This window comes from Quercus lobata, chromosome 5 (genome assembly GCF_001633185.2).
Source record: "Quercus lobata isolate SW786 chromosome 5, ValleyOak3.0 Primary Assembly, whole genome shotgun sequence".
Classification (NCBI taxonomy): domain Eukaryota; kingdom Viridiplantae; phylum Streptophyta; class Magnoliopsida; order Fagales; family Fagaceae; genus Quercus; species Quercus lobata.
This window is the reverse complement of record NC_044908.1, coordinates 42,910,459-42,979,697: the sequence shown is the minus strand read 5'-3', so window position 1 is coordinate 42,979,697 and position 69,239 is coordinate 42,910,459. Positions and strand designations below refer to the sequence as shown.

The window sequence follows — 69,239 nt, the reverse complement described above, 5'->3', positions numbered from 1 at the left end:
CGTATCTCCTACATAAATCTCTTCTTTATTTTATTTTATTTTATTTTTTATTTTTTTTAAGTTTGGAATCCACTATAAATAAAATATATGAAATTAAGCATATTCTAAAGGTGTCTCTTTACTAGAAAAAGGTTGATAATATTTAAGTCTAGAACCTTACAAATCAAAGGGTTGTAATTCTATTTCTCTAACAAGAGTATGTTTTCCTAATAGTGACTTGTACCCGAGCATGACCAAATTTTTTTTTTTTTTTTGAATTTTAACTAGTACGTTGAGAATTCATTGTTGGCCTAAAACAATTTGGGACTAAGGCTTGGTGAGGAAGGGCAATGGGGCAAAGCAAGGTTGGGTCAAAGCCCTCATCCCCACTTCAATGTGTTTGGTAAAACTTGCATGTGCATGGTGGGAGCGGGGTAGGCTATGTGCAAGGCTGGTTGAAGCTATTTTTCCATTACTAATGAAGTGGCTTTGACATTAATGTGATAGAAATGAAATAAAAGAGAGATACAACCATGAGAGAGAGGTTGGGGATGTTAATAAAATGTAAAATAAAAATAAAAATATATGTATTAATAATTTAAATACATGTTAAATGAAGAAACACACACTTGTGTGCGCATGCGCGTTCCTACTTTAAAGAGGTAACTTGTTCAAAATCAAGTGAACGAATCTATAAAGCACTGGGCTTTCTTCTTCTTCTTCTTCTGCTTTTTCTTCTTTGTCTTGCAGTTAAAATGTAAATTTGTGCCCTAAGATACTGAAATTGTGCCTTTTCGTGAAAGATTTCTTTGGTGCCATTGCAAGGTAGCTCTTTTTAATTTTAATTTTTATGTCATTCATGAAGCTATTCTTTTTTTTTTTCTTTTTCGATAAGACATGAAGCTATTCTTAAAAATGCACAATAATGTAATTAGTTACTTTTCAATTATGACAACTAGTAGATTGGGAAGAAATTAATGATTGAGGTTACATTGGAGTGGAGAGACATCGTTAAAAAGAATTAGAATTTCTTCATTTCAAATGAATTTCTTTCAAGATTTGGACTAAATATTATAAATTTTAAAAACATATTTAATTTCAAGTCATTTAAATTCTTAAAAAGATAATAACATACGCACAGTTAGATGTAAGAAATAAAATTTGAACTATGAACTAGACTCTCCACATTTAAATAGAGAAGATTCTTACCTCTCGAAAACCATTAAATAAGTGGTGCTATTTGAGATTTTATGGTATAAGTGGGCATCTTGAAGAGAGTAGAAGTGCCAATCAAAATAAAAATAAATAAATAAATAAAGAAAAAGAAAAGAGAGAGATAGAGTAGAAGTGCAACATGATGTTTTACTTAAGCTTTTACTTAAAAAATACATAAATGAGTTGGTTAAGAGAGGTCAGCAAACCCTTGTGCATGATTTTAGTTTTTACGTTTCTTTCAAAATGACAAATGGAGACGTACTCTCCAACAGATAAGGTTTTCATATTCGCATATATTCCAAATATAGAGATAGAAATCCGTAAATATAATTTTTAGGGTAGTACTGAAAATTGATTTGAATTGTGTGTGTGCCTAATATTTTGCTCCACGGCACCCAAATTTAAAATCTTTTCCTATAAATTTTGCCCATCTCGTAAAAGAAAATGTTGTCAATCATTCTCAAGTAGGTGTCTTTCCTCCTTAACTCATTTCACTATTAGCCTTATTGTCATTACTAGAATTAACAATAAATAGTGTAACCTCGTACCTTGTAGATATTTATTGTCCCAAAATCATAGAATTTAAGAGATGAAAGAAACGTATATATGCTAATTAATTAGGGTAAGTATCACCTGGTAGTTTTTCTGGATGAGTATAGCAAATTCCATTCTCTCCCTCAAGTGTTGGGATGAATTCATCAATAAGAGGATGAAGCTTCCGCGTATCAGACAGAATCTTTGCCTCTAAATGTTCAAGAATCTCATGGTCTGTCGGATCAAACTTCACCCCTGCTGGTAGCCCCGGCAAATCATGAATTCCGGCCTATATGAGTCACATAAATTTATCAAAAAAAGAAAAAAGAAACGTAAACAACAATAATACTAATCAAATAAACAAATAATAAAATTTAAAAAATCTAAGGAACAACAAGAGGACAAACAGATATATATGCTGACCACCAAAAAAAAAAAAAAAGAAAGTAAAAAATTATAAAAATATGAACCTGATCTTGGAACTCTATGTCCTGGCCACATGATGGGCATGTTATGGTATTCCTGATATAATCGGTTTTGGGTGGGTCAAGAACATTTGTATTTTCTTTAGAAGTTGCCGTGATTATCTGAAGAGCCCTATCATCGTCTGAATCATTGCACCATGTCATCTCTTTGTTTTTGCTCTCACGCCCATCCCAAAACTCGATTTTCCCTCTGGTTTCTTCCACTTCTTCAGAGTATAGAGATCACTCTAGCTACCAACACACCGACATAGAGAAATTAAAGAAACTTGAAAAAGAAAAAAAAAAAACCCAAAAAAGAAACAAAATAATTTATTAAAAAAGAAAAGAAAAAAAAAAGTAGTAGTAGTAGTAGTAAAACAAGGTCGTCACTTTTTAAAACACGTTTTCCTTGACCTCCTTCTTGATATCAGGAAAGGAATTTAGTTCTTCTGCGCACTTTTTTTGTTTTTCTTCTTCTTAGCTCATGAGCTGATTCCAATACTGCGTGAGAGAGAGAAACAAAGAGACAGGAGAGAGAGAAAACTGAGAGAACAAAGGCTATAAAAGAAGGGAAAGAAAGAGAGTTCTAGAAATAGTAAAGGTTGCTTGGACCGCAAGTTTGGTTATGCTTGTGTAATTAGTATATACGCTTGTACGCAATAGAATAAATTCATCTTGCGCTTTGTTCGTTTTGTTTTATACTTTTATATCTTTATTATTATTATTACTATTTTTCCTATGTGTCTAAAAGAAGGGTTGGGTTATTTATAAGAGCTTTATTAGGAAAGTTAAAACTAATGTGAAAAAAGGGTACAAGCTAGAGTGGAGATGGGGCAAGGTGATTCTTCTGTGGACATTTCACCTCTTTAGAGAGAGAAAGCGAGAGAGAGAGCGATTTTAGATCAGCTGCAGTGTCAACCTAGAGTACTCTCAAAGCTTTGGTAAATTTAGACATATACGTACAAACCAACAAATATGAAAATAACTAGGCATGTTACACCAACCTGTATATTCTCACTAATCCCTTTCTTCACGTATACTTCTCATGCCAAGCAAGGAATCACATTTCTCTCTCTCTCTCTCTCTCTGTATCTGTGTGTGTGTTTCTGGTGGGAGTCTACAGTAGAACTTTATCAACTGCTACAGTGCAACATACTACAGGAATTTTTTTTTTTTCCATTTATGCTTGGCAAAGAAACCTCATCACATGACGTAACTTTCCACATGTAATCTCATGCACCTGTAAGAATAAAAAACTTTTAGAGTGAGGGAAAAAAGATGTATCATATTCTTTATTACACATGAAAATTAATTTAAATCAAGTTTTTCACTTTTAAGTAACGATTTCGGTTAATTTTTAACGAGTAACTTTGTGTGAAACAAAGTGTGTGTAGTAAACACAATTCTTAAAATAATATTATGATACTATTATAAATTTTATTACATAAACATACTGATGTATCACTCGATTATCAAAAAAAAAAAAAAAAAAAAAATTAAATATTCATTTATAAGGTGATTGAAATCTATCAATCATATTCATTATCATATTGGTTTTTAAGGTTTACGTAGTAAATATTATAGTACCTTTAGAATTTTCCAATTTTTTATCAAATATTTTCCAATACAATAATTTTATTACAATCAATTTCACAATATTTTTTATAATCACTGGGGTGATATGTTACAATTAATATATGATAAAAGTGATATTAACGTTGATCGATCATGTAAAAGTGATATTGCATTAATTAAAATTAATATGTCATCTCAACATGTTCTAGAATTTGTTGTATCTTTAGCGTTATTATTTCCAATAAGTCTAGAAGCATTTTTTTCTAAACAATTTTTTTGCAACAAATGATAAATTATTAATATAAAACAATAAAGTGGTACCAATGATATCAGTAATGCGATCATATACCACCGCATACTCTTGGTATGATGGACACTCTATAAGTATAAGTACTTATAGGATGTAAGGAGCAAGAGCTGAGATTCAAGTTTCCAAAAGGAAGCTTCACACATATATACATTTAGATTAAATTATAATAGAATTTCTATATTGTATCAAAAAGTAATGCGATTATATGATAAAGAATAACAATTTATTAATTTAAAACTGTAAAAAGTTTTATGGATAATGTTATATATGTAACATTTACTCATATTTTTTATTGCTTTGATAATTTTTGGTGAATACAATATGATACTAATTAGTTGTAAATTATAATTTTATACATTTAAATATATAATTTTATATACAGAAGTGTGTCTATTAGGTATTCTACTTCCTATTTATGAGACACTTTGAAAATTTTATAGACCGATTCTCTAATTGATCTTTAAGACGTCTGAATTCACACAACAATCCAATGAATTCACGCAACATAATTAATGCATTAATAAATTGATCGGTCCATAAATTTTTGTATTGTCTTTAATAAGATCCATTGAATGGTCCACGTTGATAATAAATATTAATATTTTCCAACATGTTGACGTGATGTTTATATATATATATATATATATATACATAGTTCATCAAAAAAATATATATATATATACATAATGATATTTTACTATTTTCACATTCCATTAGCTTGAGCAGCACGACTACTTCTGGATTATCCAAACAATAAATGTAGTCTACTTCTTAAATATAATGGTTTGCAGAATCCAATTTAGTTTGCCATTCACAGTGTGCCACATCATCACTTGGGTTTGAATCTGAGTCAAATCAATGAAAACACAAAATTTGAATCTGAGTCAAATCAATGAAAACACAAGGACCCTATATGGAACCTATTAAAGATGCTAGTTGGAAAAATATATCTTGAAAAAAAAAATTAGTTTACATTGTATTAACAATATTATTCATAACATTTATATTTAAACTAAACAAATAATATTGTGCACATTTATTTAATCTATAATGTAAGATTTACATTAATATATAATACAATATAAACTTATAATTACTCAAATATCTTATGAATAATGTTGTGGTCATTTTTTACTTGTTCTTATTTGGTTCACTACTAACATTACTTTTTTATTTATCAATAACAACTTATCACATCAATTATTTGCAAAAAATATTTTAAACTAATTTGTAACTCTAACATGTTCCATAATTTATAAATGATATATATTTCGAATGCAAGATAATTATTAAGTTAGTAAGAAATCCTCAAATAAAAAAAAATTGATATTAATAAGTTTTCTTTATTTTTATTTTTTTAAGTTCAAATTTTAGAACAAGTCGTATTGATCAAGATAGAATCAAATGAATATTAAAACAATAGAAAAAAGAATTATATGACAAGATATATATATATATATATATGTATGTATACACACACAAACTCCTATCTGTGTAAGGGGTCAGAAGTCAGAACACTGCTCTTGAAAAGAAAAAGAAAAGGAGATTGAAATAGATATATGCGATTAGTGAAATAGTGTGATTTTGTTATTGATTTATTTATTTGTCATTCTGAGCTCGCATTGGATAGTTTCAAGGGTAGATAGAAATCTATGACACGTCATATTCCAATGATTGGTAGAAGGTTGGCAATTGCAAGTAAAAGAAAATGGAAAATGTTATCAAATACTTTAATTTAAAAACTATTTTTAGAAACATTTTATAAGAAAATAAGAAAATAATTAATTTTTTTGACAATTTTTTATATTTTTCATGAAAAAGATGGTATTAAAAATTTTTATAATATGATTTATTAACAATTATTTTAAAGGCATCGATTGAGTCAGATGAAAAAGACAACGAATGTAAAGTGGAACATTTTCATGCATATTTCTTGTACCAGCCGACATGTTATTGAGCTTCTCAAAGAAGCCACGCAACATTAAAACTTACGCATTAAGCTTCAGGATTTGAGACTTAAACGCATGGTCTATGGTCTTGGGACTTTATTGTTAACTGGTTTCCCATATAAAAATCTGACTGTACGTTTCTCAGGCTTCCAACACGTCTAAGAATAAAATCTAGAACTGTCATACACGCATATATGTGTGTGAAAACTGCAAATGAGTGGAGATAATTTATTAACTTCTAGAACAGACTTTATCACTATTACAAAACTCTTGTCCTGAAAACAGGAAAGAGATTGTTTATACAAGTAGGTGTGAATTTTGATATTGGGTTGTGTTGGTTTATGGGAAATGCTAATGCATTGCTAATGAGTGAAGAATGATATGTATTTATAAGTGTTTAAGCTATCTTCCAAGTTTAACATATTTATTTTTATTAAGTGAACTAAGAATTAACATCTCTTAATTTCATCGACAAATCTCATATATATATATATATATATATTTTTTTTTTTGACATGATTTTTATCTTTTCATTTAGATGTTGATGTGGATTTTTTTTAATTTTTTTTTATTAACCACGTTATCTTTAAATGTGACAACTATACAATCCGTCAATCATGTAAGTTTTTTTTTTTTTTTTTTTTTCATCATTGAAATGATGGCAGCAGTAACCAAAAAATAACAATAAGTTTAAAAACTCGTGGACACAATTGAAAATTCTAAAACATTAGGACCAAAATGAACATAACCCAGAAGATAGGGATGAAAAATGTGTTTTTGTCTTTTTTGGGGGGGCCGCCAAGTTGGGGGGGGGGGGTGTTGGAGGTGTTATAGTGTATATATTTATCTTGATACTGTTTTTTATGAAAAATGAAATTAGAGATTATTTTTATGAAATTGCTTAAACGAGTTACAAATGTGAATGATTATGGGTTTTTATATTCTGTTTTTGAATGGCCTTTTGTTGAATATTTAGTTCATTTGTTGTTATTTGGATTATTTATATTGATATTTAGGTTAATTTTGAGAGTTGTGCTAGGGACACAAGAAATTATCACGACAACTAAGGTGTCAGTCTCTCATATGCTAAAATAAAATAATAAAATATTATATTAGGACTCACTCCATTAAAAATGAGGGTTATGTGAAAATGTTGTGAGCTTTTGTAATGTCCATAGAATTTTTCTAATTTTATTTTTGTTATTTGGACTTTTATTCTTTTTTTATATAAGGAATTAAGGATTATGTAAAATTATTTTTGTTGAACCAAAATTCTTGGGATTTTCAAGTCAGGGCGTTTTATAATTTTTTATGGTGTAGACAAAGCATGTTAGTTTATATATATATATATATATATATATATATATATATATATCGGTAATCTAAACACCCTTGATCAACATATATTTAAAGTCGCCATGGCACCTAAGTGTATTATAAGCTTGTCTAATTATAAGGCACGTGAATAACATATCAAATATAGCACAATGAATTATCAACAATCTTATAACTCAATTACTTGACACATTTTGGTGTTTATAAAAGAGACATCAAGGGTTGAAATCGATCATTCCTCCAACTATCCAATATTAAAAAAATATGATACAATAAATTCCCATTGCATAGAAAAGTCCTTAGCAAAGAATTTGACCAAGTTAATTACTAGACTAGATGAAGTCTGAAGAGAAATTAGTGGTAAAGTTCGCCATTTTTCAAAAGACAACATTACATTTAAATCATTGTGGGCCTATTTGGGGTTTGTTAGCATTTGTCAAACTACTATGTAAAATGTCTTGAAGTTACGACACCTGTTTTAGGTTTTTAGATGTAAGAAATAATTTTAATAGGATATTATAAAAGTGTTGTTATATTTTGTAAATACTTATTTTCATGATAATTAGGCTCAAATTATACATTGTGTAACTTTTGTCCATATTTTTTTTTAGAGAGTTTCAACTTATGGCGTGACACCAATCAGTTTTTGGTGTAGGCGGGGATTGAACCTCAGATTTCTTATATAACCATCAGAGACTTTACCAGTTGAGCTAACTGGAACCCACAACTTTTGTCCATATTAATTACAATACTTCATTATTTTTTTTATTAAATTAGTATTATGTATATGTGATGCATGACTTAATTAAAAATTATAAGCAAATAAATCCAAATTATATTAATAATGAGTGAGTGACATTACAAAAACACATTAATTTTATAACATGTAACAAATACATCTATTAAGCCACTTCAGAAAAATAAGATTTTTAGTCCGTAAATTTATTATATTAAAACATAAATTAAAATGTATAATCAAAATAATTAAAATAAATATTAATGTATTTTAAATTACTTGAAACTTTTGTTAGCAGAATTTAGTTGAAATAAAAATTTAATTTTTTTTGGAATTTCGTATAGTTGATTTTTATGTAGAGTAAATATTGATAATAAGATTTAATTTACAGTCAATGGGTCATTAGAGCCCATCAAAGCATCAATAACAATCATCGAATCGCTCTCCACAACAAAGTCTCGGATTCCTACGTCCCAAGCGAAAAGCATCTCCATGGCCTTGGCATTGGTTTCCAATGGTCCCAGAGGTGCAGCGAAGTGTACGTACGCTTAAGGCGGCCTCCACTCTGCCGGCACGGTCACGTATGATAGCCCAAAACCCACTGTCTAAGTGAGCAAAAGTTGCCCCATCAACATTAAGTTTGAACCACGGAATCATTGGTGGTGTCCACCGCATATTGTTATCATGCACAGAGGTACTTATTTTGAAGTTAGCCGTTTGAAACTCATCCAAGAGGAATCGTTCTTTCTTGAAAATAGCAGAAGCTTGTGATCTTGCCTTGCTGTGTCTCACCTCATTCCTGCTGAACCATGAACATCATATTCTCATCACCTCATATCTGCAAAGTTATTAAGTCGTATAACATTAACAAAGAATTATATCAAGTGTAACTTAATCTTGACCATATTCTCATCACTTGAATCCAAATAATTCAACCAGTGACAAATGTATATTTAATAAAAACATCATCACCACCATCTACAATAATAATAATAACATACTTTTCCATATTGTTATTGATAAACTATCGGTATATATATATCTGTGGATAAAAGTTCCACAAACCAAATTTTTTAAAAGAATTATTCTAAGACAATAACTTTTGTGTTACAATTTTTTCTACAACTCTGATATGACCAATTGTAAGTAGTTGTTTAAAGTTTTCATATGGACCTACTACTTTAACTCTACTACTCAATCAACCATATCAAAATTGAGACACAAAAGTTATATCAACGAAGGATATGTTTGGTATGTTGTAATAGCTCCTGTAATGAAATAATTATTCATGTGTTATAACAATTCGGTTATTGGGTTGTATATTTATTACAAAGATTAGTTATTACATCTTAACTACTTTACATCAGATCATAGGCCAATCCTCTTGTCATTGGATGAGAACGGGGAGCACCAAGGGTGGAGACAGAAACCTTTTCGTTTTGAAGCTATGTGGGTTGAGGATCAGGATGCAAAGAGATAATTACTAGAGCGTGGGATTGTACTCCTAAAGGTACGCCCATGTATGCAGCTACTACAAAATTGAAGCGATGTAAGAAACATCTGAAGGCATGGAGTTGGGATCATTTTGGGAATGTTTTGAGACAAATTAAATTAGTGAAAGAGAAGCTCTAGAGGGTAGAGGAAGCTTCAACTAGCTTTGGTAATCATGAGGAAGTAGTCTGTTTGAAGAAAGAGTTAAATTGTTTGTATGACAAGGAAGAGAAGATGTGGCAACAGCAGTCTTGGATTTAGTGGCTGAAGGGGGGCGATCAGAATACTAAGTTTTTCATGGCTCGACTACCCAGAGGAAGAGAAGAAATTTTATTAAAGGGTTACGGGATGGGAATGGGATGTGGTAGGAGGATGAGGAGGTAGTTTTGGCCCTATTAATTGAGTATTACTCTCAACTATTTACTTCCTCATCACCACATGATTTGGAGCACATTGTGGAAAGGGTTCAACTTGTGGTATCAAAAGAGATGAGGGATGCTCTTGCTAAGCCCTACACTAGTGAGGATGTTGGAGTTGCTATGAGGGAGATGACTCCGCTTAAAGCCCTAGGGCCTAATGGTATGCCTCCTCTTTTCTTTCAAACTTAGTGGACTGATGTAGGTATGGATATTACTCAGGTTGTGTTGTCTTGTTTAAATTCGAGCTCCATTCTTAAATCTATCAACAATACTTTCATTACTTTGATCCCTAAAGTAAATAATCCGGAGAGAGTTTCTGATTTTAGACCCATTAGCCTTTGTAATGTAATATATAAAATTGTTAGCAAGGTGATACTAATTGTCTTAAGCCTATGCTTAATTATATTATTTCAGAGACACAAAGTGCTTTTGTTGCTGATAGATTGATTACTGATAATATCTTAATAGCATTTGAATCTTTGCACCATATGAAGACTTGCTGTATAAGAAAGAAAGGGTTCATGGCGATGAAATTGGATATGAGGAAGGTCTATGATAGGGTGGAATGGAATTTTCTTGAGAAAATCCTCCTCAAACTGGGTTTTCAAGATTCTTGGGTGGCTTTAATTATGGAGTGCATTTCCACAGTGTCTTATTCTATTCTTGTGAATGGGGAACCAAAAATCTAATTTGACCATCAAGAGGTCTAAGACAAGGAGATCCTCTTTCTCCTTATTTGTTCTTGTTTTGTGTGGAAGGGTTAAATGCGCTGTTTTGTAATGCCGCATCCAGAGGAGATATTCAAGGATTCTTTATTTGTCGAAGTGGACCTAAATTGACCCACCTCTTTTTTGTGCAGATGATTGTCTGATTTTTTGTAGATCTACCTTGGAGGAGTGTAACAAAATTCAAGAACTTCTTGCCTATTATGAAGTAGCTTCAGGCCAAATGATTAATAAGGAGAAAACTACTTTATTCTTTAGTAGGAACATGGATGAGCAATCCGAGGAGGCTATCAAAGTGGCTTTAAATATGCCAGCTATTCAGTATTATGAGAAATATATGGGTCTTCCTTCATTTGTGGGACGGAACAAGACGGCGTGCTTCACCCAGATCAAAGAAAGAATATGCGCAAGAATGCAAGGGTGGAAGGAAAAACTCCTATCTTAGGCTAGAAAAGAGGTCATGATTAAGGTTGTGGTTCAGTCTATTCCTACCTACTCTATGAGTGTTTTCAAACTCCTGGTTGGTTTGTGTAAAGATCTTGAGGCAATGATCTGGAAATTTTGGTGGGGCAATGTTGATTCGATGAAAATTCATTGGGTTAAAAGGAGTTCATTATGTTCATCTAAATCTGTTGGAGGTATGGGTTTTTGTGATTTCCAAAAGTTCAACAATGCTTTGCTAGCCAAACAAGTATGGTGCCTTCTTCATCAAAAAAATACGCTTCTTTTTAAAGTCTTCATTGCTAAATATTTTCCCACCAATACTATCCTTGAGGCTCCTGTTTATCCGAAGTGTTCCTATGCTTGGAGGAGTATTTTGCAAGCTCGGGATGTTATTAATCAAGGGGCAATTTGGAGGGTGGGGAGTGGTCAATTAATAGATATTTGGAACCACCATTGGCTGCCTAACCCGGCTTGCAGCAAAATCATCTCTCCTAGGACCAATTCTTCAATGACTTGAGTTTGCAATCTTTTCTATTTTGGTAATTAGATTTGGGATCCTAGGCGATTGGCGGCATGCATCCTTCCTTGGGAAGCAGAGATGGTGGCTTAGATTCCCTTCTTTGAAGATTGGGATGAGGATATCTTAATTTGGCCGTTAACTTCAGATGGTAAGTACAGTGTTCATAGTGCATATGTATGCTTGCTTCAGCAGATGATAGTTCTATGCCGAGTTCTTCTTCCTCAAATCCTTCCCAGGCGTTTTGGAAGTCCATTTGGAAGATACGGGTCCCAAATAAAATTAGGCATTTCGTTTGGCATGCTGTGAAGGACTCTCTCTCTACCAAACAGAATCTGAAAACAAGACATGTTTCGATGGATGACTTTTGCGATGGCTGTGGCGATCATGTGGAGTCAATAATGCACTGTTTATGGCTGTGTGATTAGGCCAAGTCTGTTTGGAGATCGAACCTAGGGTTTAGTTTTTTATTTTGAAGGGAGGTTTGGTCTGTGCAAGATCTTTTGGAGGAGGTACTCAAAAATGGCTCTGGCTTTAGAGTTGCTTTGTTCGCTACAGTGGCTTGGTGTTTATGGCAGCGATGCAACAGGGTGAGGGAGCGCCAACCTTCCTGGCATCCTCATGAGATTGGTGAGCAAGCTTTGGCCCTGGTTCACGAGGTCTAGGAGGTTCACAACCAGGAAGCAAGGACTTCGGTTTAACGACACTAGTTCGCTGGTCTCCACCACCTGATACATGCTTCAAATGTAATTTTGATGCTGCCCTTTTTGATGGTTCGGAATATGCTGCAATTGGTGTTGTGTTTAGGGACTCTTCAGGGAATGTCATTGCTGCTTTAAGCCAACGGATTGATTACACATCTTTAATTGAATTAGCTGAAGCGTTGGTAGCAAGGAGGGCTATGGTTTTTGCTAGAGAGTTGGGTTTGTTTGATGTTATATATTTTCGAAGGAGATTGTCTTCGGATTGTTCAGGCTCTGAAGAAAACTGGTTCGTGCAAGACTCTGTTTGGACATGTAGTTGAGGAAACTAAACGGCTGGGATGCACGCTGCGGTTTTGTCAGTTTCAACATGTTCGTCGAGAGGGGAATAGGTTGGCTCATGGCCTAGCTAGAAGAGTAGTTTTATTTGCTGATACTAATATATGGGTAGAAGAATTGCCTAGTGATTTGGAAGATGTATTCCAATATGATTTAGTTTAATTTTTTTAATAAAAATTCGCTTATCTTCTTTAAAAAAAAAAAAAAAATTTATTACATTGGAATAACTATTCTTTAAATTGAAGAATAACTATTCTTCTTTAAAATGGATGTAATAGTTATTCCTTAGTACATATAATATGTTTTAAAATTAATATATTTTCAAAAATATAAAGTTTCATTAATTATACATCATTATTTACAAACTTTCCATATGTAAGAACCAAACTTATAAATAGTAATAGTTATTTCATTACAATGTCATCTATTTCGAAAATAAAAATTATTATTCGTAATATAATCTACGTTCAATGAATCAGTGTACTAAACGTAACTGAAGTTTCTCTTTCCAAACTTTCATGAAAAAGCTATTTAGCAAAACCCCGAAAGCTCATTTCAAAGTCGGCTAAACAAAGTCAAAAGCGGCTATAAAAACAGTATATTCTATAATTGCCTTAAAGCTCTTTAAGTGCATTCCTTACGTATTACCAAATACGCTCTGCATCTAAATCAAAGACTTTTGCTCCCAGGGTTACTTTTTGGGAGCAACAAAGCAATTGACGCTTAGCATCCAAATGATTTCAATTTTTTATGGCGTAGATTACTTGTTTTTGTAGTTGTATGAACAATGCCAGCTTATATTTCTTTTCAGTTGAACTTTACGTTTAAGTTTATGAGTCTATGCTCTATACTGGTATTCCCTCCTCTTCTTTATTGTACTTATTACAAAATAATAACAATAATATATAACAGACCCAAGAGAGAAATTTAAGCTAACTTGTGTGATGTATGTAACATTGATAAAAATAATAAACAAAATTATCTTTTATCGTTATTTTCATAAATTAAAAACAACCTCATATATGGATTAGGGTCAAGGACAGAGCCAGAATTTAGAGTTAGGAGGCGGCTTTGTTGTTGGTTGTGTGCAGTGATTTTGGCCTTCAACTCTGCTACTGCTACTGAGGGTTTTTTTTTTTAATTTTTTTTATTTTATGTGTGCGCTGTTGGGTAAGAAAAAATTATTTTGTTTAAAATTTTTTAAAGGATCAAGTTGTTTGTTTGAGATAAAATTGGTTGACTAAGCTTAATTTTAATTAGTATTACTATTGATAATTTTTGTTGTTAGACTAATTTTTTTGGGCTTGTATATTTTCTTTTAGATTTTTTATCTATAATTTTTTATGGTCTTTAAAATGAGAAAAATTTTAGAGTTAAATTTTTTTTTATAAATTGCTGAGGTGATGAATGGTTATTGGTAAGTAAAATAATGATGTAAGTGGTGGGCCCAAATGTGAATCAATACGAATTTGCTATCTTAACCATTTATAAAAATGTTGTAAAAAATTTTGTGACTATAACAATATTATTAAAAGAATTAATGATGTTGTTAAAGGGGCAAGAGTGTAATTTTATAAAATAAATTGCTAAAATTAGTACCCATATATATAATAATATTTAAAAAAAATTAGGGAGGGGTGGGGGGGTGGGGAGGCATTCCTCTAGTCCAATGCTAGCTCTGTCCATGATTAGGTTGTACTTGATTGGTGTAGTTTGGTACGGTTTTGGGCTATATTTAGCATTGTACTGTGTAGTGCGAGTTTCCCAAAACCCTCACTACACCTTAGCTTAATAAATTGGTCATTGTGTGAGGTGGTGCAGTTTGGTTGGTTTTCATATATATCAAATATATATTAAACAATATATAATTAATTTTAAAAATAAATTAAAATTTATATATTATTAGGTGCAGGGCAATGTTGAGTATTAAAAAAAAAAATGCAGTGTAGTGCAATTTTTTTAGTTTTCAGAAAATAGAACTACAAAGAGCACCGCACTTGCACCTCCACTACGGTCGGCAATGCAGTGCCTCATTTTGCGGTTGGTTTTGGTCAGTTTAAATGCCATCCAAGCGGTGTTTTTATACAACCCTAATGTAGATGAACTTCATTGTAAAACAGAAATGGATCTAGAGAGCTAGACAATCATACATCCTGGTGATGCACAGGATACAGAGAGCACAGAGACCATAGTCACCGAACTTGGGTTCTATGATCGATAATAAAATACTGGAGTTGACATCAGCCCAGATCACCCTGGCTTAACATTTAGCCGAGTAAAAAGAGGATTATATCAGTGACAAGGAAGTTTACCATGCTTAGAAGGCAAAAGTTAAGGGATTGAGATATATGGTGCAAAGTTGCAAGGGATTGACACCTGCACGGAATGGTCATTATCATTTTTCATACGTATCCATTTGATGACAATGTCAATATCAAAAAAGCAGAAGGGAAATCAGTTACAAACTTACAATACAGAGGTAGCCAATTTCAAAAAGACACTTTAGTTTAATGCGACTCAAATGACTTTTGGTGCGGATTTACTTTTGGGGATTGTAATTGTCAATTACAATTGACTAATAATTGGTTCACATGTTTGCACAGGTGTGTAAAGCGCGTAAACGTAATGGGTGGGGTCAGGGACGGTTGAAAAATGGAAATCTTGCCACCCAAGGGTAAATGTAATGATATTCTATGCAATAAAATCATTGCTAAATTATAAATTACACCTTTAAAATTTAGAATATTTAGATATTAAATTTTACAGTATTAGAATTTAAATTTTACCTCTTAAATTTTAGGGTATTTGAATTTTACACCATGACATTTCATAATTTGAATTTTAACTTTAAAGTTTGGGAATGTTTGGATTTTACACCTTCAAATTATAAAATTTTAGGGTGTAAAATCCAAACACCTCCAAACTTTAGGGTATAAAATCCAATAATCTAAAATTCAGGTGATAAAATCCAAATTCTTAAACTATAGGGTGTAAAATTCAAACACCTCAAATTTTATGAGTGTTTTTTGCTATTTATCAAAAAAAAAAAAAAAAACATAATCAAACTATAGAATAACTAAATTATAGGAATAACTATTATATTATAATGATTATTTAATCTACTAAACATGTCCTAATGGATGTAAAAAAAAAGTGAAAGAATATTTAACCTTCATAAAGGATTCTTACATATATTTTTAAGTTTGAAATAAATTTTAGATTTAAGTTTCTAGAATTTAAAGATATACTAGCCTTATTGCATGTGCTACATGCATGCTCTAAGGCTTTTATTTTTTTATTTTGGTTTGATATCATAATTTTTCCATCATCACAATTTGAGGTTCACATGTTTGTCCAAAAATATTATGCATTTACAAACTATTGATATATCTAGGAATGTTATGAGGCTAGCTTCAAAAAATGAACACATCTGCACATGAACATATGATTTCAATGTTATTTCCATGTTCATTTATTGAAGTTAGCCTCATGACACCCCTAGTTGTATCAATAGTTTGTAAATGCATAATTTTATTAGACAAACCTGTAAATTAATTGCAAATTGAAATGAATAAAAAATTATGACACTAACCCCAACTCCAAAATTTTTGTGTTCATTTATTGAAGTTAGCCTCATGACACTCCTAGCTGTATCAGTAGTTCGCAAATGCATAATATTATTGGACAAACATGCAAATTAATCTCAAATTAAAATGAATGAAAAATTATGACACTAACCAAAAAAAAAAAACTCTAGAACACGCTATTTCTAAATTCTTGAAACTTAAATCTAGAGTTTATTTTAGACTTAAAAATATATTCAAGAATCCTTTGTGAAATTGGACGTTTGAATAACGGTGATTACCTTTCTTCTAGACGTTTGAACAACGGTGATTACCTTTTTTTTCTGGACGTTTGAACAACGGTGATTACCCTTTTTTTTTTGGTGATAAAGAGAATGGTGCATTTCATATTTTTAATCTTTTTCTCTTTGTTTTATTTTATAGACTCTTTAAGAGAGTTCTAATAGTGTATTGGTATAAAATGAAGAATTAACCCTTTGAGATAAAATTGATAAGAGTAAGGAGTTGATCTGCTCAGAAGCCTTTTTTTTTTTTTTAAATTTATTTATTAAAAAAAAAAATTCCATTTGTGTGATATAATATATAGATATTTGTAAGAGCTCAAAAAATTGGTCCAAACTCATTTAGAATAATGGTACTCAGTACTTCTGGCCAAATACAAATAATTTGTAAGAGAATAGGCTTCCTAAGTCAACTATAATGCTAAGTAGGATCCAAGCATGAAATTAATGAAGTGATGACTTTTAATATGATGAAATGATACACAAGTTAAGTATAAATTCTTCCTCGAGATTGTCCAAGGGTGGATTGTTCATATATATATATTGTTTTTTCTTTCTTTACACAAGTTTATGCACTCAAAAATTTTATGTTGCATGTTTACTATTTTACTAACATTTGTGGGGAATTTATAATAAACTCATGCAATAAGCTTATTAATTTCACAGTATAAATTGTTTGGAGGGTCTAAAACAAAAATTTTCACTTTTAAAATGAAGAACTTGTTTGCTCCAGCAGAGAAATTTTGTTGTACCACCTGTTGTATTAAAAGAAGAACTCGTTTGAAGATCCACAGCAAAAGCTATACTAATTACTAAGTAACTAAGGAATATTAAAGGACAGACTTCGGTCAAGGAGTCTATTCTTTTTTATAAGTCGGTCAATCATGCATGTGATTATTGTCCCTAAAAAGTCGGTTGATGATGTTGCTAACATTGTACATGAAAAAGGTAAAAAAGATATTATTAAAAAAATAAATAAAAAATAAACAAACAAACAAACAAAAAAAATGGTAAAAAGATCAATTCAGTCCTCTGAGCCATCTCCTAAAGCGTAAAATGTAATGGTGAGCATAGTCACTCAAGGATTAGCAAAGGCCATAACGGGGAGCTACATTCATCTATCTTGGTACCAACTTTAATTTCTTGTGGCAACCCCTCACAATAATGCAATTGTGAGTAGAGAACAACTATATAATCAATGTAGTATAAGTTTAAGCCTAATTAATTCTACTTTGTATGCAAATTAAGTCTTATACTTGAGATCCGTTTAGAAACAATTTATTTAACTGAAACTGAAAATTTTTTATTAAAAATGCTGTAAATAAAGCTAAAAATTAGCGGAAATAGTATAGTGAGATTCATGAATAGTATCAAAAAGTATAATGAAACTCATAAATAGTAAGAAAAATAAGCTTTATAGTAAAAGAAGCTGCCCAATATAAGCTGTCCCAATTCCCAAATGCAACCTTGTTCTACAAGTTTCTCAACCATGATTAGTCTATGGTTAATTTTGGGTTTAGCCTATAATATATTCATGTTGGATTCGTTGTAACAAGAATTTTACTTCACTCTTATTATAAAAATACAGCCCTTAAAGGATTCCTTCTTGTACTTAGGCCATCAAGCTGAATCACGTAACACTCACATAATTGAAAAATAAATACCGGTAGATTAAATCATTTGATATACATATAATTTCTATTACATTGTTGATAATTTTTAAATGTTATTATTAATATCGTACCGGAGGCTGTACCAGTTTGACCATCAATAAGATATATTTTGAGAACCGGTTAATACCGGTGTACCGTTTTGGGTTTACCACTATACATATAAAATCGTATATATATATATATATATATATTCCGCTGAATTTAAATCCTATGTCTTTAAGTATATTTAGGCCCAATTCATTATTATCTTTATCCTTCTACAATGGTCCAATCCGTCACATATAAATCTAAATTATTTAATCATTAAAAAAAAAAAAAAACAAAACATGGAACAATTGTAAAAGGTTCAAACCAACAAAGACCCGACCAAATTCACGTGAATTCTGATAGAATTTAATGCCTTATAGGTTACAACCTTAGTTTAACTTTAACCACAGCCACACGTTATTTTCAAAAAGAATAAACACAGCCACATGTTTTGAAAATGCATTGAGAAGCCAGATGCATTGAGAAGCGAAATGCTTTGGGGACGAGAAGGCTGGTGTTAAGCGAAGAAGAAGAGGAGAAGATAGAAAAAAAAGTAAGAAGGAGAGATGCAAATTAACAGAATGAGGCCATGATGCAACGGTAGTCTCTGCCGGAACTTCATCATTGTCTCAGTGTCACAGATCTATTGGTTTTTGTAGCAGTAGGCTTTGCCAGAACTTTCGGCCTGGTATCCATTTACCGGCCAAAACAGCTGGATTTCACCGATATGACCGGTACGTGGCCGGTACGGTCGATATTTTTTCCGGTACGAAACAAAGGAGGTATCTATACTGGTTTACTGGCCGGTATGGTATATTCCGACAGTATCGGTCGGTACGGTACAGAATTGACCTCCTTGGAATAAATACCTTATTTAAAGGCAAAATTGAAAGTATGTGAGTTATTTGATAGTTAATTCTTGCGAAATATGTCACAAAATCCAAAGATCACATGGTAGCTTTTACTTAAACATGTACACATATGAGGTTGATAGTCACTTTCACAATGTAACCAATGCCTAATAACATTCCCAATTGTAAAAATGAGCCTTTAGACACATTGATCCTTGCCTTAGATCAGCCTAACACAATAACTCATGTTACAGAGATAAATGTGAGGTGCTGACATCTTGCTAATTGCATGATTCCCTCTAAGCAACAATCTAAATGTGAGTTGCTAAGTGTTAACATCTCACCAATCACCTTGGTCTAACCCAATTGTTCACCTAATCATTATCTAAGATCGATCAGCCAAACAAAACAACTTGTGTCACAGAGATAAATGTGAAACACTAATATCTCACCAATTGCCTCAATCCCTCTAACTCTCTAAATATGAGATACTGATATCTTGTCACTTGCTTTAATCCAACACAAGTGTCTCATTCAAGAGTAGGAATGACGTACCATAATATCCCATTACATATTTTGATGAAAGATTATAGTTTGGACTTTGGAGAGAATCCAAATAATGAGGCTTTAATGTAATTTTTTTTGGGTTGAGAATGCAACTTAACCCTAAAGCCTAAGTTTAAAGATTTGGTTTAACGATGTTATATTAATTTCTCAGATTTTTATTTTCTTACATGTGGGTGCACTCAAACAAACTATTTGGTTGAATTGTAAAATGATATATATTGATTTATTTTTATTTTTATAAGTTTAAAGGTTTGGTTTAACGTTGTTATATTAATTTCTCAGCTTTTTATTTTCTAACATGTGAGTATACTCAAACAAACTATTTTGTTGAATTGTAGAATGATAATTGATTTTTTTTTTTTTTTTAAAGAAGAATATATGGGTGGGTTTTGCTTTTTTTTTTTCCTCACCTTCCAGAAAACCAACCCCCAAAATATTGAGCAAATAGAAATCTAAACTAATTGAAACCCTAAATTGTTTTTTTTTTTTTTTTTTTAATTATAAAAAAATAATTGTTATGAATGCAATGACATTCAATTTTTTTCCCAACAACTTGGAAAAGAGATGTTAATAAACCTAAATACAAAAGCTTAACTAGCAATTTTGCATCTCAAAAATCAAGAATGACGGTTTTTTAAACCCAGAAAAAATATATAAAATTAAATAAATAATATTTAATTCATATATTTTTTTATGAGATATTTAATTAATAAAAAATTATTACAAAATTATTGCTTTAAACCTCAAAATATATCGAGTTGCCTCTAAAGATAGATAACCTCTTTTGAATTTTTCCTGTCTTGAATCTTGATCAAAAGGTAAGATATTTATCAGTTTTAATTTTTAAATTAAGGCAAGTATGGGCTCCAAGGTAAAACATTATCCGATTGCCTATCTCAAAATATGTATCCATTACAGTATTAAGAAGAGAATCAAGATAAAAAAAAATATCTTGATGCACATAAATATTATTATTATTTTTTTCTTAATTACGCTGTTTTCATCAACATTTGGCTCTTGGTGTGTGCATGTGTTTTGAGAAAAAATTATTATATACTCCTAGAGTATACTCCCTCCATCTCACAAGGATGTAGATCTTAACAACTTGTGTTTTACGCTGTTCCAACAGTGATTGAAACATCAAATCTACCCAATTATTTAGTGAAAATAATTGGAAGGGAATGAAAAAATCGTGCAAGACAACTTTTTTTTTGAGAAGGAAACTTAATGCATATTATTAAACTTGAAATGCCAAATTGGCTACATCTTGTTTTGCTACAGAAAGTAAATTGTGAGGAACTTCCTCCATCCATGTTGAATAATTAGTAACATGAATCAAAAATCTAGCTAGACTATGTGCTAGTTTATTGCCGTCTCTTCTACAATAAGAGTATAGCAATTTTGTGTATAAACCTGAAAAATGAGTAGCATCCAGTATGAGGGGCTCCACTGAGGCCATGGTTGCTCTGCCTGTCTTTAAAGAGTTTACAATCAGTTTTGAGTCTCCTTCAAGAATTGCTTCAGTAAGGCCTAATTCATGCCCAAATTCCAGAGTCCGTGCTGCTGCAATCGCCTCAATCTCTGCTGGTTGAAGTGCTTGGGAAATACTCTGAGCTAAGGACGCAAGAATTGCACTTGTGTGAGTACGAACCACCACGCCAATACCGCTTCTGTTCTCATTCCTGAAAATGGTGCCATCATAGTTAATCTTTACTAAGTTTGCGTTAGGTGGCTTCCATTTTTCTTTTGGTTTCAACGGAGCTGAAGGAATCAGTGGGAGCACTGCTAAATATTCAGTTAGTTTCTCTTTTGCCTGCAATGTAAGCTAATCCGAAGTGCAGCAAGCTTTCTTGTTTTGAACTTGGTTTCGCTGGTGCCAAATTCCCCTTCTGATCATCACAAAGAGCTCCCTGTTTCCATGGTTCATAAGCACCCATGACCAACTCCTTGAAACTTGCCACACCTGAAGTTTCTTGAGAATTCCACTCAGTATTTGTCCATACTAAGTCGAGCTCGTTGCAAGTCCACAACGCATGAAGTGTTGTTTCCTCTGCATTTCTGCACCGTTCACACCGATCATTTTCTGTAATATGTCTCCACTTTAGGTTGGCTTTAGTGGGAATGGCCTCTCCACAAGCACGCCACAAGAAGTTTTTCACTTTGTTAGGAACTCGCAAGCCCCAAATACTTTGCCAAAACTCCTTCTCTCCATTCTGTACTGCCTCCATCCCTTCCTCTTCTTCTTCCATCTTCAGAAACCGGTAGCCCGATTTACATGAATAAGTTCTGCTCTGTGTCCACGGGCAGAACAGCTTGTCATTCACTGGGTGTCTCAACAAAGGGATTCTCTTCACAAGTTTAGCTTCCTCTGGAACAAAAAGCCCATCTATCAATTGCTCATTCCATGTTTGGCTATCCTCATTTATCAACACATTCACTGTGGTCTCCTCCCAGCCCTCTAGCATTGGAGATTGGACACGGGTAGGATGTTTGCGTGGTAGCCATGTGTGTTGCCAAATCTGGACATCCTTCCCGTTACCAATTCTCCAACAAGTCCCACGTTTGATCACATCACTACCATGTAAAATGCTTTTCCAAGCATATGAACAATGACTAGACTCCACTACTTCCATTATTGTGCAATTTGGAAAGAACCGGGGTTTGAAGATCTTGTAGAATAGAGAGCCTTGATCTTGCAATAAGCGCCATGCTTGCTTAGCCAAGAGAGAGTCATTGTGTAAAGCTAGGTCACGGAAACCCTTACCACCCTTATTTTTGGACTTCGTGATTTCACTCCATTTTAACCAATGAATTTTTCTTTTTTCTCCCCTTTGTCCCCACCAAAATTTTCTTATCATCACCTCAATTTCATTGCACAAACCCATTGGTAATTTGAAGCAATCCATTGCATAGGTTGGGATGACTTGGATGACTGCTTTAATGAGAACCTCTCTTCCGACTTAGGAAAGGAGTTTTCCTTCCCATCCTTGCAATTTTCTCCATACTCTCTCTTTGATATAGTTGAAACTCACTTTTTTTCCTTTCCCGGTCAAGGAAGGTAGCCCCAGTATTTTTCATAGTGTCGAAATTCACGAACTCCAAGAATCCCTTTAATGATTTGTCTGTTGGCTTCAGTAACTAACTTGCTAAAGAATAAGGTTGTTTTGTCTCTGTTAATTTTCTGGCCTGAGACATCTTCATATACTGATAGCAGGTCCATCACTTTACTACATTTTGTGGAATTGGCCCTACAAAACAGAAGGCTATCATCTGCAAAAAACAATGGGTTAGTTTAGGCCCTTGTTTGCACAACCTAAATCCAATGATATCTCCATTGTTGGCTGCCTTTTTTATGAAGCCATGTAGGCCCTCAGTACACAAGAGGAACAGGAATGGGGAAAGGGGGTCGTCTTGTCTAAGACCCCTTGAGGGATGAATCAACCTTTTCTGTTCGCCATTCACAAGTATGGAATAGGTTACAGTTTTGACACACACCATGATAAGACCTATCCATTGTTCACAAAACCTCATTTTTCTCATCACCTTTTCCAAAAACACCCATTCAACCCTATCATATGCTTTACTCATATCAAGGTTCAAAGCTATAAACCCATTTGAACCAGAATTATAATGTTTCATGGTATGCAAAGTTTCAAAGGCAATGAGAATATTATCGGAAATGAGGCATCCTTTAGCAAAAGCTGATTGGTGTTCAGTAATGATATTATTGAGGAATTTTTTTAAGCCAATTAGCAACGACTTTAGAAAAGATTTTATAAAGAACATTGCATAGACTTATGGGGTGGTAATTTGACACACAACTAGGATTTTTCTTTTTTGAGATAAGAGTGATAAATGTATGATTTACTGGGTGTGGGAGAGTACCTGAGTGTAGCCATGATAACACCGAATGAGTCACATCCTCTTCAATCAAAGGCTAGAAATGTTGGAAGAATAAAGGGGGCATTCCATCTGGACCAGGAGCCTTTATCAGAGCCATCTGTTTCAAAGCTTGTACTACTTCCCATTCCTCAAACTTGCATATGAATTCTTGATTCATATCATCCGAGACAAGTTGTGGAATTTGATCCAGGACCTCCTGGTGTAGTGACGGATTAGAGGTTGTGAAAAGTTCCTGATAGAAGTTGATGAGGACCCCTCCTATCTCATTCGGCTCTACCTTCCAACTCCCATGTGAATCATTAATTCCCAAGATAAAATTTTTCCTAAACCGATGAGAGGCCCGGGTATGGAAAAATTTTGTATTACCATCTCCATTTTTCTGCCAAAGAATACGAGAGCGTTGATTCCACATCCTAACTTCTCGGTCCATCAATACATTAATCTCCTCTTTCAAAGCTTTAATCCGCAAATTGCTACTTGTTCTTACAGCCACGGCTTCTTCTTCAATAAGCAATTCTCGCTTCTTCTTTAATTCCCTCCGGACATTGCCAAACACATTATAATTCCACCAAGATAGGTCTTTACCACACTTGTCAATTTTTCCAATGATTTCACTATCTGAATCCCTTGCTATACACGACCTCCAAGCAACTTTAACAACCTCACCACACCTACTATCTGAAAGCCACATTTCCTCAAACCTAAATGGCTTCTTATATGATGGAATTTCAATACCTGTAGGATTGATGAACAAAGGGCAATGATCTGAGGAAAGGCAAGGTAGATGGAATACCCGAGTGCCAGGAAACTTCATGAACCATTGGTTGGTAGCTAGTCCACGATCAAGTCTCTCCCATATTGAATGTCTATCTATATAATGTTTACTCCATGTGAAATTCAGTCCAATGTACCCCAAATCCATAAAACCACATTTGTCAATAACATCCCTAAATGCTTGCGACTGACCATGGGCACGAATAGCTCCACCCACCTTTTCCTCCTGTCTGGTGATTTCATTGAAATCCCCCGCACATAGCCAAGGGATGTGTGGTTTATCATTGAGGGTTCGAAGTTTTGACCATGCTTCATGTCGTCTTACTGTCACTGGTTCCCCATAGAAGCCTGTGAATTGCCATCCTTGTGATGTATTTTTCTCGACAAGTACATCAATACAATATTTCGATGAATCCTCCACTGTGATTATGATCTCTTCCTTCCATAAAAGAACCAAACCACCACCTCTATTTCCACTCTCAACTGACCACTTATTTCTGAAATCAAAATTACGTAACACTTGATCTAGCCTTGCATCATCTGCCCATGTCTCGGCTAAAAACATGACAGTAAGATCTTTTGCTTGGATGTAATCCCCAAGCTCTCTCACTGTACGTGGGTTCCCAAGCCTACGACAGTTCCACACTAAGAGACTCATTGTGATTGGCGGGGTTGATCATCAGCCTCCGCCTTTGTAGAAGAGTTAATCTCAAAGGAAACCATGTGTTTTTTACTTGGTAAACCATTGAGATTGGATAGTTGCTCATGAGATCTTTTTGTTTGTAAAACTGAAACTTCCTTGTCGTTAATACTGTTTTTGTTTTTCAGTACAGCCTGATTAGGTACACGTTTACAGGTCCTTTGTTGCTATGTGGGTTTTTTTTCTTGTTTCCTAGTTACGTGTGATTGGGCTGTAGCCTGAATTTCGAACCCCTGTGCATGGAAAACCCTAGCCGCCTCTACTTCCTTGTTAGAAACCCTAGCCGCCTCTAATTCCTCATTAATTGCATGGCTTAAATTCCGTATCCTTGTATCCTCATTATTAGGAGCTGACCGGACATTTAATTTGGAAAAATCCTCATCAATCTCGGCAAGTGTGGATAGGAAAGGATCATGTTGCACTGAAACAGGTGGAGAATTACTCGGCTCATTATTATGCACCGAATTCGGACTGTAAAAGGAGGAAAATTCATTCCTTGCCTCGTTTATTGGAGAGTTATTCTTCAATTTAAACTCCTCATTACCCAACGGCTATACTTGAACCTGTAGCTGTTCAGCAACGGGTGGGGAATAAATGTGTCCCTTTGTAACCGTTCCCCTTAAAGGAGACATTGAATTCTTGGTCTGAGTAAATTCCACATCAGCCAAACTTTCCTGTGGTGGCTGAACCACCGTGGACTGAGCATGACGTTTCCTTGGATTGGTCGAATTCTGAGGAGTGGAGGAAACTCCATTTGGTTTCTTGAACAAACCTGGAACAGTAACCAGGTTTTTCCTAGTCCAGCTTGTAGGTGAAGCTCGTAACCAAGAGCCGAACTGCTGGTTTTCAGCTTTAAGTGACCCTTCACTTTCCAACTAGGTCTCACAATCTCTATCGTCATGGTTGAGACATCCGTACCAATAACAGATATTTGGTAGGCGCTCATACTTGAAAGATACACAAATTTCCTTGCCTTGCCCTGACACCCTTCTTCCTTGGCTCAAAGGAATAGTAATATCCACTCTAACCCGAACCCTCATAAAACTTCCACCCTCCCCTTCAGCTTCAGGCTTCTTGATGACCGTATCAACTTGGCTACAAATCCCCGCGGCCACCTTTTGATTCATAAATCTAACTGGAATGTCGTGTACTTGTACCCAAAAGGAAGTGTAATTGAACTTTAACTCTTCAACTGGCGTATCCTTATCATAGCGTTGCAACACCATGAGGTGTTTATCAAAGCTCCAAGGCTCGTTCTCAAGAATAGTTTCAACTTCATGCTTGTTGTCAAAAATAAAAAGGACTATGTGATTCCCCATATTCTTGACTTTGAAACCAGTTTTTGATCTCCACAAAGGCTGAAAAGTTGAGGCTATAGCTTCCATATTCAGCGCTCTTCTTGTGAAGAATTTTGCTGCAATGATAAATTCTAGCGTGGCCATCTCTTCCTCTAGATCGAAGGTAGGCCCTTCTCGGTCCGAAAGTGATAAACCTTTGCAATGGTTTGCTAGTTCATCCATGACTATTGTGTTTCCCCACCCAAAATAAAATAACCACAAACCTTAAGGATAAACTTGTTATCCTAAGGGACTTAAGCACCTACAAGTAAGGACAGAGAATTCTACAGCCTAGGAGAAGCTTTGAGAGGAACTTTCACTAGTGACAGAGAAACTAATTTCTTTAGTCATTTTTCTCTAGCCTCTCTCTTGACACACTTTTCCTATCATGGATCTTGGATCATTGCAAGACAACTTTAATGAGCACGTGTGGTGCATTGAATATAAATTAGATATCTTACAACTTTATCACTTAAATAGCAAACAACTTTTAAAGGAGAAATGTGAATCTACTTGCCACATTATAACTTTTGTTTTTTATACAAGATAAAAATTTTACTCTAGTCTAATTTAAATGTATATGTGTGTGAAACTCTTTTTTAGAGATTTGATTTCCAGCCCTTATCCCCCACACTTCATAAGCACTTATACTTATGGAGTGACCACTGTATCAAAGTTGCATAATAGTCACATTATAACTTAAATGGCAAACAACTTTTGTAAGAGAAATGTGATTCTGCTTGCCACATTTTAAAAAGATATAGGTATTTGTTGTCTTTGAAACAAGCATGCCTCTGTCTCTGTGTGACCATAATACATTTTCAATTGAAATTAATTGTACTAGATAAGATAAGCAATAAAAAACCTGAGCGATACAGAAGGTCTTCTAAAATTTCAAAAATTCTAGTCAATCAAATTCCTACCTACCCCCTTTCTTAAAAAAAAAAAAAAAAACACAATTCCTACCTACCCCAAAATTAAAGATAAAAATACAAAGCAATATTTGGTTAAAATTTCCCCCTTTTACTTTTACTGGTTAAAATTTCCCCCTTTTACTTTTACTGTTGCTGTTGGAAATTTTCTTGCACTTCCGAACTTCTTGAACAAGTCTTTTTTTTTTTCTTTTTTTGAGAAACAACTTCTTGAACAAGTCTCGTTGTCTCAATTCCAAAAAGAGTACTTGCGGGCTGAGCACGTTGAAAAAACAAACCAATAAGCACCCAATTAATTGGGCTGCGGTCCATTGGATTTTAGCTTCTTCTTTGAGTCCTGAGGGTTTGACATCAACCAACACCATATTGGCCCAACATTAGCCCAGACAGAGAGAAAATGGAGGGTCTCCTAATTCGTTCAAAAAATAAATAATAAAAAAGGAAAAAAGAAAGTAGGACTAGGGCCATGTATGTAGATACTCCACTAGTAAAATTTCTCATTCGTTCAAATTTTTTAAATATATATATATATTTCAAAACTTTAGAGAGTTCTGTATATTTCTTTTAAAGCTTAATTTGTTAAAAATGATTTACTTAAACCTCAAAGTTTTTAAAAATAAAATAAAATAAACGTTTCATTTTATAGTTTAAGATGATTTTATTTAAATCTTAGAATTTTGGGTAAGTTTCATTTAAATTTCTTTTATTCCAGCTAGTCATGTGATGTTTAATTGTGTTTACAGAAAGAAAAAAGAAAAGAAAAGAAAAGAAACTTGCCCATTAATTTTAAATAAAAAATTTTGTTTAAAAAATCATCTTCTATTTGTTATGAAATCTAATTTTAACAACAGACGAACCTATGAATCTAATCGATTTGATCCGATCTAATGAGGTGCTTAATGGGTTTATGTGTTGAACATGCAAATAACCAGATTTGACCAACAAAGGCATACCAACTTTCATTATATTGCCGATGTTGTTGTCCTCCTACTTAAGATTTTATGTGTAGGGACTGGGTTCGCGCACTTCTTTCGTGGTAGAAGTGGATTCAAGCCCAATTAGCCCAATACAATAAATTTCTAGAGAGTAGATTCGAGAGCTAGGTTTTAGCGAGGATTGCAACGATTGGACATGGTCATGAATGGGTTGAATAACAGATACGCAGGCTAAAACAGGAAACTTTGTCCTCGGGCCTCTCGTCCGAGGAGCTTAATGTTCTTATTATTTCTTTTACGCTAGGTTACAATGGTCCTAGAGACGATACATAATGCTACTCACCTCTCTCTCTTTTTCTCCCTTTCCCTTTCATGGAGGAATTCTTACATTATATAGCCCTTCTCAGTTAATCTTGACATTCCATCTGTTGATCAGGCAGGTAACTACTTGAGTGTTTGTCTCATCAGCTGCCTTCCCCCACCTTTTATTAGTTGCAGCAACCGAAACCACACTGTTCAGGGGTCATTTCCTCATTAATACGGCCAGGACGTTTGTTGGCGCATTTAATGCAGAGGTGACAGCTTTTCCTTGAACCGCTCCTACACTGTACCCCCGTGCGCGTCCTACCGTACTCGCCCTTTTTTCTGGGAGCACTCTGGGGGCTGCCTTTAATGGCGTGCTGTTCTTTCCTTCTAGATTTTGGGATGCTGAGGACAGGATCGTTCTCGGCTACATCTCTAGGCCATTTGGACTTTCGTTGCACGTCCTTGACAACGTCTCTTCTCGGGGCGGGCCTTGGGCCCTAGTGTAAAGTGGGTCGAGATCACAAATTCTCTGGCACCACATTATGCATTTATAAAAGAATCTACTAGGAAGTTATCGTTTATTTTATTACAAAATCTAGTTTTGACAATATTTATGACTGAAATGTCTACTTCATAATTGCAAGAGAGACTAAAAGAATAATTAAAAGTACAACCATTCTAGAAAAGAAATATTGTGAACCACGAAAGTTAAAAATTTGATATATTATCAATAGAGTGAAACTAAGGATATTACAAATTTTACTATGTAAATCTTACAAATTGATGTGTCATTAATCATTAAGAAAAAAACAATTCAAAGTTTCAAACATTCATCTTTTATATATATATAATTGAAATAATTTGATTTTTGGCTGACTTCATAATATATTATTTTCACAATATTCTATATATTTTTTAATTGATTTTAAAATATGCACTCGACACATTGATTCGCGTTCTTTTTTTTTTTTTTTTTTTTTTTTTTTTTTTTTTTTGTTTCTCGATTTGCACTAATTCAGGCCAAGTCGTGCCAGTTCGGCGCCGATTTAGGGTGAGTTGCGCTGATTACGGTCAAAATACATGTTAAAAAAATAAAAAAAAATAAAAACTTGAGTGGATTTCTTATTTAGTTATTAACTTATTATATATTTGTCTAATTATTTGTACATTAAACAACTTAAATTGAAATTATTGAATTATTTGTAGTTATTATTGCTCTTAAATTGGTATATATTTACCATTATATGAAAATATATTTAATAATTTGTAAATAAAAATATATTTAATAATTTATTAGTAAACGTATCTTGCCGCACCTGCACCCTACTTTTTCAAAAATTGCCGAGTCCCGCACCTGCATCCACACCCGCACCCAAACCCAAATCTGCACCCGTGCTTTATAGTTAATAAGTGCATCGACTTCTGATGGTGATTGATCCTATGTCATGTCTATGTGAGTTGATACTTGATACTATCCACTCTTAATTTATGTGTAAGTGTATAAATGTATATATCAATGCTTTCTTCTTTTATTGGTTTTTATGAGAAATTTAGGATCCACTCTTAATTGTTGCTTGTTGGTTCTGGTGTAGTTATTCTTAGCTAATCAAGAGCAAGCTAATAGAGGTGCAGACAAAGATTTCTGGAAATCTATACTAGATCTCATTCCTTATGAGGTTATTCAGTGCCTAAATCCTAGGAAACCCATTGATCTTTCAAGGATGTACCAAATTCTGGTCAAGCTCTCTAGCTCCGCATTTTGGATGAATATTCCAGAAGATATATTGATGCAAATTTTCTTGCGACTACCTGTGACCTCCCTCATTCGCTTTCGAATATTTTCAAAAGATTGATATAAGATGATAAGCAGCACTCGTTTTATCAAACAACAACTGAAGTTGGCCATCAAGAGTAATGCGGATATTAAGCTGTTCATGAAAGACCTTGATGGCAAAGTTTATTCAGTTGGATTCTCTGTGACTCAATACATGTACTTATCAAAGCAGATTGCTCTCCCATTTTCCTCTAAAGACCACGTACTGAACTTTTTGGGCTACTTGCCGCATATTAGAGGTTGTTGCCATGGATTATTGTGCATTATTGTGCACTTTGATGATAGTCCGAATAAGGTTGTGATATTGAATCCTTACATCAAAAAATATAAAACAATTTATCGAAACAGGCACCATATTCCATGGCAACTAGGTTAGCATTCTGGTATTATCCTCTTGAAGATGAATATGTAGTTTTGAAAATGAATTCTCGATTGGAAGTCATGAGGTATAGCCTAAAATCTGATTCTTGGAAGGAAATTGATTTTCCAATGGAAGAAATAGCATTGATTAGTTTTAGTTATGATTCGGTGGCAATCAATACGAATGGGGCATTTCATTGGTTGACTTGATTGCCGAACAAGGTTTCGATTCTAATTTTTAATCTTTTTAGTGAAAAGTTGATGCTATTTGATATCCCAGTTCAGCCAAGCAAAGAACAAAGGAGGAGGACTTATTTGCAAGTCTTGAATGGGAAGTTGTGCTTCAGTTTGAATTTCGGGTATAGTGTTGATATATGGGTTTGATGGAGTATGGGAAAAGCAACTCTTGGCATAAAATTTATGGATTGAATTTTGCCAAGATTAATCCACAGCCATTGGCAATATATAGACCCCTATTGGTTTCTGAAGATGGCAGGCAACTCTTATTAGAAAAGGGCATTGGTTTGAAAACAAAACTACTATGGTATGACTTAGAAACAGAGAGTGCAAGGTGGGCTAGGTTTGAAAGTTTACCCGAAGGATTTATCACAATTGTTAGTATTGGGACCTTACTTTTGCTGGATGAAATGATGGCATAAATATTATGTAGAAAACTTCATTTTGTGGCATATATTTTCTTATATGGCTTTTCCTTATTACAAATGTTCCAATGACTTCTTTTTTTCATGTGAAGTCACATACTGAAAATTTTCATATTTTTTTGGGTATATTAATTTGAGTAGAAAAAATGACAACATAGTTCTGCAAATTAATTAAAAAAAACAACATTAACAATGATGTTAGTGCTTAAAATTTGATTGATACACGATATAAGCCAAGATGGCTTAGCTAGCTAGTTCGATTCATACTTTTAAAGCTTATATATCATTAAATAAATCCAAGAGAAGTAAATCCAAGATATTTGAAGCCCATGTCTCAAGTGACATATTAGAAAGGTGAGTGAGTCTTGATCCTACTTTGCGATATCTTTTTCTAATTTAGTCCACCTTATCAAATGAGATAATAAATTTTCAATTTATAGGTAGGGGAACGAATCTCATAATAGATTAGACATGTGTTGGGTTAGAAAGTCATGGCAATACATGTTATTTATGCTTAACATAAGCACATCCCATGTAAGGTTGTAAAGGAGACCACTACAAGAAAAAAGACTTAATACAATGAAAAAAGTCGTTGCAATAATAACTAATGTTGTTGTAAAAGGTGTTATTGCAACGAAAAAAATGTTGATGCAAACCGTTGTAATAAACTCAGAGGTAATAGGTTTATGCAACACTAGATTTTTGTTGCAACAAATTCCATATATTGCAATGATTTATATATTGCAACAATTTTGGTACACCTTTAAGTTTGCTCCATAACCAATTTTGCCCACACATCAATGCATTTAAGGTATCATGATGAAGACAGCTATGGTGTGGACTCAACAATCTCCTGTTAGTGCTAAAAGCTGACTCTGAGGTAATTGTTGTCATAGGAATAGCCAAAATATCCCTTGCAATGCGTTGCAAGGTAGGATACTTACTACCAATATGCTTCCACCAATCCAAAACATCAAATTGTTCAGTTCTAGGTGCCACTTTCTCACTAGTATAAAGTTCAAACTCCGATATAATATCCTTACCCCTTTGGCCTATGTTATTAGTCACATTACTAACAAACAAATCATAGTCCCTCATTGTATCATCATGTTCATGTGCAGCACTTGATGTAGATGTAGAAGATAAAGCTTGAGAATAAATGACTCCTCTATCAATGTTTTCTATGACATACTCCGCAAATAACTCAAAAAGAAGGTTCTTAACCTTGTCAGTTTCTTCGTTAGCCTTACCGTCATACATTTTATTAAAATAAAATGTCAATAACATCAATATATATCTTGGATCTAAAAGAATAGCCAAACTCATGATTTCATTAACGTCACTCCAATATTTATCAAACTTAGCTTACATTTTTGCTGCCATTTTCTTAACCAACTCATCTTCACTTGAAAGCCATTGATTTATTTCCATCTTCACCTAGAAGACCGAAGAAAAATAATGATTATCCGTAGGGTAGGCAGTACCAGAAAACAACTCGGTAACTTTATGAAAGTAACCAAACTTCTCACAAACAATTTGTGCTACCTCTCAATCCCTATCAGTTAGAGCAGATTGATACTGAGGCTCACAACACAGTAAATGGGGAAGGACATTTTTATAAATCAAGGCAGTTGAAAGCATCAAATATGTAGAGTTCCAACGAGTCCTACAAGCAAGTACTAGTTCCTTAGTACTTGCAATATGTGATTGGCGAGATATTTTTTCAAAAATTTATGTTCTTTTTGGCTATTGTGTCCAAAAATATACACTACTTCGAACCTTCTCAATACTATCACCAACTACATTCAAACCCTTTAGAACAACCAAATTCAGAATATGTGAAGCACAACGCACATGCAACAATTTTCCACCTAAAATAAGTGAACTAGTTTGAAGCTTATCCGAAATAAGTTTCATCATGCCATCATTGTTGCTAGCATTATCTACAGTTATGGCAGATAACTTCAAATCAAGCTTCCAATCAAAAAGACACTCCAAAAGGATTTTAGAAAAAGAATACTTATCATGTGGAGATGGCATATGAATAAACCTAAAAAAAAAATGAACATAAATATGGTTAACGAAAGAAAGAAAAAAGCTGCAAACTAAAAGTAGAAATACATTTCCTTTAATCAAACATATAAGATATAAGCAAACTATACAAACAACAAAACACCAATAGCTAAAAGCTACAACACCTAAATAGATCAATCAGCAAACTAAAAAGAAACTGGAACCATACTTAAAAATAATGAAACTTATTTTACGATAACAGTAACAAGACTAAATTTCATAGCACCACTATTATCCACTTCTTAAATTGGTCATGGTTGCATATATAGAAGAAGATTAAAGAGAATCTTGAGGTGGTCAAATCATAATTTGAGATCATACAATTTTATTGAAAGCATAGCAATGAAAACAATTGATTTAAAATGCCTTGAATCCAAATCCCATTCTTTTGTTCTAGTTAGCTTCTAAGTTCCATGGACATACATGATTGACAACACACGTAATAGAAAATCACTACAGAGATAAGTACCAATCCAATTAAAATCAGTTTCTTTAGATTTATGTAGGTTGGGTGTGGGGGTCCAGTGACCATCACACATATAATATAATACTTAGGTTCAAACTTAAAAGCCCACTACTTGGATTACCATTGAAGACAACCAACAAACTTAAAAAATATCTTCTAACTCGGCTTTCCAAAGTCCAAGAGTCACTTATGTAGTGCGCTGTGATTACCATGAATGACCTCTTACTGTTGTTTGCAGTCCACAAGTCCATTGAGATTGCAACTTTACTTGCATTCTTGTCAATTTCTACCACAGTCTTCTGCTTCTTTTCATTATAAATTTTTTTGATATCTCACTTCAATGTGTTTCTTCCTACTATTTTAAAATTTGGCCGAAGACCACCAACAAAATCCCAAAACCCAACATGATCAACAATTGCAAGATAGTACTCATGCAAAATGACCATTCGAGCAAGGTCCCTCCTCGAAGCCTTCTGATCCTCTTCATTAAAAACACTAGGGCTTGAGATCCTTTTACTTCTTATCCTATTGTGTTGTTTGATAAGAACTTGCTTCCTAATATCCGTTCCTTCCCTCGGAGGACTTGCTTCCCTCCGAGCACTTGGACAATTTTTTGCTATGTGTAGTTTTAAATGAGTCATCCCTGATGTACTTGCTCTAGCCATAAGTCTTCCACAGTAGTTGCATTAGGCCTTAACTTTCCCATCAATATTCTCTTTCTTAAAATGATTCCATACGTCTGAAGTTGTTCTTCTTTTAGTTCCTTGTTGTTGTGGATTCTCAACCAAAACGTACTTAACTTCCTCTCCAAACAACGATTGTGATTCTGATGTCATGCTAGTTGGAGGCCTTAGGGCTGGGGTTGAGGTAGAGTATGTGGTAGACATGTAGGCAATTGCAAAGAGAGAGAGAAAGAGAGAATGCAAGATAGATAAGATGAGGTCAATAAGATTGAGTACAAAAAATTGTTTCATTAAATTGTTAAATCATATCGAGCTCCAGAATAAAATATTCTCCATTTAGTGAAGACAAATCAACATTATATTCACAAAATGGATTGAAACCTTCTACATATAAATATTCAATTATGTTTTGAATGATATTAAGCAAATTAAGTTAGTGCTGCCTTGTGAAATGCCTAGTACAGATTTTACATAAATTTGTCAATATTAGAAACCTATTCACAATTGTTAAATAAATTTGTCAAGACTCAACATCAGAGTTGTACTGCATTTCAAATTTGTACAGAATACAGACTATTAGTTTTTAAAGAAAGGCTCAACCATTAAACAAGGAATTGAGAATGCTTGAAGAATTACCAAGTCTTACATGCTCTGTTTGTGAAAAAACTTAGACAGATTCTGTCACGCCCCGAACCCAACTATAAAGATAGGCATGTGACAACCGCCGCATACTTATAAAGTAAGCAACCTACAAGTGTGCAAGGCTTTCTCAACAACTAAAATTTATCCTCAAAAATTAAAATCAAATAAATCCAAAGTACCTCAACAATTTCTTTATGAATAGATCTCCAATAATTTAATAGAAACAAAATCCAAACCTCATGAACATAATGCCAATTGACCAATAAATATACAACTATTAGAAGACCAATCAATCCCAAAATCACTAAGCTTCTTTTCCTGCTCATAACACAACGTCAAAACTCTCAAAACTTGGTATTCTTCACAATCTGAAACTGAAGGGGAAAAAGGGGATGAGTTGACAACTCAATAAGTAACCAAAGTCCTAAAAAAGTTCTATCAAGCAATAGATCTGTAAAGTATTAGATATAATATGTGTTTTCAAAAGTTATAATATACTATGTGTTTTCAAAAAAACTGAAGAAATTTCATAGCCTTAAAATAATAAGTTGCACATAGGTCACATATTTTAATCTTACAAATATATCATAAATGGTTTAGAAAATAGTTAGTTTTCCATATATCAAAAGCTATAACTGACAATAGGTTCCAAAACACATAAGTAGTTTTAATGACTCAAAATAGACCAAATACTCGAACATTTCCAAAATCACATATGTAGTTTTAAGGACTCAAAATAGTCAGATATTTAAATGTAATTCATATTCTTTACAATCTTACGACTATAGTCACGCTATATCCCTGTGACTAGGCATCAGAGTACCAATGAATAACCCCCATTGGCTGGGTATCAGAGTACCAATGAATAACCTCTATTGGTTTGGGTATCAGAGTACCAATGAATGACCCTCATTGGTTTGGGTATCAGATTACCAATGAATAACCCCCATTGGCTGGGTATCAGAATCAATTCATAGTCAGATTGTCCATAATTATATATATAAAATCATAGTTTCTAACAAAAATATATCTTCTTCAAGTACATATATATATAAAATCATATATTCAATATTCAAATATATTTGTGATATTTCTATATTCTTTACTTTAAATCAATATAGCTAAAAAAAAAAAAACAATTAGATAAAATAATTCTTATATTCAATGCTCATATGTATTTGTGAAAATTCCTTATTCTTTACTTTGAATCAGTATAGCTAAAAACAATTAAATAGGATATATCATATATTCAGTAATCAGATATATTTGTGATAATTCTCTACTTGAAATCAGTAATACAATAGAAATAAAATTGTAACATCTGTAAACAATTTTCAGTAGTTAAAATACGCACAATAAAACCAATTAGAATAAGGTTACTTACCTCCAAAGGCTATTCCAAAATAACTTTTTCATAACAATTCTTCTAAAATTTTTGGATATCACCTAAAACAATTTTCAAATATTTTCACTCAACAATCAAATAATTTAAGAAAGATTTATAACGGTACCCAAAAAGAGAGACTACTAAAAATATCCAAAATCTATCCACTTATCTGACACCAAATTCCACCTAATCATAATATTTTTCTTTATACACATATTATTATTTTTTTCTACCACAACTAATGTCCTAGAGATAAGACCATAACTCCTATTACTATGTAGGCATGTGGGCCATCCTCAAGTAGTGTGTTCCTGTGTTTCGTTTCCTTTTCTTTCTTTCACTATAATTTATGACTGGTCAACCTTCATTGACTTCCCATTCACCCCTACCAAAACCAATAAACAAAATATAATAATAATAAAAAGTTGAACGCTGCTTTGTTTCCTGTTTTAGCCTTCATCTCTACTGACACACTCACAGCTGCTGCATCGACTTCCCTATTCACCAAAAGTACAACTTTTTAAGGCAAAAGGTATGCAAAACCAGACCACCATGACCATGCCTAATTTTCTGCAGATCCATCTTTACTTAGTGCAAAAGTGGCTGTAGGAAAAGAAAATCTATTATCGAAACAGTATAGACATCAAGAATATAATTTAATCCCTTCTTCGGTTCAGATCGAAAAATTAATTGGATATTTAAATAATTTCACTTCTTGACCAAAATACTCACATAAAAAAAAAAAAAAAAACTCTAATTCTAAATAAAACTTAGATTTGATAAGAAAGAAATTCTTAAGCTCTTACCTCAAGAATGTAGTCAATCCTTTTTTACTTCAATCTTTTGAGTAGTCTCCTCTCTCAAATTATTTCTGCCATTCTACGTTGACTTAAAAAATTAGACTATATATAACTAGGGTTTCAACCTTATATTCTAAAAAACCCCTTAGCAATGTTAATTATAACAATTGACCCCATAAACAAATTTACTTAAATACACCTTCTTTTAAATTTTTTTTTTTTCTGGGTATTATAATATGTAACGACCCAAGAAAAAGCGCTAGCCACATCTACACTATACCTCAAAAGGACTAGTCACAATTGAAACTCCTTGTAGTTGTTAATAAAGTCTAGATCTACACAGTAAATACCCGATGTGGGACTCATCACACACCCACACACATCACACAATCAATCAAATTGGGGCATCACTGATTCACTCCTCTCTATAAATAGACATATCCCTATATAGAACCAAACACCTTAATACAATCAAAAACCAAATCTAACACATATCCAGTTGATAAAATTCAATCAAAAACTAAATTCAACACATGGCCAGCTGAATTCAAACTCTAAAACCAAAATCTAACACACACCCAAATGATAAATTCAACAAGACAACACAAGTAAACAACAAGCAAAGAACAATAAACCAAACTAGCAAAAGAGGGAAAAAGAATGTCGTTTACCTGAGGAAAGAAAGTGGTAGAAAGACCAGAGACGATGAACGAGGAACAAGAATCAAGCACAAAATCAATGCCAAAACAAATAAATGTGTGTATATGTGAGAGACAGAGCCTTACCACAATACAAAGTGGTGAGGAGAGACGATGAGGAGAGGCAAAGAGGCAGAGAGAATGTGAGTGATGGTGAGAGAGGTTTAGGGTTTTTTTATATTTTTTTTTAACATGGGTCGGGTTTGGATAATATCCATACCCTACCCGATTCAAATATTCCGAGTAATACCCAGTTCCTCATGGGTAGAACTTAATTGGGTAGGATATGGGTATTACCCGGAATATTTAAATTGGGTAGGGTTGGATATCCATTACCCAATGGGTATGGCCATCCCTCCTGCCCTAGTCATAGCCCTAGTCATGGTTAATAAAAGGAGTGTTGTAATACTCCAAAAGAGCTGTAGGGTTTTTAGGTATAGGAATCTCATTAGGACTATTATCCTGCACGCTTTGGTTATTCAATGAATCCTTAATACTTGAACCACATTGTCTAGGTTGTGTCTGGTAGAAAACCTTTGAAACCACTAATTCTCCATCTTTCTCTTCTTCATTGTTTCCAAGATGGTATTGGTGCATCACCCAGTTTGTTTTCTCAGGCTTTCTTTGCCTGCCATAGTTGGTGTAGAGAACCAAGATCTTTTTGTACCCCTACACTGCCCCACCAACAAAGACTGGCCTTGTCTTGCCTGTTTTGTGCCATCTCGTCTCGCTCCCATCTTCATCAGTGTGGACCTTTCTTCGTTTCCTAGTCCCAGTCGTGTATGCCTTTGAAGGTCGATGGAAGAAGTGCCGGATTTGGCCGTCTTTGCTTACTCCTGCATGACCAAAATATGCATACAAAACGGGTTGTACAATTGTGAATAAAGTTACATTGATTAATTGATAAGATAATAAGAGAGTACTTGGGCAATCAGCATTTAGAATTACTTGTAATTACAAAAAAGAAGATGCCATACATCGTAAAGTTAGTCAAGTTACTATTTAAATTGACCAAATCCAGAAATAAAACTAAAAAGAAAACTCGTGGCATCAATTTAAAGTAACAAAATTTTATGCTATACCATCAACATACTACGGGTCAAGCTTTGATCTAGTACGTTGGATAAGGCGTATCTCCTACCATAAACTTTTTTATTTATTTATTTTATTTATTTTTTTTATATATTTATAAAGTTTGAAATTCACTATAAATAAAATATATGAAATTAAGCATATTCTAAAGGTGTCTCTTTACTAGAAAAAGGTTGATAATATTTAAGTCTAGAAACTTACAAATCAAAGAGTTGTAATTCTATTTCTCTAACAAGAATATGTTTTTTCCAATAGTGACTTGTACCGAGCATGACCAAAAAAAGAAAAAAAAACACTTTATTGAATTTTAACTAATATGTTGAGAATTCATTGTTGGCCTAAAACAATTTGGGACTAAGGCTTGGTTAGGGAGGGCAATGGGGCAAAGCAAGGTTGGGTCAAAGCCGTCGTCCCCACTTCGATGTGTTTGGTAAAACTTGCATGTGCATGGGGGGAGCAGGGTAGGCTAGGTGCAAGGCTGGTTGAAGCTATTTTTCCATTCCTAATGAAGTGGCTTTGACATTAATGTGATAGAAATGAAATAAAAGAGAAATACAATCATGAGAGAGAGGTTGGAGATGTTAATAAAATGTAAAATATATATATATATATATATTTATATGTATTAATAATTTAAATACATGTTAAATGAAAAAACACACTTGTGTGTGCACGTGCGTTCCTTCTTCAAAGAGGTAACTTGTTCGAAATCAAGTGAACTAATGCTTTTATCTCTCTTGCTTACTCTATAAAGCACTAGGCTTTCTTCTGCTGCTTCTTCTTCTTTGTCTTGCAGTTAAAATGTAAATTTGTGCCCTAAGATACTAAAATTGTGCCTTTTCATGAAAGATTTCTTTGGTGCCATTGCATGGTAGCTCTTTTTGATTTTAATTCTTTTGTCATTCATGAAGCTATTCTGTTTTTTTCTTTTTCGGTAAGACATGAAGCTATTCTTAAAAATGCACAATAATGTAATTAGTTACTTTTTAATTATGACAACTAGTAGATTGGGAAGAAATTAATGATTGAGGTTACATTGGAGTGGAGAGACTACATATTATAAATTTTAAAAACATATTTAATTTCAAGTCATTTAAATTCTTAAAAAAATAATAACATACGCACAGTGAGATGTAAGAAATAAAATTTGAACTATGAACTAGACTCTTCACATTTAAATAGAGAAGATTCTTACTGCTCGAAAACCATTATATAAGTGGTGCTATTTGAGATTTTATGATATGAGTGGGCATCTTGAAGAGAGTAGAAGTGCCAATCAAAATATAAATAAATAAATAAAGAAAAAGAAAAGAGAGAGATAGAGTAGAAGTGCAACATGATGTTTTACTTAAGCTTTTACTTAAAAAATACTAAAATGAGTTGGTTAAGAGAGGACAGCAAACCCTTGTGCATGAATTTAGTTTTTACGTTTCTTTCAAAAAATGATGTCTGTGAATGGAGACGTACCCTCCAACAGATAAGGTTTTCATATTCGCATTATTCCAAATATAGAGATAGAATCCGTAAATATAATTTTTAGGGCAGTAGTTTGTGTGTGTGCCTAGTATTTTGCTCCACGGCACCCAAATTTAAAATCTTTTCCTATAAATTTTGCCCATCTCGTAAAAGAAAATGTTGACAATCATTCTCAAGTAGGTGTCTTTCCTCCTTAACTCATTTCACTATTAGCCTTATTGTCATTACTAGAATTAACAATAAATAGTGTAACCTCGTGCCTTGTAAATATTTATTGTCCCAAAATCATAGAATTTAAGAGATGAAAGAAACATATATATGCTAATTAATTAGGGTAAGAATCACTTGGTAGTTTTTCTGGATGAGTATAGCAAATTCCATTCTCTCCCTCAAGTGTTGGGATGAATTCATCAATAAGATAAGGATGAAGCTTTCGCGTATCAGACAGAATCTTTGCCTCTAAATGTTCAAGAATCTCATGGTCTGTCGGATCAAACTTCACCCCTGCTGGTAGCCCCGGCAAATCATGAATTCCGGCCTATATAAGTCACATAAATTTAAAAAAAATAAAAAAAGAATAGAAAAAGAAACGTAAACAACAATAATACAAATTAAATAAAAAAAATACTAATAAAATTTAGAAAAAAAATCTAAGGAACAACAAGAGGACAAACAGAAATATATGCTGACCACAAAAAAAAAAAAAAAAAAAAAAGTACAAAATTATAAAAATATGAACCTGATCTTGGAACTCTATGTCCTGGCCACATGATGGGCATGTTATGGTATTCCTGATATCATCGGTTTTGGGTGGGTTGAGAACATTTGTATTTTCTTTAGAAGTTGCCGTGATTATCTGAAGAGCCCTATAATCGTCTGAATCATTGCACCATGTCATCTCTTTGTTTTTGCTCTCATGCCCATCCCAAAACTCGATTTTCCCTCTGGTTTCTTCCACTTCTTCAGAGTACAGAGTATAGAGATCACTCGAGCTACCAACACACCGACATAGAGAAATTAAAGAAACTTGAAAAAAAAAAAAAAAAAAAAAAAAAAAAAAAAAAACAAAAACCCAAAAAAGAAACAAAATAATTTATTAAAAAAAGAAGTAGTAGTAGTAAAACAATGTTGTCACTTTTTAAAACACGTTTTCCTTGGCCTCCTCCTTCTTGATATCAGGAAAGGAATTTAGTTCTTCTACGCACTTTTTTTTGTTTTTCTTCTTCTTAGTAAATTTAGACATATACGTACAAACCAACAAATATGAAAATAACAAGGCATATTACACCAACCTGTATATTCTTACTAATCCCTTTCTTCACGTAGACTTCTCATGCCAAGCAAGGAATCACATCTCTCTCTCTCTGTGTCTGTATCTGTGTGTGTGTTTCTGGTGGGAGTCTACAGTAGAACTTTATCAACTGTTACAGTGCAACATACTACAGGAATTTTTTTTCATTTATGCTTGGCAAAGAAACCTCATCACATGACGTCACTTTCCACATGTTATCTCATGCACCCGTAAGAATAAAAAACTTTTAGAGTGAGGGAAAAAAGATAAATCACATTCTTTGTTACACATGAAAATTAATTTAAATCAAGTTTTTCACTTTTAAGGGTGTGTTTGTTTTGGGTGAAAATCATTTTCGGAAATGCTTTTTCGAAAATGCGGGTGTTTGGTTGGTCCGGAAAATAGAATTTTCCAAAAATCAATTTCAGTTAACCGAAAAAAATAGGCTTTGACCATGGAAATGAATTTCTGTTTCTATTTTCACTTCAAATGAATTTCGGAGAGAGAGAGAGAGAGAAGAGGCCCCCGAGCTCCAGTCCAGTTCGACGATCGTCGGTGAACCCCGAGTTCCAGTCCATGCCGATCGCATGCACCAGTCGATCTTGCGAGGCCGTTCGACTTCGCTGGCAAACCAAGAGAGAGATCGAACCCAGAGTCCAGATTGCAACCCAGAGCCCACTTCGCCGACGAACCTAGAGCCCTTCGACTTCGCACCCTTCGACTTCACCGTTCGACTTCGACTTCGAATCACACCCAGATCGCAACCTTCGACTTCGCCGGTGAACCCAGAGCCCTTCGACTTCGCCGTTCGACTTCGACTTCAAATCGCAATTGAGAAATGGTTGGGTTTTGATGAATTTGACCGGATTTGATGAATTTTTTTTTGGTTGGGTTTTGTTTCGGTGTTTATCAATTGAGAAATGGGATTATATATTCGTTTGGCAACCGAGAAAATGTGAGCAACAAGTAGAAAATGTGTTTTCTATAGTATTTTCAAGAACACAACCAAACACCAGAAAATATTTTTTGAAATTTTTTTTGAAATGCAACCAAACACATGTAAACATTTTCCTTTCCGGAAAATAGCATTTCCGGAAAATGGAATATTTTCCAGAAATGTTTTTACACGAACCAAACACAGCTCACGATTTCAATTAATTTTTTACGTGTAACTTTGTGTGAAACAAAGTGTGTGTAGTAAACACAATTCTTAGAATAATATTAGGATACTATTATAAACTTTATTACATAAAACTTACAAATTAATGTATCACTCGATTATAAAAAAAAATTTAAATATTCATTTATAAAGTGATTGAAATCTATCAATCATATTCATTATCATATTAGTTTTTAAGGCTTATGAAGTAAATATTATAGTACCTTTAGAATTTTCCAATTTTTTATCGAACATTTTACGATAAAATAATTTTATTACAATCAATTTCACAATATTTTTTATAATCACTGGGGTGATATGTTATAATTAATATATGATAAAAGTGATATTAACGTTGATCGATCATGTAAAAGTGATATTGCATTAATTAAAATTAATATGTCATCTCAACATATTGTAGAATTTGTTGTATCTTTAGCATTATTATTTCCAATAAGTCTAGAAGCATTTTTTTTCTAAAATTTTTTTTGCAACAAATGATAAATTATTAATATAAGACAATAAAGTGGTACCAATGATATCAGTAATGCGATCATATACCACCATACACTCTTGGTACGATGGACATTCTACAAGTATAAGTACTTGTAGGATGTAAGGGGCAAGAGCTGAGATTCAAGTCTCCAAAAAATAACTTCATACATGTATACATTTAGATTAAATTATAGTAAAATTTCTATCTTCTATCAAAAAGTAATGCGATTATATGATAAAGAATAACAACTTATTAATTTAAAACTGTGAAAAGTTATAAGGGTAATGTTATATATGTAACAATTACTCATATTTTTTATTGCTTTGATAATTTTTGGTGAATACAATATGATACTAATTAGTTGTAAATTAGAATTGTATACAATTAAATATATAATTTTATATACAGAAGTGCGTCTAAATCTTTGGTTAGATATTCTACTTCCTATATTTATGAGACATTTTGAAAATTTTATAGACCGATTCTATGATTGATCTTTAAGACCTTTGAATTCACACAACAATCCAAGGAATTCACGCAACATAATTAATGCATTAATAAATTGATCGGTCCATAAATTTTTGTAATGTCTTTAATAAGATCCATCCAATGGTCCACGTTGATAATAAATATTAATATATTCCAACATGTTGACGTGATGTTTATATATATATATATATACATAATGGTATTTTACTATTTTCACATTCCATTAGCTTGAGCAGCACGACTTCTTCTGGATTATTCAAACAATAAATGTAGCCTACAAGCATTCTTAAATACTTCTTTCGTCCTACTTTTTTTTATCCAGTTTGAAAAGTCAAATTTTTTAAGAGAACATAATTTATTGTCTTATTTATCTTTTAAAAATATATAAGTTTTCATAACTAACCTTAAAAAAATTTATCAAATAATTGAATTAGAAAATTAATAAAGGTATAATAGGAATATTAGTAAATTAATGACTTTTATTTTTAAAAATAAAATAATATTTTAAAATATTTTAAAATAAAATAGAAGACAAAAAAAAATAAGACAGAGGAAGTATAATGGTTTGCAGAATCCAGTAATGTTATTTTAGTTTGCCATTCATAGTGCGTCACATCATCACCTGCGTTTGAATCTGAGTCAAATCAATGAAAACACAAGGACCCTATATGGGACCAATTAAAGATGCTAGTTGGAAAAATATATCTTGAAAAAAAAAAAAAAATAGTTTACATTGTATTTGAATTTTTTTTTTTTTTTTTTAAGTTTACATTGTATTAATAATATCCATAGCATTTATATTTAAACTAAACAAATAATATTGTGCACATTTATTTAATCTATAATGTAAGATTTACATTAATATATAGTACAATATAAACTTATAATTACTCAAATATCTTATGAATAATGTTGTGGTCATTTTTTACTCGTTCTTATTTGGTCCACCACTAACATTACTTTTTTATTTATCAATAATAACTTATTACATCAATTATTTGCAAAAAATATTATAAACTAATTTGTAGCTCTAACATGTTCCATAATTTATAAATGATATATATTTCGAATGCAAGATAATTATTAAGTTAGTAAGCAATCCTCAAAGAAAAAACAAGTGACATTAATAAGTTTTCTTTATTTTTATTTTTTTAAGTTCAAATTTTAGAACAAGTCGTATCGATCAAGAATCATATGTATGAATATTAAAACAATAGAAAAAAGAATCATATGACAAGAAATAAATAAATATATATATATATATATATACACACACACACAAACCCCTATATGTGTAAGGGGTCAGAAGTCAGAACACTTCTCTTGAAAAGAAAAAGAAAAGTGAAATAGTGTGATTTTGTTATCGATTTATTTATTTGTCATTCTGTGCTGGCATTGGGTACTTTGAAGGGTAGATACAAATCTATGACACGTCATATTTCAATGATTGGTAGAAGGTTGGCAATTGCAAGTAAAAGAAAATGGAAAATGTTATCAAATACCTTAAAGTTGTTGATTTAGAAATATTTTATAAGAAAATAAGAAAATAATTAATTTTTTTTTATAATTTTTTATATTTTTTATAAAAATAATGGTGCTAAAAATTTTCATAATATGATTTATTAACAATTATTTTAAAGGCAATCATTAACCTTACTCAACGAGAAAGATGCCTAATGTCAAGGGCAACATTTCCATGCATATTTATAGTACCAGCCGATATGTTATTGAGCTTCTCAAAGAAGCCACGCAACGTTAAAACTTACGCATTAAGCTTCAGGATTTGAGACTAGAACGCATGGTCTATAGTCTTGGGACTTTATTGTTAACCGGTTTCCCATATAAAAAATCTGACTGTACGTTTCTCATCTCAGGCTTCCAACACGTCTAAGAATAAAATCTAGAACTGTCATACACGCATGTATGTTTGTGAAAACTGCAAATGAGTGGAGACAATTTATTAACTTCTAGAACAGACTTTATCACTATTACAAAACTCTTGTCCTGAAAACAGGAAAGAGATTTTTTTATACAAGTAGGTGTGAATTTTGATATTGGTTTATGTTGGTTTATGGGAAATGCTAATGCATTGCTAATGAGTAAAGAATGATATGTATTTATAAGTGTTTAAGCTATCTTCCTAGTTTAACATATTTATTTTTATTAAGTGAACTAAGAATTAACATCTTTGAATTTCATACAAATCTCATATATATATATATATATATATATATATTTTTTTTTTTGACATGATTTTTATCTATTCATTTAGATGTTGATGTGGATTTTTAATTTTTTTTTTATTAACCGCGTTATCTTTAAATGTGACAACTGTACAATCAGTCAATCACGTAAGGTTTATTTATTTTGAGTAAAAAGTTTTTATTTTTCATCATTGAAATGATGGCAGCAGTAGCCAAAAAATAACAATAGGTTTAAAAACTCGTGGACAAAACTGAAAGTTCTAAAACATTAGGACCAAAATGAAGGTAACCCAAAATATAGAGATGGAAAATGTGTTTTTGTCTTTTTTTGGGAGGGGGGGGGGGGGGGGGGGGGGGTTGGAGGTGTTATAGTGTATATATTTATCTTGATACCGTTTTTTTATGAAAAATGAAATTAGAGATTATTTTTATGAAATTGCTTAAACAAGTTACAAATGTGAATGATTATGGGTTTTTATATTGTGTTTTTGAATGGCCTTTTGTTGAATATTTAGTTCATTTGTTGTTATTTGGATTATTTTTATTGATATTTAGGCTAATTTTGAGAGTTGTGCTAGGGACACAAGATATTATCGCGACAACTAAGGTGCCAGTCTCTCATATGCTAAAATAAAATAATAAAATATTATACTAGGACCCACTACATTAAAAATAAGGTTGTTGTGAAAATGTTGTGAGTTTTTGTTATGTCCATAGAATTTTTCTAATTTTATTTTTTTTATTTGGACTTTTATTCTTTTTTATATAAGGAATTAAGGATTATGTAAAATTATTTTTGTTGAACCAAAATTCTTGGGATTTTCAAGTCAGGGTGTTTTATAATTTTTTATGGTGTAAACAAAGCATGTTGGTTTATATATATATATATATATATATATATTGGTAATCTAAACACCCCTGATCAACATATATTTAAAGTCACCATTGCACCTAAGTGTATTATAAGCTTGTCTAATTATAAGGCACGTGAAGAACATATCAAATATAGCACAATGAATTATTAACAATCTTATAACTCAATTACTTGACACATTTTCGTGTTTATAAAGGAGACATCAAGGGTTGAAATCCATCATTCCTCCAACTATCCAATATTAAAAAAAATATGGCACAATAAATTCCCATTGCATAGAAAAGTCCTTAGCAAAGAAATTGACCAGGTTAATTACTAGACTAGATGAAGTCTGAAGAGAAATTAGTGGTAAAGTTCGCCATTTTTCAAAAGACAACATTACATTTAAATCATTGTAGGCCTATTTGGGGTTTGTTAGCATTTGTCAAACTACTATGTAAAATGTCTTGAAGTTGTTAGGACACCTGTTTTAGGTTTTTAGATGTAAGAAATGATTTTAATACACTACAAGAAACTTGGTTATTTTCAATGGTTGAAACCGTCAAAAAAAGTATTAAAACTATTGAAAAAAATATTTTCAACGGTTGGAATGACCGTAGAAAACCGTTATTAAAAACCATGTCGAGAACATTTTTCTATGACCTATGCAACCGTTGAAAAAAGTATTACACATTTATCAACAGTTAATAACCGTCGAAATATATACACATAAATGTAGATTAAAGCATGCTTATTACTTTTATCCACATGCACCCAACCGTTGAAATAAGTATCTTCTTGTTAAAAAAAAAAAATCCAAATGCACTCTTTCACATTAATCAAAATATAATAACCTGAAACAAACTGTAAAAATCAATACAACTCAACTACTCTGCCTACTGCCCTTTACACTCTTAAATTTACATTGTTCATCTACCTTTCAAAATAGAAGATTTTTATAACCTTTAACCTTCAAGACCAATTCATTGGAAATTTTAAAAACATAGTGACTCACATCTGCCATTTAGACATCTATAGCCAGGTCCTATTCAATGCGCATGAGATCCCATTAATCACTAAGTTCTTTTTGATGCCTGCAAAAAGTACCGTCCATTAGTCATTGTTATAAGTGCCAAACCTGAATAAAAAGCCAAATAAGGGTAGTTCATTTTAGGAAGAAAATGCACCTATCTAAAAAAATAGGCGAAAAACATATTTTAGTCTTTACATTTTCAGACGATTCTTATTTTTGTCCCTACATTTTATTTTTACCGCTTTTAGTCCCTATCTTGAAAAACACTTCCCGTTTTGGTCCCTGCCGTTACATTAGAGACGAAAAATACATACGTGGCAAACGGCAAAATTAAAAAATATTAAAAATATTTTATTTTATTTTAAAATAAAATAAAATTTTAGTTATCAATAATTTTAAAATAAAAATATTAAAAATTTTAGTTAAAAATATTTGTTCTTCATGTTCTTCCCCAAGAACATGATTGCCCAGAAATTCAAGATTTTCTTCCCTTTTATTTCATTTTCTTAGCATCCAAACAAGCAAAAACATATATAAAACCATGATCAAACTCAGATACTCTGACACAATCAACTAACAACGATCCAAAAAAAAAAGAAAAGAAAAAAAAGAAGAACAACTGACAACGCCATCAGCCAAATGCATATCAATATTGCTCAACGAAAAAAAAAAAAATTAGCTTCCAAAATCCACACCATAAACTCCCAAATCACTTCACACTAAACCATGAACACAAAAATTCCAGAAACCCAATTCATTTGAATGACACAAGCCTCCTTCTATATCACCCACCCACCAAACTCAAAAACCGATCCACTTCAACCATGAACATCTAAATCCAAATGGTACTTGGGTCAAATTCAGACACAAACCCATCCCAATTCACCAAACCCACACCCAGTTCAACTATTTGTTTCGTTGGTGGCCAGATCTGAAACATCACACCGAGATAGCTCGATCTGGGTTCATTCACCGATGACAGACAGAAATGAGGAGCTGCTTGTGGGTTCATTCACTGTCACAAAGCGTTTTCACCTCCGAATCTAAATCACCCTCGCCGGATCTGAAGCGGATCTGAATCGCCCTCGCTTGATCGCAAAGCGTTTTCACGTTCGCCTCCTGCAACGGCTTGCACTCCATCAGAAGCTCGATCCGACAGTCCAGATCATCCGCGTGCGACGGCATCGTTTTGTGTCTTTTTCAGTCAATCAGTCACTCTCCCTCTCTCTGCGATCAGATCTGCACCGCCGAGATCGCCGATTTCTCATAATTGAGTTTTGGTGTATTTTATTGCCTTGCTCTCCGTCATCACCATCGTTGCTCTAGTCCTCACCAATGACTGTCTCAATGTCCTCATTTCGCTAACGGGTCGATAATAATATGTGGGACTGCTTAAGTGTTTTGGGTTTTGTTAGTTGATTGTGTCATAGCATCTGAGTTTGATCTGGTTTTGTATATATTTTTGCTTGTTTGGATGCTAATAAAACGAAATAAAAGAGAAGAAAATTTTGAATTTCTAGGCAATCATGTTCTTGGGGGAAGAACAAATATTTTTAACTAAAATTTTTAATATTATTATTTTAAAATTATTGATAATTAAAATTTTATTTTATTTTAAAATAAAATAAAATATTTTTAGTATTTTTTAATTCTACCGTTTGCCACATGTGCATTTTCCGTCTCTGATGTAACGGCAGGGACCAAAATGGAAAGCGTTTTTCAAGATAGGGACTAAAAGTGGTAAAAATAAAATGTAGGGACTAAAATGGGAATCGCCTGAAAATGTAGGGACTAAAATGTATTTTTCGCCAAAAAAATAAAATAAATAAACCAACACAAAAATAGTCACATATTAGCAATTTACAAATGTATAGATGCAAACTTGGTAAGTTAAAGTGAATGATTGGACTGAACTATCAACATTTTAAAGGAAGTAATTTATTCTATAACCTCCTTTAAAATGTACCTTATTTCATAACTGATTTGGAACCTGAATAAAAAGCCAAGGGCTAAGCTTTGATCGGTTGATGTTACTAGCTAAAACTAAAAGAAATGCAATAAACAAAAACAATATAGAAACTTATTCACATGAACCATGCTCTCTCCTTACCCTGACTGTGGTTCTAATTTATTGCCTTTTCTAGATAGCATGTTTCTCTGTTGACTTGTTTTCACTTTTTTCTCTGTTTGAGTGCTCCATAGTATACTCCTTATGTACTACAACCTCTCTTTTTTATTTCGGTTTAATGAAATTTTTACTTCTTTACTGATAAAGGAAAAAAGGTTCCATCAGAATTTAAATAATTATTTAATTCATAAGAATGAATAGTAGGATAATAAATATTAAAAAAAAAAAAAAAGCATGAATTCAAAAATTCCAGAAAACTTTTTGCATTAATAGTTTATACCCAAAACTCCAAAACTGATATAATATGATTTAGTAAAGACGAGATGGGATAAGCCCATCAAGGTTTAAGTTCTAACCTGCCCATAATTCAAGACTCCAGCTGAAGAGTTCATTTCAATGTTCCTAAAACGCTGTAATTCGCCTTTAGAGAAGTCCCCCACTCGAGCACATTCCATGATATACATATAATCAGTAGGGAGAAATGCAAATCCATGGTTGTCCCAGTCCATGTCAACTAATTCAGCCATTTCACTATAGTTGTTCAACAAAAAAATATCAATATACCAAAAAAAAAAAAAAAAAAATCAACTCAGAGAGCAGCATACGTGTATTTTTTAAACTTCAATCATTACATAACTGTTACATGTTAGATTAATTCACAAGGGCGCCTTTAATTCTTGAATAACATTGGGATAAACCCCAAAACTAAAGTCAGCAACTTTTGTAAATATTTAAAAATTAAATAGTTTTAATTTATGTCATTTTGAATAACAAGAGGGTCATTCTGACAATGTATATGTTTGCACCAAATCATTTCAAAGTCCATAAATTTAGAGAGAGACAGCAAAAATAATAAAAAAGCTCCACTCAAAAATTTTTTTTTTATTAGTTTCTGAGTATCCCAACTATACCTGTTGTCACTGTTAAGTTGAGAAACTAAAAGAGCTTGCTCTGTCTCTACACATTCCTAAGATGAGAAACACAAAAATGGAGCTTTTTTATTGCAAGATGTCACTCATATAAATCCCAAGTATTAAGTTCTACAAAAGAAAGATATTAGAGTGTATATTGTACAAGCACAAGCAGGCATTTGCTCACCTCACAAGCTCTCGAAGGAACACCTCTATGTGGCTGTATAGACTATGAACTATCAAATCTTGGAGGCGACTGACCTGAAATTTGTTATAATGTATCAACTTTCAACTAAAAACTCGTAACAAATTGGACCCTCTAAAGCCCATGAAAACAAAACTTTCAACCATTTAAAAGTTCAAAGGAGATCTCATCAAAGTTTTCTGTAAATTTATCAAACATAACTAATCAAGACAAAATCTGATTTGTTCTGAAGAACTAAAAGCTTATCATAAATCTCTCATAGTTTGAACCATCATCCAACTCAAGATACAAGTTTACATTCTACAACCATCATTGCCATTGGAAACATGAATTCGTGATTCAGCCAACAAAAAACAGAGTATCTAATATAAAAAATGCAAGTCAGTATAAAAAAAAATGCAAATCAGTTTCATTCTCAATGCTCAGTACCATATATTGCACTTATGTTGATAATTAAATGGTAAGAATGTCCTTCTACATATTCAATCTCAAGAATTATTTCATAAAAATTAACAACGTTCATTATTAAAGCACATTTGATGGGAACAAAAACAAGCCATAAAGCACACCCCAATATCAACCAATCACTATAAATTAACAACAGAAAAAACTACTATGATCATTAATTTGGCAGAAAATAAGTGAACGCTATAGAATTCCAATTAATAATAATAAGAATAATTGAAACTTAGGATTAGTTATGGAACAAAGAACAAAAATTAGAAGAAACTTACTTTATTAGCTTGACCATCCTTTGTAGTAGACTCTGAAACAAAACACAAAGCCATCTAAGAAAGATACAAAAACCTATATATAGGCATATACACAGGAAGAGGTAGAGAGGGAGAGAGAGGGAACCTTGGGGGGTTTGGGGAGAGAGAGGAAGTGAGGGAGAATTTAAATATTCACCCTAAAATTTTCCCAGGAACCAAACATTACAATTTAAAAAAAAAAAAAAAAAAAAAAAAAAAAAACATGAAAACGCACCGAATTTTCCTCCATTGAAGAATCAAGACAAATCAGGCAAAATGATCTTCGTTTTGCAGTGGCAATTGAGCTTGAAACCCTAGAAAATTGGGGGAGATTAGATGAGGTTGGCGAAGAGTAGAAGAGTTGACAGAAGACTTCGACTTCGATTTTGTGAGTGACGATGAGACACAGCCACCGCATTGAGAAACCAATAGCTATGCAATTGCCATGACCTAGAGCTACGAAATTTCCATGATTGAGAGCTATGAAATTGGGTTTGAAATTTCTAAGTTTTGTGTGAGAGAGATTTGAGCTACTAGAGAGAAAATGAGAAAATGTGAGAGCTATCTTTAAAACTTTGATTTGTTCTGTAGTTTTATATAAGTTCCGTGTTTCTAATTTTCAACACTGACAACCGTAGATAAAAGATGTAGTTTATCTTCTACATTCATCAAGCCTACGGATAAAACTTTTATTTAATTTTTTTTTGACGCTTGTTTCAACAGTTGTGCCAACTGTGGAAATAAGTAGGTTAATTTCCTTATTTTGATCTACAGTTGAGTACAATTGTAGAAACTTAGGGGTTTTATTAACATTTTTTAGTAACTGTAGATAAAAAAATGTTGAAAAAACTCAAGTTTGTTGTAGTGATAGGATATTATAAAAGTGTTGTTATATTTTGTAAATACTTATTTTCATGATAATTAGGCTCAAATTATACATTGGGTAACTTTTGTCCATATTAATTACAATACTTCTTTATTTTTTTTATTAAATTAGTATTATGTAAATGTGATGCATGACTTAATTAAAAATTATAAGCAAATAAATCCAAATTATATTAATAATGAGTGAGTGACATTACAAAAACACATTAATTTTATAACATGTAACAAATACATCTATTAAGCCACTTCAGAAAAGTAAGATTTGTAGTCCGTAAATTTATTATATTAAAACATAAATTAAAATGTATAATCAAAATAATTAAAATAAATATTAATGTATTTTAAATTACTTGAAACTTTTGTTAGTAGAATTTAGTTGAAATAAAAATTTAATTTTTTTTTGGAATTTCGTATAGTAGATTTTTATGTAGAGTAAATATTGATAATAAGATTTAATTTACAGTCAATGGGTCATTAGAGCCCATCAAAGCATCAATAACAATCATCGAATCGCTCTCCACAACAAAGTCTCGGATTCCTACGTCCCAAGCGAAGAGCACTCCCTCCTCCATGGCCTTAGCATTGGTTTCCAATGGTCCCAGAGATGCAGCGAAGTGTACGCTTAAGGCGGCCTCCACTCCGCCGGCATGGTCACGTATGATAGCCCAAAACCCACTGTCTAAGTGAGCAAAAGTTGCCCCATCAACATTAAGTTTGAACCACGGAATCATTGGTGGTGTCCACCGCATATTGTTATCGTGCACAGATGTACTTATTTTGAAGTTAATCGTTTGAAACTCATCCAAGAGGAATCGTACTTTCTACAAAATTGTAGAAGTTTGTGATCTTGCCTTGCTGTGTCTCACCTCATTCCTGCTGAATCATGAACATCATATTCTCATCACCTCATTTCTGAATAGTTATTAAGTCATATAACATTAACAAAGAATTATATCAAGTGTAACTTAATCTCGACCATATTCTCATGATCACTTGAATCCAAATAATTCAACCAGTGACAAATGTATATTTAATAAAAACATCATCACCACCATCTACAATAATAATAATAACATAGTTTTCCATATTGTTATTGATAAACTATCGGTAATTTTAATTTGAGTATTTTTTTCTAGAAAAATCATAGTTTTCTAGAAACTATATATATATATATATATATATATGGATAAAAGTTCCACAAACCAAATTTTTTAAAAGAATTATTCTATGACAATAACTTTTGTGTTACAATTTTTTTCACAACTCTGATAAGACCAATTGCAAGTAGTTGTTTAAAGTTTTCATATGGACCTACTACTTTAACTCTACTACTCAATCAACCATTTCAAAATTGTGACACAAAAGTTATATCAACGAAGGGTATGTTTGGTATGTTGTAATAGGTCCTGTAATGAAATAATTATTCATGTGTTATAAAAGTTCGGTTATTGGGTTGTATATTTATTACATGGATTAATTATTACATCTTAACTACTTTACCTCAGATCATAGGCCAATCCTCTTGTCATTGGATGAGAACGGGGAGCACCAAGGGTGGAGACAGAAACCTTTTCGTTTTGAAGCAATGTGGGTTGAGGATCTAGGATGCAAAGAGATAATTACTAGAGTGTGGGATTGTACTCCTAAAGGTACGCCCATGTATGCAGCTACTACAAAATTGAAGCGGTGTAAGAAACATCTGAAGGCATGGAGTTGGGATCATTTTGGGAATGTTTTGAGACAAATTAAATTAGTGAAAGAGAAGCTCTGGAGGGCAGAGGAAGCTTCGACTAGCTTTGGTAATCATGAGGAAGTAAAGAAAGAGTTAAATTGTTTGTATGACAAGGAAGAGAAGATGTGGCAACAACGGTCTTGGATTTAGAGGCTGAAGGGGGGGTAATCAGAATACTAAGTTTTTTCATGGCTCGACTACCCAGAGGAAGAGAAGAAATTTTATTAAAGGGTTACGGGATGGGAATGGGATGTGGTAGGAGGATGAGGAGGTAGTTTTGGCCCTATTAATTAAGTATTACTCTCAACTATTTATTTCCTCATCGCCACATGATTTGGAGCACATTGTGGAAAGGTTTCAACTCGTGGTATTAGAAGAGATGAGGGATGCTCTTGCTAAGCCCTACACTAGTGAGGAGGTTGGAGTTGCTATGAGGGAGATGGCTCTGCTTAAAGCCCCAGGGCCTGATGGTATGCCTCATCTTTTGTTTCAAACTTATTGGACTGATGTAGGTATGGATATTACTCAGGCTATGTTGTCTTGTTTAAATTCGAGCTCCATTCTTAAATCTATCAACAATACTTTCATTACTTTGATCCCTAAAGTAAATAATTCAAATAGAGTTTCTGATTTTAGACCCATTAGCTTTTGTAATGTAATATATAAAATTGTCAGCAAGGTGATAGCTAATCGTCTTAAGCCTATGCTTAATTATATTATTTCAGAGTCTCAAAGTGCTTTTGTTGCTGATAGGTTGATTACTGATAATATCTTAATAGCATTTGAATCTTTGCACCATATGAAGACTTGCTGTACAGGAAAGAAAGGGTTCATGGCGATGAAATTGGATATGAGGAAGGTCTATGATAGGGTGGAATGGAGTTTTCTTGAAAAATTTTCCTCAAACTGGGTTTTCAAGATTCTTGGGTGGCTTTAATTATGGAGTGTATTTTCACAGTGTCTTATTCTATTCTTGCGAATGGGGAACCAAAAGGTCTAATCCGACCATCAAGAGGTCTAAGACAAGGAGATCCTCTTTCTCCTTATTTGTTCTTGTTTTGTGCGGAAGGGTTAAATGCGCTGTTTTGTAATGCCGCATCCAGAGGAGATATTTAAGGATTCTTTATTTGTCGAAGTGGACCTAAATTGACCCACCTCTTTTTTGTGTAGATGATTGTTTGATTTTTTGCAGATCTACCTTGGAGGAGTGTAAGAAAATTCAAGAACTTCTTGCCTATTATGAAGTAGCTTCAGGCCAAATGATTAATAAGGAGAAAACTACTTTATTCTTTAGTAGGAACATGGATGAGCAATCCGAGGAGGCTATCAAAGTGCCTTTAAATGTGCTAGCTATTCAACATTATGAGAAATATTTGGGTCGTCCTTCATTCGTGGGACGGAACAAGACAGCGTGCTTCACCTAGATCAAAGAAAGAATATGGGCAAGAATGCAAGGATGGAAGGAAAAGCTCCTATCTTAGGTTGGAAAAGAGGTCATGATCAAGGTTGTAGTTCAATCTATTCCTACCTACTCTATGAGTGTTTTCAAACTCCTGGTTGGTTTGTGTAAAGATCTTAAGACAATGATCAGGAAATTTTGGTGGGGCAATGGTGATTCGAGGAAAATTCATTGGGTTAAATGGAGTTCATTATGTTCATCTAAATTTGTGGGACGTATGGGTTTTCGTGATTTCCAAAAGTTCAACAATGCTTTGCTAGCCAAACAAGTATGGCGCCTTCTTCATCAAAAAAATACGCTTCTTTTTAAAGTTTTCATTGCTAGATATTTTCCCACCAGTACTATCCTTGAGGCTCCTATTCATCCGAAGTGTTCCTATGCTTGGAGGAGTATTTTGCAAGCTTGGGATGTTATTAATCAAGGGGCAATTTGGAGGGTGGGGAGTGGTCAATTAATAGATATTTGGAACCACCATTGGCTGCCTAACCTGGCTTGCAGCAAAATCATCTCTCCTAGGACCAATTCTTCAATGACTCGAGTTTGCGATCTTTTCTATTTTGGTAATTAGATTTGGGATCCTAGGCGATTGGCGGCATGCTTCCTTCCTTGGGAAGCAGAGATGGTGGCTCAGATTCCCTTCTGTGAAGATTGGGATGAGGATATCTTAATTTGGCCGTTAACTTTAGATGGTAAGTACAGTGTTCATAGTACATATGTATGCTTGCTTCAGCAGAGAATAGTTCTATGCCGAGTTCTTCTTCCTCAAATCCTTCCCAGGCGTTTTGGAAGGCCATTTGGAAGATACGGGTCCCAAATAAAATTAGGCATTTTGTTTGGCATGCTGTGAAGGACTCTCTCCCTACCAAACAGAATTTTAAAACAAGACATGTTCCGATGGATGACTTTTGCGATGGCTGTGGCGATCATGTGGAGTCGATAATGCACTGTTTATGGCTGTGTGATTAGGCCAAGTCTGTTTGGAGATTGAACCTAGGGTTTGGTTTTTTATTTTGAAGGGAGGTTTGGTTTGTGCAAGATCTTTTGGAGGAGGTGCTCAAAAATGGCTCTGGATTTAGAGTTGCTTTGTTCGCTACAGTGGCCTGGTGTTTATGGCAACGACGTAACAGGTTGAGGGAGTGCCAACCTTCCTGGCATCTTCATGAGATTGGTGAGCAAGCTTTGGCCCTGGTTCACGAGTTTTGGGAGCTTCACAAACAGGAAGCAAGGACTTCGGTTCAACAGACACCAGTTCGTTGGTCTCCACCACTTGATACATGCTTCAAATGTAATTTTGATGCTGCCCTTTTTGATGGTTTGGAATATGTTGGAATTGGTGTGTGTTTAGGGACTCTTCAGGGAATGTCATTGCTGCTTTAAGCCAACGGATTGATCACACATCTTTAGTTGAATTAGCTGAAGCGTTGGTAGCAAGGAGGGCTATGGTTTTTGCTAGAGAGTTTAGTTTGATTGATGTTATTTTCGAAGGAGATTGTCTTCGAATTGTTCAGGCTTCGAAGAAAACTGGTTCGTGCAAGACTCTATTTGGACATGCAGTTGAGGAAACTAAACGGCTAGGATGCATGCTGCGGTTTTGTCAGTTTCAACATGTTCGTCGAGAGGGGAATAGGTTGGCTCATGGCCTAGCTAGAAGAGCAATTTTATTTGCTGACACTAATATATGGGTAGAAGAACTGCTTAGTGATTTGGAGGATGTATTCTAATATGATTTAGTTTAATTTTTTTAATAAAAATTTGCTTACCTTCTTCTTAAAAAAAAAAAAAAAATTATTACATTGGAATAACTATTCTTTAAATTGAAGAATAACTATTCTTCTTTAAAATTGATGTAATAGTTATTCTTTTGTGCATATAATATATTTTAAAATCAATATATTTTCAAAAATATAGAGTTTCCTTATACATCATCATTTACAAACTTTCCATATGTAAGAACCAAATTTATGAATACTAATAGTTATTCCATTATAATATCTTCTATTCCGAAAATAAAAATTATTATTCGTAATGCAATCTAAATTCAATGAATCAGTTTGTACTAAACATACCCGATGTTTCTCTTTCCAAACTGTCATGAAAAAGCTATTTAGCAAAACCCCGAAAGCTCATTTCAAAGTCGGCTAAACAAAGTCAAAAGCGGCTATAAAAACAGTATATTCTATAATTGCCTTAAAGCTCTTTAAGTGCATTCCTTACGTATTACCAAATACGCTCTGCATCTAAATCAAAGACTTTTGCTCCCAGGGTTACTTTTTGGGAGCAACAAAGCAATTGACGCTTAGCATCCAAATGATTTCAATTTTTTATGGCGTAGATTACTTGTTTTTGTAGTTGTACGAACAATGCCAGCTTATATTTCTTTTCAGATGAACTTTACGTTTAAGTTTATGAGTCTATGCTCTATACTGGTATACCCTCCTCTTCTTTATTTTACTTATTACAAAATAATAACAATAATATATAACAGACCCAAGAGAGAAATTCAAGCTAACTTGTGTGATGTATGTAACATTGATAAAAATAATAAACAATTATCTTTTATCGTTATTTTCATAAATTAAAAATAACCTCATATATGGATTAGGGTCAAGGACAGAACCAGAACTTAGAGTTAGGAGGGGGCTTTATTGTTGGTTGTGTTCAGTGACTTCGGCCTTTAACTCTGCTACTGCTATTGAGGTTTTTTTTTAAATTTTTTTTTAATTTTTTATTTGGTATCTTTGATGTGTGCGCTATTGAGTAAGAAAAAATTATTTTGTTTAAGAATTTTTAAAGGATCAAGTTGTTTGTTTTAGATAAAATTGGTTGACTAAGCTTAATTTTAATTAGTATTACTATTGATAATTTTTGTTGTTAGACTAATTTTTTTGGGCTTGTATATTTTCTTTTAGATTTTTTATCTATAATTTTTTATGGTCTTTAAAATGAGAAAAATGTTAGAGTTACAAATTTTTTTATAAATTGCTGAGATGATAAATAATTATTGGTAAGTAAAATAATGATATAAGTGGTGGGTTCAAATGTGAACCAATACGAATTTGCTATCTTAACCGTTTATAAAAATGTTGTAAAAAATTTTGTGACTATAACAATATTATTAAAAGAATTAATGATGTTGTTAAAGGGGCAAGAGTGTAATTTTATAAAACAAATTGCTAAAATTAGTACCCATAAATATAATAATATTTTTTTAAAAAAATTGGGGGGGGGGGGGGGGTGGGGGGAGGCATTCCCCTAGTCCAATGCTAGCTTTGTCCATGATTAGGGTGTACCTGATTGGTGCAGTTTGGTACGGTTTTGGGCTATATTTAGCATTGCACCGTGTAGTGCGAGTTTCCCAAAACCCTTACTACACCTTAGCTTAATAGATTGGTCATTGTGCGAGGTGGTGCAATTTGGTTGGTTTTCATATATATCAAATATATATTAAACAATATATAATTAATATATAATTAATTTAAAAAAATTAAAATTTATATATTATTAGGTGCAGGGCAATGTTGAGCATTAAAAAAAAAATGCAGTGTAGTGCAATTTTTTAGTTTTCAGAAAATAGAACTACAAAGAGCACCGCACTTGCACCTCCACTATGGTCGGCAATGCAGTGCCTCATTTTGCGGTTGGTTTTGGTCAGTTTAAATGTTATCCAAGCGGTGTTTTTATACAACCCTAATGTAGATGAACTTTATTGTAAAACAGAATATTTAGATATTACATTTTATAGTTTTAGAATTTGAATTTTACCTCTTAAATTTTAGAGTGTTTGAATTTTACATAATGACATTTCATAATTTGAATTTTAGCCCTAAAGTTTGGGAGTGTTTAGATTTTACACCCTCAAATTATAAAACTTCAAGGTGTAAAATCAAAACACCCCCAAATTTTAGGGTATAAAATCCAATAACCTAAAATTCAGGTGATAAAATCCAAATTCTGAAACATAGAGTGTAAAATTCAAACACCCCTAATTTTATGAGTGTTTTTTGCTAAAAAAAAAAAAAAAAAAAAAAAAAAAACAACCATAATCAAACTATAGAATAACTAAATTATAGGTATAGGGTCACAATTTGTAGCCCAAGCCCAAAATGTATGGAGTCTTGTGTTTGATCCGAAAATAGAGAGAAAAAATATTATAGCAATTTAAATCATTCTGATATCCAAGAGTGATCATTATATATAGGTTTAACCTCCTCGGACTGAAAGTCTATTGATATCAGCATACTTTATTTGTGTTTGATCGTCATACAATTCAATACTAGCCATTATCCAACTCATTAGGACCTAGTTCTTTGATCCATTCTCTACAAATTCATTGTATTGGGCTCATTGGACCAAGACTCCATACATTTTGGGCTTGGGCTGCAAATTGTGACCCTACAATAGGAATAACTATTATATTATAATGATTATTTAATTTATCTACTAAACATGTCCTAATGGATGTAAAAAAAGTGAAAGAATATTTAACCTTCATAAAGGATTCTTACCTATATTTTTAAGTTTGAAATAAATTTTAGATTTAAGTTTCTAGAATTTAAAGATATACTAGCCTCATTGCATGTTCTACATGCATGCATTAAGGCTTTTATTTTTTTATTTTAGTTTGATGTCATAATTTTTCCATCATCACAATTTGAGGTTCACATGTTTGTCTAAAAATATTATGCATTTACAAACTATTGATATATCTAGGAATGTTATGAGGCTAGCTTCAAAAAATGAACACATCCGCACATGAACATATGATTTCAATGTTTTTTTGATAATCCATATGATTTCAATGTTATTTCCATGTTCATTTATTGAAGTTAGCCTCATGACACTCCTAGTTGTATCAATAGTTTGTAAATGCATAATATTGTTAGACAAACATGCAAATTAATCTCAAATTAAAATGAATAAAAAATTATGACACTAACCAAAAAAAAAAAAAAAAAAAAAAACTCTAGAACATGCTATTTCTAAATTCTTGAAACTTAAATCTAGAGTTTATTTTAGACTTAAAAATATATTCAAGAATCCCTTGTGAAATTGGACGTTTGAATAATGATGATTACCTTTTTTTCTAGATGTTTGAACAGCTGTGATTACCTTTTTTTTCTGGACGTTTGAACAACGGTGATTACCTTTTCTTTTCTTCTTCTTCTTCTTCTTCTTTTTTTTTTTTGGTGATAAAGAGAATGGTGCATTTCATATTTTTAATCTTTTTCTCTTTCTTTTATTTAATAGACTCTTTAAGATAGTTCTAATAGTGTATTGGTATAAAATGAAGAATTAACCCTTTGAGATAAAATTGATAAGAGTAAGGAGTTGATCTTTTTCTCTTTCTTTTATTTAATAGACTCTTTAAGATAGTTCTAATAGTGTATTGGTATAAAATGAAGAATTAACCCTTTGAGATAAAATTGATAAGAGTAAGGAGTTGATCTACTCAAAAGCCTCTTTTTTTTTTTTCTTTTTTTTCTTTTTTTTTTTTTTTAAAAAAAAATTCCATTTGTGTGATATAATATATAGAATAGTGGTACTCAATAATTCTGGCCAAATACAAATAATTTGTAAGAGAATAGGCTTCCTAAGTCAACTATAATGCTAAGTAGGATCCAAGCGTGAAATTAATGAAGTGATGACTCTTAATATGATGAAATGATACATGATTTAAGTATAAATTCTTCCTCGGGCTTGTCCGAGGGTGGATTGTTCATATATATTGTTTTTTTTTCTTTACACCAGTTGATGCACTCAAAAATTTTATGTTGCATGTTTACTATTTTAATAACATTTGTGGGGAATTTATAATAAACTCATGCAATAAGCTTATTAATTTCACAGTATAAATTGTTTGGAGGGTCTAAAACAAAAATTTTCACTTTTAAAATGAAGAACTTGTTTGCTCCAGCAGAGAAATTTTGTTGTACCACCTGTTGTATTAAAAGAAGAATTTGTTTGAAGATCCACGGCAAAAGCTATACTAATTACTAAGTCGGTCAATCATGCATGTGATTATTGTCCCTAAAAAGTCGGTTGATGATGTTGCCAACATTGTACATGAAAAAGGTAAAAAAGATATTATTAAAAAAAAAAAATGGTAAAAAGATCAATTCAGTCTTCAGAGCCATCTCCTAACGCGTAAAATGTAATGGTGAGCATAGTTACCCAAGGATTAGCAAAGGCAGCAACGGGGAACTACATTCATCTATCTTGGTACCAACTCTAATTTCTTGCGGCAACCCCCCACAATAATGCAATTGTGAGTAGAGAACAACTATATAATCAATGTAGTATAAATTCTATTCTAATTAATTCTACTTTGTATGCAAATCAAGTCTTATACTTGAGGTCCGTTTATGAATAATTTATTTAACTGAAACTAAAAACTTTTTACTAAAAATACTGTAGATAAAGCAAAAAATTAGCGGAAATAGTATAATAGGATCCATGAATAGTACCAAAAAGTATAATGAAACTCATAAATAGTAGGAAAAATAAGCTATATAGTAAAAGAAGCTGCCTAGTATAAGCTATCCCAAATGCAATCTTGTTCTCCAAGTTTCTCAACCATGATTAGTCTATGGTTAATTTTGGGTTTAGCCTATAATATATTCATGTTGGATTCGTTGTAACAAGAATTTGTACTTCACTCTTATTATAAAAATACAAAATTCCTCCGTGTACTCAGGCCATCAAGCTGAATCACGTAATACTCACATAACTGAAAAATAAATACCAATGGATTAAATCATTTGATATACATATAATTTCTATTACATTGTCGATAATTTTTAAATGTTATTATTAATATGTACATATCACGTGCCAAGAGCCTTGTAGTTCAACTACTTGACATTTCTTGGTGTTTCCAACAAAGACATTTAGTGTTTAAATATCTACTCCCCTATTGTAACTATCGAATTATTGAAGAAAGAAAAAAAAAAGTATATATCACTAATTAAATACATTTGGAAAAATAAATGAAAATAGAATGTTTAATTTTTCATCAACTTAAATTTTAGAGGTTAATTATTCAAATCAAAAGTTCTAAATAGCGCTTAGAGGTCCAAGTCATAATAACAAAAGCCCCTTTTATTGGGTGGGGATGGAAAGTAAGGAAAATCAAAGCAAACCTTAATAAAGTCAATATGATAAAGAGAGGCCAAGAATCATGTATTTTAATTTACACTTTTTGGTATTTATGGTTCAAATCCTTCCTTTCTCTTATTATAATTATTGAATTATTTTTAAAAAAATGATAAAATGATGATTTTGATTATTACTTTACTATTTGTAATGTTTAAGATTGGTCATTGTCACATTGAAGGACGACAGGACATCCAACAACACCTTGATTAACCATCCAAACTTGGGGTGGCGCTCGATTGCAACTTCCAAAATGATAGATGTAGGGCCCTTGGGCCCAGAAGTTCATTATTTATCCATATATTGGGCCTGTGGCCCAAGCCAAGAACAAGGATCTGCATGAGGAGGAGAACTCTTTGTCAGAGGAGATTGCACTGATAAATAAAAGGTGGGTTTTGGTCATAATAGCTCTAGAGAGTGTGCCGAGGATGAAAACTTCCTCGGCTAGACTTGGTTGAGGTCCTAGAAGATGGTTTGATAGCAAGGATGACAACCTCGAAAATTCATTTAGGGCGGACAAGCATTGCAGAGATATAAGATAAGGAAGAGCCCCAAAATATCTGGGGAGAAAGCTGCTACCTCCGCATTAAATGCACTGTAGCTAACTCCTTGGCCGCGTTAATGTAGAAGTAATACCTGAACAGTGTATTTCAGCCTTACAGCTGCTACATGAGGACTTATGGGAAATGCTGATATGACAAGTATCAGCCTTAACCATCTAGCATACAGGTGGAAGGTGGAGATGAAAAGGAGGGAGGGTATAAAAGAAGAAGGAGGAAACAAGATTAAGGGATCAAAAAAAAAAGGGACGGGAAGAAAAAGAGAGAAACAATATAGCATTCCAAAATAAAACTTGTAATCGGACTTGTGAGTAATATAAAAGAACAAACCTCCTCTAACTTTGCCGAGGACGATATTTTCAACACAACCCTTTTTTCTTTACATTCTCTTATCATCTGAATCCTTCCTAGGGTTCGTTTGATTAACTAAAGCCCAATTTTTCAACACACACTCTACAAATTCATTGTTTTTGGACTTTTTGGGCCTAAGTCCATCCATATAGTGGGCTGGGAACTCAAATCTGGTCCTTACAATAGATAACAAGAAGAAAGAGGTGGAATTACATAAAAATCATTTTAGTTTTGTGTGTTGTATTGAGTATACACGTGTGAATGAAGTCCCACATTGAATAATAATGAGAAAAATGAGTAATTATTATAACATAGTTGAGCTCATAACATAGTTGAGACACACTAAGGCCTTTCAGATTAAGTATATCTCTATATGTTATATTTCCTAGGTGTTTATCTCCTAAAAAATGATATTAAAGCTCGGAAGTATGGAATGCACAAGGTAGAGGTGTGTGTATTTGGAGCTCTCACAAGTATGGTTTGCACAAGACAAGCCCATAAAACCCGCACAACAATAGAGTATTACTAAATAATGCTAAATAATGGTGTGGTACAAAATAATCGTGGACGAGAGTTTGAGATTGACACGTAGTCCTAAACGGTGTTTCTTCTTTTTCTTTTTCTTCTTATTCCTCTCCCAAGAAGCACTTCTCTTAGGGTTTTTTTTTTTTTTTTTTTAAATGTCGATCTTTTAGATTTGACATACTTTCCTTTCTCGAATTCTTCAAGCCTTTTATATTGAAATGACATGGATTGAGCTTTCCTCGATGAGTGACGTAGAGATATAAAGGCTGAAACTTTTTTATTCTATTGTGATAATACTTGTCCACCCTTTGAGACATTTTTACTGATTTTTACAGATTTTCAATATTTTCCAATATTTTGTGAGCCTCCATTGCGCTTGAGAGATGAAAACTCGAGTTTTGCTAACACAACTTGGAGGTTGTTAGTCCCTAGTTGGATCTCCCCATTTTAACTCAATTATGGGAGATATTTGCTTGATCGTGATTTTGATAACCCACAATTTGATCAAAGTGGGCAAGCATTAGTGAGCATGTGTAGCATTTCTTTGAACACTGGCTGGTATCTTGAATTCATTGAAGCCAATTTACTGACCATAGTTGTAGAGTCCATATTTTTAGGTTGGCAAATCGTGATAAAATGTAATCCATTTATATTGTTTTTGGTGAGTCTTGAGTGTGTTAAAGGTGTAATTTATTTTCTAAGACAAAGACCCAAGTTCAGATCAAGAAAGAATCAAGTTCAAAGCAAGAAAACAAAGATTCTATCACTTTGGCACTAGCTCGACACCTGGCTCGACCGATCGAGATTTTCGATTACAAGCTTGACACTTGGCTTAACCGATTGAGAATGTAGCCCATAACTTGCTCATTTCAAGCCCGATTCATGATCCGTTTATTGTGCTATTTAAAGGATATCATAAGCTATCCCTAGTGAGGCTTTTTAGAGAGAGAAATCACCATTTATGCAGCTAGGGTTTGTATAACCAAGTTTCTCTCAATCTCACTATACTGGAAACTTTCAAAGTAGATCTGAGCCTCCATCTATTCAACTCGTGAGAGTTTAAGAGCACATAGAGAAAGATCAACATGGTGTTATTGCTACCATAGTGTAGATCTATATGAAACCATAGAGAAATCAGTTAACCACAATTACTAATCTAAATCTTTTGTTAGGTTCTAAGACTTCAGGTTTAAATGTATTAGAACTTTATTATGTAATGTTGGCAAATTATGATCAAAACGTTTAGTCTTGTTTTAGACTTGCTCAAAGTATTTGTATGTAAAGTTGGAATCAAGTAATTGCAAAAAATTACTATTGACTTTCTGCAAGGCTCAATCAATCAAAAATTAGAGTCAATCGACTGAAGCTCATGCAGATTGTTTTTTCTGCAGATTTTCCAACTCAGCCCAAGCTCGTTAGACATGTAGGGTTTTATGTTTTTCCTTAAGTATAAAAGGAAAAACCCTAGCCACATTTCATGGTTTTGTTGTTTATGCTGTATGTATGAATCTCTTGCGAGATCTAGAGGTGTTTGCCTTCATACATACTTAGGGTTTCCAATCTCAAGATTGATGTCGAGAGCTTGGTGATCGTTTCAGTTGCTGCATAAAGAGCTTAAAGAGGAATACAAGTGGGAGTACTTGTGATTGCTGTGAATCCAAGAAAGAAGTAGTCCATGGATTTAGAGCTATCACGTCTTCATGGTAGTAAGTTTCCTACTCAAGGTAGCAATAGGATGTTAGTGGTCTAAGTCGCTATTGTGCAAACTTCAATTCTTTCATAGTGGATCTGTTTTACCTTGAGGACAGCTAGGTTAAATCCCCCCTAGGTTTTTTACCGGTTTGGTTTTCTTGGGTTATCATATCGTTATGTTATTTATTTTCCACACTGTTTCAATGATATGATTTATCTGTGTTAACCTAGATTTGCATAATTTACCTAAGTTAATCACTTGGCTAAATAATTAGGTTAATCTGTTTGTATTTAAGGGGTCTAAAAATGTACAAGTAGTATCAGAGTAGGTTAGCTCTAGCATTTAGATATTTTGATCTAAGAGTTGATCATTGACCCCTGTTGTCATGGATTCTTGGAAGTTCTTATTGCTAATGTTCCATCTTGTCTACTTTTGGTTTTTGTCTTTTGTTGCTTTTGTTAAGTCTTTCCTCGAGCATGTTGGTATAATTACATGTGATGATAATTATGTGTGTTATACTGCTTTAACCGCCTTAAAGGCACGTGATTCTTGTCTTTGATATTTGGATAGTGGTTGTTCCAAGAATATGATAGGAAATAAAGCTTTATTCAAGATACTTTTTAAAGGAAAGATTGGGACAGTCACGTTTGAAGATGGAAGCAAATCTGTGATTAGAGGCATTGGAACTGTGGACATTCTAGGGTTGCCAGTTTTTGAAGATGTCTGGTATGTTGATGGGTTGAAGGCTAACTTACTCAGCATCAGTCAGATTTGTAACATTGGACTAAATGTTCTCTTCACCAAGTACGAATGTGAGATACTTGATGGAAGAGGTGATTGTGTGTGTATTGTTGCAAGGACAACAACTGTTATGGTATAACACCAAGTATAAGTAACAAGTGTTTCAGTGCAAAGATCAATCAAGTAGACTTATGACATCAACGGTTGGGACATGCAACTCACAAGAAATTAGAGAAGATTTCCAAGTGTGATGCAGTTTTTGGTTTGCCCAAGTTTGAGAAGATAGAAAAGTGCATCTGTGGACCATGTTAGATGGGTAAACAAGTGAAGTCCAAGCATCCATCTGTAACTGAAGTTCAAACTTCCAGACCTCTTGAGTTGTTGCACATTGATCTCATAGGTCCTACCAAAGTTTAGAGTTTAGGTGGAAAGAAGTATATTCTCGTTGTTGTGGATGATTTTACTAGATATACTTGGGTTGTGCTTTTGAGAGATAAAGCTGAGGCTCTTGAAAAGATGATACACTTGTGTAAGAAATTGCAAGTTGAGAAAGGTACTATGATAGCCATAATTAGAAGTGATCATGGAAGAGAATTTGAAAACACAAATCTGGCTACCTTCTGCAATGATCAAGGCACACATCAAGAGTTCTTTTCACCCAAGACACTACAACGAAATGGAATAGTGGAACAGAAGAATAGGGTTGTTCAAGAGATGGCTCGTGTCATGCTACACAACAAAAAGTTGCCCAAATCCTTCTGGGGAGAAGCTGTTAACATTGCTTGCCATACACTCAATCGGGTGTATTTCAGACTTAATTCCAAGAAAACTCCCTGTGAACTCTGGAGAGGAAAGAAGCCTGTTGTCAAATGCTTTCGAATATTTGGCAGTGACTGTTATATTTTGCGTGATAAAGAGAACCTAGAAAAGTTTGATGTAAAGAGCGACAATGGATACTTTTTGGGATACTCATCCATTAGTAGAGCATACTGAGTATACAATCTGAGAACTAAAACAGTCTTGGAGTCTTCAAATGTGGTGATCAATGATGATCTATACTCAGAACCTCATTCAGAAAATACTCTTCCGGTTCAAGAAAAGACTATGGAGGCTGAGGATTCTATTGCTGATGATTATGTTGGGAAGCATAGTGATGAACAACTACTGTTGTTGAATGATACTGTTTCAGTACCATCAAGTTCAGAACCATCCACACCGGTTCATGAAACTGAACAAGAACAAGGAGAGTCTAATCCTTCATCAGAACAAAAAAGTACCTCCACATCTCTAGTCAAAGGTCCATCTTCTAAAGTAAAGTTAATCACCCTGTCACAAATATATTGGGGAGTCTGAATGATAACATGAGATTGAGATCCAAATCCTTGAATATAATTACTCACTCATGCTATCTATCCCAATTTGAACCGAAAAAGGTGGATGAAGCACTTCAAGATGCTGAATGGGTTAATTCCATGCATGAAGAACTTCATCAATTTGTTCGGAATAATGTGTGAGAATTAGTTCCTAGACCAAAGGGAGTAAATGTGATTGGAACTAAGTGGATTTTTAAGACCAAGTCAGATAAACATGGTACAGTTATTAGAAATAAATCAAGACTTGTTGCTCAAGGTTACACACAAGTGGAAGGGATTGATTTTGATGAGACTTTTGCACCGGTAGCAAGAATCCATTAGGATACTTTTGGCCATAGTAAGTCATTTGAATTTTAAGTTGTATCAAATGGATGTCAAGAATGCTTTCTTGAATGGAATGTTGTAAGAAGAGGTATATATTAAAAACCAAAGGGTTTTATTGATCCTCACAGATCGGATGATGTCTACAAG

At 33.0% G+C, this 69,239-nt stretch overlaps 4 protein-coding genes and 1 long non-coding RNA gene across 8 annotated transcripts in view; all 5 read right to left on the bottom strand.

The window, feature by feature from the left end:
* The window catches only part of LOC115992410 (NAC domain-containing protein 73-like), a 4,246-nt gene extending 1,448 nt beyond the window's left edge, over positions 1 to 2,798 (bottom strand). Inside the window, exons 1-3 of one of the 3 annotated variants that reach the window (XM_031116603.1) lie at positions 2,583 to 2,798; positions 2,199 to 2,440; positions 1,828 to 2,017 (exon numbers count right to left, since the gene is read on the bottom strand). In XM_031116603.1, the coding sequence (XP_030972463.1) occupies positions 1,828 to 2,017; positions 2,199 to 2,357 (349 nt within the window). In that variant the 5' untranslated portion in view covers positions 2,358 to 2,440; positions 2,583 to 2,798. Of the gene's footprint in view, positions 1 to 1,827; positions 2,018 to 2,198; positions 2,535 to 2,582 lie in introns of those variants that run through there. The other 2 variants (XM_031116601.1, XM_031116602.1) reach the window with 2 other exon arrangements.
* A 22,249-nt stretch (positions 2,799 to 25,047) lies between these two features.
* Positions 25,048 to 26,613, bottom strand: LOC115990508. Its single transcript, XM_031114336.1, has 4 exons — positions 25,980 to 26,613; positions 25,657 to 25,865; positions 25,325 to 25,614; positions 25,048 to 25,204 (listed from the first exon to the last, which is right to left on the bottom strand). Exons 1-4 carry the CDS (start codon positions 26,611 to 26,613, stop codon positions 25,048 to 25,050), a joined length of 1,290 nt encoding a protein of 429 aa, XP_030970196.1.
* Positions 26,614 to 38,583: 11,970 nt separating this feature from the next.
* On the bottom strand, positions 38,584 to 39,187 carry LOC115990507 (NAC domain-containing protein 73-like). Its single transcript, XM_031114335.1, has 3 exons — positions 39,157 to 39,187; positions 38,882 to 39,044; positions 38,584 to 38,836 (listed from the first exon to the last, which is right to left on the bottom strand). The coding sequence occupies exons 1-3, from the start codon at positions 39,185 to 39,187 to the stop codon at positions 38,584 to 38,586; spliced, it is 447 nt and encodes a 148-aa protein (XP_030970195.1).
* A 1,786-nt stretch (positions 39,188 to 40,973) lies between these two features.
* On the bottom strand, positions 40,974 to 41,768 carry LOC115992920 (NAC domain-containing protein 73-like). Its single transcript, XM_031117169.1, has 2 exons — positions 41,516 to 41,768; positions 40,974 to 41,314 (listed from the first exon to the last, which is right to left on the bottom strand). The coding sequence occupies exons 1-2, from the start codon at positions 41,672 to 41,674 to the stop codon at positions 41,102 to 41,104; spliced, it is 372 nt and encodes a 123-aa protein (XP_030973029.1). The 5' UTR covers positions 41,675 to 41,768; the 3' UTR covers positions 40,974 to 41,101.
* A 6,326-nt stretch (positions 41,769 to 48,094) lies between these two features.
* LOC115992139 lies at positions 48,095 to 52,976 on the bottom strand. 2 transcript variants are annotated; one of them, XR_004092430.1, is made up of 6 exons: positions 52,533 to 52,976; positions 52,280 to 52,311; positions 51,528 to 51,601; positions 51,341 to 51,396; positions 50,786 to 50,960; positions 48,095 to 48,362 (listed from the first exon to the last, which is right to left on the bottom strand). It is a non-coding gene; the product is annotated as an uncharacterized LOC115992139 (long non-coding RNA). The 2 variants fall into 2 exon arrangements; XR_004092429.1 differs by lacking the exon at positions 51,341 to 51,396.
* Positions 52,977 to 69,239: the final 16,263 nt, after the last annotated feature.

Coding starts and splice junctions, on each gene's coding strand:
- LOC115990508 (XM_031114336.1), bottom strand. CDS start 26,613: ATGGATGAACTAGCAAACCATTGCAAAGGTTTATCACTTTCGGACCGA. Junction 25,866..25,979: donor CAACCATGACGATAGAGATT/GTGAGACCTAGT, acceptor TTACTGTTCCAG/GTTTGTTCAAGAAACCAAAT. Junction 25,615..25,656: donor CCGTTGCTGAACAGCTACAG/GTTCAAGTATAG, acceptor TTTAAATTGAAG/AATAACTCTCCAATAAACGA.
- LOC115990507 (XM_031114335.1), bottom strand. CDS start 39,187: ATGTATGGCATCTTCTTTTTTGTAATTACAA. Junction 39,045..39,156: donor CTTCTTTTTTGTAATTACAA/GTAATTCTAAAT, acceptor TTGGTCATGCAG/GAGTAAGCAAAGACGGCCAA. Junction 38,837..38,881: donor GTCTTTGTTGGTGGGGCAGT/GTAGGGGTACAA, acceptor CAACTATGGCAG/GCAAAGAAAGCCTGAGAAAA.
- LOC115992920 (XM_031117169.1), bottom strand. CDS start 41,674: ATGACATGGTGCAATGATTCAGACGATTATAGGGCTCTTCAGATAATC. Junction 41,315..41,515: donor ACATAGAGTTCCAAGATCAG/GTTCATATTTTT, acceptor TGACTTATATAG/GCCGGAATTCATGATTTGCC.